At 33.8% G+C, this 53,698-nt stretch overlaps 4 protein-coding genes across 4 annotated transcripts; all 4 read left to right on the forward strand.

Moving 5' to 3' along the window:
* The first annotated feature begins 701 nt into the window (after positions 1-701).
* LOC133330967 (probable metabolite transport protein CsbC) lies at positions 702-9,819 on the forward strand. The gene is made up of 10 exons (XM_061539364.1): positions 702-909; positions 7,080-7,242; positions 7,316-7,494; positions 7,554-7,735; positions 7,800-8,044; positions 8,112-8,265; positions 9,148-9,259; positions 9,341-9,500; positions 9,563-9,690; positions 9,764-9,819. The coding sequence occupies exons 1-10, from the start codon at positions 702-704 to the stop codon at positions 9,817-9,819; spliced, it is 1,587 nt and encodes a 528-aa protein (XP_061395348.1).
* A 2,023-nt stretch (positions 9,820-11,842) lies between these two features.
* On the forward strand, positions 11,843-18,215 carry LOC133330968 (synaptic vesicle glycoprotein 2B-like). The gene is made up of 11 exons (XM_061539366.1): positions 11,843-11,903; positions 11,974-12,219; positions 15,564-15,726; positions 15,803-15,981; positions 16,041-16,222; positions 16,287-16,531; positions 16,603-16,756; positions 17,541-17,652; positions 17,712-17,871; positions 17,937-18,064; positions 18,147-18,215. The coding sequence occupies exons 1-11, from the start codon at positions 11,843-11,845 to the stop codon at positions 18,200-18,202; spliced, it is 1,686 nt and encodes a 561-aa protein (XP_061395350.1). The 3' UTR covers positions 18,203-18,215.
* Positions 18,216-22,751: 4,536 nt separating this feature from the next.
* On the forward strand, positions 22,752-36,209 carry LOC133330969 (uncharacterized). The gene is made up of 15 exons (XM_061539367.1): positions 22,752-22,797; positions 22,863-23,105; positions 23,177-23,339; positions 24,886-25,052; positions 25,114-25,295; positions 25,357-25,562; positions 25,624-25,777; positions 26,379-26,490; positions 26,558-26,717; positions 26,813-26,940; positions 31,888-31,961; positions 35,534-35,645; positions 35,713-35,872; positions 35,968-36,095; positions 36,154-36,209. Exons 1-15 carry the CDS (start codon positions 22,752-22,754, stop codon positions 36,207-36,209), a joined length of 2,091 nt encoding a protein of 696 aa, XP_061395351.1.
* A 4,278-nt stretch (positions 36,210-40,487) lies between these two features.
* Positions 40,488-49,367, forward strand: LOC133330970 (synaptic vesicle glycoprotein 2C-like). Its single transcript, XM_061539368.1, has 11 exons — positions 40,488-40,506; positions 40,569-40,850; positions 40,911-41,073; positions 43,642-43,820; positions 45,344-45,525; positions 45,585-45,784; positions 45,852-46,005; positions 46,075-46,186; positions 48,888-49,047; positions 49,120-49,247; positions 49,312-49,367. Exons 1-11 carry the CDS (start codon positions 40,488-40,490, stop codon positions 49,365-49,367), a joined length of 1,635 nt encoding a protein of 544 aa, XP_061395352.1.
* The last annotated feature ends 4,331 nt before the right edge of the window (positions 49,368-53,698 follow it).

The following is a 53,698-nucleotide window of genomic DNA, read 5'->3' on the forward strand; positions in this document are numbered from 1 at the left end:
AAAAAAATCGCTGTGTGTTTAACCATCAACGTCAACCATAAATGCTTTACACAGTATTTTATAATATCTTCTGCAGTTGTGAGATCTCTTGATTATCTCAAAAATTATCTTTATATTAAAATAAGGTGGCAACTCCACATTTAACTGATTTTATCTGTTGCCAAGTAAAATTACATTGAAACTGTTACAATATTTTTTACAAAACAATGTTGCGATCATTAAGCTGATTTCCCAGAGAAAATCACTCAAACTTATAATCAGAAGACTGATAATATCTAAATTAAGGCGTTGTTATGATAAGAATATGAAAACATACATACATAACATAAACGGAAATAATAGTATCAGGTTAACGGCAGCTACTGCAATCTAAACAAAGGAACTTTTTCGGGATATATAAAAATAAATTTGATGATGATTTGATGAATGATAAACCTGAAAATTAATTGCAAACATTTTGCAAACAACAAATTTTATGAATGAAGATAATAGTGCAAATGTTCTTCTATAAAAAATATAACATCCCACATTGTTAAGCAGTTTGTCTCCGCAGCTTTGATGAAAAAGTTAAACTTCTGGGAAAAAAGTGACATTTTAATAAAAACAAATACAATAGCAAAATGATTTGATTATCCGTGGGAAAAAATAAATTAATTAAATTTAAACATAAAAAATAATTTATATATGTGTGGTACTCCAAAATGGCAGATCGTCCCGCTGATTTCGAGACAGCCATTAAGGCCTGTGGTTTTGGCCGCTTTAATATTTTCCTACTGATGGCTGGCTTGCCGGTTGTCCTGGCTGCATGTTTTGCCAGTGCTGTAATTTCATACATCCTACCCAGTGCAGAATGTGATCTAAATTTGGATTTATTAGACAAAGGCATCCTTAATGCCATTACATATTGCGGTAAGATATTTACTAAAAACCAAAATATTTTTTTATGCCTCCAAAGAGGCATGTATTTTTAATGAATATTTTCTCAAGAATCCTGAAGCAAAGAGAGATTTTCTCAAGAATCCTGAAGCAAAGAGACGTGGATTTTTAAAGAATATTTTCTCAAGAATCTTGAAGCAAAGAGGCGTGGATTTTTAAAGAATATTTTCTCAAGAATCCTGAAGCAAAGAGGCGTGTATTTTTAAAGAATATTTTCTCAAGAATCCTGAAGCAAAGAGGCGTGGATTTTTAAAGAATATTTTCTCAAGAATCCTGAAGCAAAGAGGCGTGGATTTTTAAAGAATATTTTCTCAAGAATCCTGAAGCAAAGAGGCGTGGATTTTTAAAGAATATTTTCTCAAGAATCCTGAAGCAAAGAGGCGTGGATTTTTAAAGAATATTTTCCCAAGAATCCTGAAGCAAAGAGGCGTGGATTTTTAAAGAATATTTTTTCAAAGGACCACCACCATAGAGACGTGGATTTTTAAAGAATATTTTTTCAAAGGCTCACCAATGAGGCGTGGATGTTTAAAGAATATTTTTTCAAAGGACCACCACCAAAGAGGCGTGGATTTTTAAAGAATATTTTCTCAAGAATCCTGAAGCAAAGAGGCGTGGATTTTTAAAGAATATTTTCTCAAGAATCCTGAAGCAAAGAGGCGTGGATTTTTAAAGAATATTTTCTCAAGAATCCTGAAGCAAAGAGGCGTGGATTTTTAAAGAATATTTTCTCAAGAATCCTGAAGCAAAGAGGCGTGGATTTTTAAAGAATATTTTCTCAAGAATCCTGAAGCAAAGAGGCGTGGATTTTTAAAGAATATTTTCTCAAGAATCCTGAAGCAAAGAGGCGTGGATTTTTAAAGAATATTTTCTCAAGAATCCTGAAGCAAAGAGGCGTGGATTTTTAAAGAATATTTTCTCAAGAATCCTGAAGCAAAGAGGCGTGGATTTTTAAAGAATATTTTCTCAAGAATCCTGAAGCAAAGAGGCGTGGATTTTTAAAGAATATTTTCTCAAGAATCCTGAAGCAAAGAGGCGTGGATTTTTAAAGAATATTTTCTCAAGAATCCTGAAGCAAAGAGGCGTGGATTTTTAAAGAATATTTTCTCAAGAATCCTGAAGCAAAGAGGCGTGGATTTTTAAAGAATATTTTCTCAAGAATCCTGAAGCAAAGAGGCGTGGATTTTTAAAGAATATTTTCTCAAGAATCCTGAAGCAAAGAGGCGTGGATTTTTAAAGAATATTTTCTCAAGAATCCTGAAGCAAAGAGGCGTGGATTTTTAAAGAATATTTTCTCAAGAATCCTGAAGCAAAGAGGCGTGGATTTTTAAAGAATATTTTCTCAAGAATCCTGAAGCAAAGAGGCGTGGATTTTTAAAGAATATTTTCTCAAGAATCCTGAAGCAAAGAGGCGTGGATTTTTAAAGAATATTTTCTCAAGAATCCTGAAGCAAAGAGGCGTGGATTTTTAAAGAATATTTTCTCAAGAATCCTGAAGCAAAGAGGCGTGGATTTTTAAAGAATATTTTCTCAAGAATCCTGAAGCAAAGAGGCGTGGATTTTTAAAGAATATTTTCTCAAGAATCCTGAAGCAAAGAGGCGTGGATTTTTAAAGAATATTTTCTCAAGAATCCTGAAGCAAAGAGGCGTGGATTTTTAAAGAATATTTTCTCAAGAATCCTGAAGCAAAGAGGCGTGGATTTTTAAAGAATATTTTCTCAAGAATCCTGAAGCAAAGAGGCGTGGATTTTTAAAGAATATTTTCTCAAGAATCCTGAAGCAAAGAGGCGTGGATTTTTAAAGAATATTTTCTCAAGAATCCTGAAGCAAAGAGGCGTGGATTTTTAAAGAATATTTTCTCAAGAATCCTGAAGCAAAGAGGCGTGGATTTTTAAAGAATATTTTCTCAAGAATCCTGAAGCAAAGAGGCGTGGATTTTTAAAGAATATTTTCTCAAGAATCCTGAAGCAAAGAGGCGTGGATTTTTAAAGAATATTTTCTCAAGAATCCTGAAGCAAAGAGGCGTGGATTTTTAAAGAATATTTTCTCAAGAATCCTGAAGCAAAGAGGCGTGGATTTTTAAAGAATATTTTCTCAAGAATCCTGAAGCAAAGAGGCGTGGATTTTTAAAGAATATTTTCTCAAGAATCCTGAAGCAAAGAGGCGTGGATTTTTAAAGAATATTTTCTCAAGAATCCTGAAGCAAAGAGGCGTGGATTTTTAAAGAATATTTTCTCAAGAATCCTGAAGCAAAGAGGCGTGGATTTTTAAAGAATATTTTCTCAAGAATCCTGAAGCAAAGAGGCGTGGATTTTTAAAGAATATTTTCTCAAGAATCCTGAAGCAAAGAGGCGTGGATTTTTAAAGAATATTTTCTCAAGAATCCTGAAGCAAAGAGGCGTGGATTTTTAAAGAATATTTTCTCAAGAATCCTGAAGCAAAGAGGCGTGGATTTTTAAAGAATATTTTCTCAAGAATCCTGAAGCAAAGAGGCGTGGATTTTTAAAGAATATTTTCTCAAGAATCCTGAAGCAAAGAGGCGTGGATTTTTAAAGAATATTTTCTCAAGAATCCTGAAGCAAAGAGGCGTGGATTTTTAAAGAATATTTTCTCAAGAATCCTGAAGCAAAGAGGCGTGGATTTTTAAAGAATATTTTCTCAAGAATCCTGAAGCAAAGAGGCGTGGATTTTTAAAGAATATTTTCTCAAGAATCCTGAAGCAAAGAGGCGTGGATTTTTAAAGAATATTTTCTCAAGAATCCTGAAGCAAAGAGGCGTGGATTTTTAAAGAATATTTTCTCAAGAATCCTGAAGCAAAGAGGCGTGGATTTTTAAAGAATATTTTCTCAAGAATCCTGAAGCAAAGAGGCGTGGATTTTTAAAGAATATTTTCTCAAGAATCCTGAAGCAAAGAGGCGTGGATTTTTAAAGAATATTTTCTCAAGAATCCTGAAGCAAAGAGGCGTGGATTTTTAAAGAATATTTTCTCAAGAATCCTGAAGCAAAGAGGCGTGGATTTTTAAAGAATATTTTCTCAAGAATCCTGAAGCAAAGAGGCGTGGATTTTTAAAGAATATTTTCTCAAGAATCCTGAAGCAAAGAGGCGTGGATTTTTAAAGAATATTTTCTCAAGAATCCTGAAGCAAAGAGGCGTGGATTTTTAAAGAATATTTTCTCAAGAATCCTGAAGCAAAGAGGCGTGGATTTTTAAAGAATATTTTCTCAAGAATCCTGAAGCAAAGAGGCGTGGATTTTTAAAGAATATTTTCTCAAGAATCCTGAAGCAAAGAGGCGTGGATTTTTAAAGAATATTTTCTCAAGAATCCTGAAGCAAAGAGGCGTGGATTTTTAAAGAATATTTTCTCAAGAATCCTGAAGCAAAGAGGCGTGGATTTTTAAAGAATATTTTCTCAAGAATCCTGAAGCAAAGAGGCGTGGATTTTTAAAGAATATTTTCTCAAGAATCCTGAAGCAAAGAGGCGTGGATTTTTAAAGAATATTTTCTCAAGAATCCTGAAGCAAAGAGGCGTGGATTTTTAAAGAATATTTTCTCAAGAATCCTGAAGCAAAGAGGCGTGGATTTTTAAAGAATATTTTCTCAAGAATCCTGAAGCAAAGAGGCGTGGATTTTTAAAGAATATTTTCTCAAGAATCCTGAAGCAAAGAGGCGTGGATTTTTAAAGAATATTTTCTCAAGAATCCTGAAGCAAAGAGGCGTGGATTTTTAAAGAATATTTTCTCAAGAATCCTGAAGCAAAGAGGCGTGGATTTTTAAAGAATATTTTCTCAAGAATCCTGAAGCAAAGAGGCGTGGATTTTTAAAGAATATTTTCTCAAGAATCCTGAAGCAAAGAGGCGTGGATTTTTAAAGAATATTTTCTCAAGAATCCTGAAGCAAAGAGGCGTGGATTTTTAAAGAATATTTTCTCAAGAATCCTGAAGCAAAGAGGCGTGGATTTTTAAAGAATATTTTCTCAAGAATCCTGAAGCAAAGAGGCGTGGATTTTTAAAGAATATTTTCTCAAGAATCCTGAAGCAAAGAGGCGTGGATTTTTAAAGAATATTTTCTCAAGAATCCTGAAGCAAAGAGGCGTGGATTTTTAAAGAATATTTTCTCAAGAATCCTGAAGCAAAGAGGCGTGGATTTTTAAAGAATATTTTCTCAAGAATCCTGAAGCAAAGAGGCGTGGATTTTTAAAGAATATTTTCTCAAGAATCCTGAAGCAAAGAGGCGTGGATTTTTAAAGAATATTTTCTCAAGAATCCTGAAGCAAAGAGGCGTGGATTTTTAAAGAATATTTTCTCAAGAATCCTGAAGCAAAGAGGCGTGGATTTTTAAAGAATATTTTCTCAAGAATCCTGAAGCAAAGAGGCGTGGATTTTTAAAGAATATTTTCTCAAGAATCCTGAAGCAAAGAGGCGTGGATTTTTAAAGAATATTTTCTCAAGAATCCTGAAGCAAAGAGGCGTGGATTTTTAAAGAATATTTTCTCAAGAATCCTGAAGCAAAGAGGCGTGGATTTTTAAAGAATATTTTCTCAAGAATCCTGAAGCAAAGAGGCGTGGATTTTTAAAGAATATTTTCTCAAGAATCCTGAAGCAAAGAGGCGTGGATTTTTAAAGAATATTTTCTCAAGAATCCTGAAGCAAAGAGGCGTGGATTTTTAAAGAATATTTTCTCAAGAATCCTGAAGCAAAGAGGCGTGGATTTTTAAAGAATATTTTCTCAAGAATCCTGAAGCAAAGAGGCGTGGATTTTTAAAGAATATTTTCTCAAGAATCCTGAAGCAAAGAGGCGTGGATTTTTAAAGAATATTTTCTCAAGAATCCTGAAGCAAAGAGGCGTGGATTTTTAAAGAATATTTTCTCAAGAATCCTGAAGCAAAGAGGCGTGGATTTTTAAAGAATATTTTCTCAAGAATCCTGAAGCAAAGAGGCGTGGATTTTTAAAGAATATTTTCTCAAGAATCCTGAAGCAAAGAGGCGTGGATTTTTAAAGAATATTTTCTCAAGAATCCTGAAGCAAAGAGGCGTGGATTTTTAAAGAATATTTTCTCAAGAATCCTGAAGCAAAGAGGCGTGGATTTTTAAAGAATATTTTCTCAAGAATCCTGAAGCAAAGAGGCGTGGATTTTTAAAGAATATTTTCTCAAGAATCCTGAAGCAAAGAGGCGTGGATTTTTAAAGAATATTTTCTCAAGAATCCTGAAGCAAAGAGGCGTGGATTTTTAAAGAATATTTTCTCAAGAATCCTGAAGCAAAGAGGCGTGGATTTTTAAAGAATATTTTCTCAAGAATCCTGAAGCAAAGAGGCGTGGATTTTTAAAGAATATTTTCTCAAGAATCCTGAAGCAAAGAGGCGTGGATTTTTAAAGAATATTTTCTCAAGAATCCTGAAGCAAAGAGGCGTGGATTTTTAAAGAATATTTTCTCAAGAATCCTGAAGCAAAGAGGCGTGGATTTTTAAAGAATATTTTCTCAAGAATCCTGAAGCAAAGAGGCGTGGATTTTTAAAGAATATTTTCTCAAGAATCCTGAAGCAAAGAGGCGTGGATTTTTAAAGAATATTTTCTCAAGAATCCTGAAGCAAAGAGGCGTGGATTTTTAAAGAATATTTTCTCAAGAATCCTGAAGCAAAGAGGCGTGGATTTTTAAAGAATATTTTCTCAAGAATCCTCAGAGCAAAGAGGCGTGGATTTTTAAAGAATATTTTCTCAAGAATCCTGAAGCAAAGAGGCGTGGATTTTTAAAGAATATTTTCTCAAGAATCCTGAAGCAAAGAGGCGTGGATTTTTAAAGAATATTTTCTCAAGAAACCTGAAGCAAAGAGGCGTGGATTTTTAAAGAATATTTTCTCAAGAATCTTCAGAGCAAAGAGGCGTGGATTTTTAAAGAATATTTTCTCAAGAATCCTCAGAGCAAAGAGGAGTGGATTTTAAAAAAATATTTTCTCAAGAATCCTCAGAGCAAAGAGGAGTGGATTTTTAAAGAATATTTTCTCAAGAATCCTCAGAGCAAAGAGGAGTGGATTTTAAAAAAATATTTTCTCAAGAATCCTCAGAGCAAAGAGGAGTGGATTTTTAAAGAATATTTTATCAAGATGTTTTTACTTGTTGACAATTTTTTTTTAATTCATATTTCAGGTATGATAATATCCGCCATGGGCTGGGGCTATTTGGCTGACAAAAAAGGCCGACGGAACCTATTAATCTGTGGACATTTACTCGATGTTATTTGTGTTGTATGCGCTGCAATGAGTCAAAGTAGGACTCAGCTGATGATTGCCAAATTTTTTAGTGGAATTGTGTAAGTAAAGTGAAAAAATTATAAAAACAAATTCTTGGAGGATATTAAATTATACTCTATCCTTATTATGCAGAATGTGTGGCCCCTTCGCAATTTTGGTATCATATTTATCCGAATTCCATGGTAGTCATTTTCGTATGCGTATTATGATGATTGTTGGTATTATGATCTCCATTGCCACTTTGACAATGCCGCTGCTGGCCATCGTGATATTACCGGCAGATTGGAATTTTCAAATATTCAACATGAATTGTAAGAAAATATTTTTTAATTTTTGGATAATTCATGAAAATGTTTGTTGATGTTCCTAGTTGTTGCGTGGAAAGTGTATTTGGCCGTATGCGGAATACCCAGTCTGCTAAGTAGCGTCATATTTGGTTTTTTCCCCGAAAGTCCACGTTTTCTTATTTCACAAGGAAGAAATACCGAAGCTCTGGAGGTCTTTAGGAAAATGTATGCAGCAAATACAGGGAAATCAAATGATACATATCCGGTATGTGGGTCAAAATATTAACATTTTAAAAATTATTTAATTTTTGTATTTACAATATTTACAGATTCAAGAATTAATCAAAGAAATTAAACAAAAGGATGAGGGAAGTTTAAATAAAATACAAGTGGCAACCATAGAGGCCAATACCAAGGATATTTGCAATGAAGGTAATCCCGAAATGGGTACCAATAATATTAAAGATGCCACTCTGATGGACAAACAACCGAATATATTTAAGACATTGTGTTCCAGACAATATTTGGGGTTGAGTATTCAGGTTTGTCTGATTGAGTTCTTTATTATGATAGGGTAGGTGTGATTAGAAATAAATTAGGATATGCTTTTAAAATTTAGCATAATTTGTTATATTTTTCAGACAAAACACCTTGCGTCTTTGGCTACCGCAATTGTTTGCTTCCCTCAATGAATATGAACAAATTTCGAATGAATCGACCAGCATGTGCACGATTTTTGAGTACAGTGTCAATAAAACGAATCTAATGAAAAATTCCACAGATGAATGTGTTGTGGTAAGTTAACTAATCTACTTCATGGATTCTTGAGCAAACATATTCTTTAAAAATCCACGCCTGTTTGCCTGAGGCTTCTTGAGAAAATATTCTTTAAAAATCCACGCCTGTTTGCCTGAGGCTTCTTGAGAAAATATTCTTTAAAAATCCATGCCTGTTTGCCTGAGGCTTCTTGAGAAAATATTCTTTAAAAATCCATGCCTGTTTGCCTGAGGCTTCTTGAGAAAATATTCTTTAAAAATCCATGCCTGTTTGCCTGAGGCTTCTTGAGAAAATATTCTTTAAAAATCCATGCCTGTTTGTCTGAGGCTTCTTGAGAAAATATTCTTTAAAAATCCATGCCTGAGGCTTCTTGAGAAAATATTCTTTAAAAATCCATGCCTGAGGCTTCTTGAGAAAATATTCTTTAAAAATCCATGCCTGTTTGCCTGAGGCTTCTTGAGAAAATATTCTTTAAAAATCCATGCCTGTTTGCCTGAGGCTTCTTGAGAAAATATTCTTTAAAAATCCACGCCTGTTTGCCTGAGGCTTCTTGAGAAAATATTCTTTAAAATCCACGCCTGTTTGCCTGAGGCTTCTTGAGAAAATATTCTTTAAAAATCCACGCTTGTTTGCCTGAGGCTTCTTGAGAAAATATTCTTTAAAAATCCATGCCTGTTTGCCTGAGGCTTCTTGAGAAAGTATTCTTTAAAAATCCACGCCTGTTTGCCTGAGGCTTCTTGAGAAAATATTCTTTAAAAATCCACGCCTGTTTGCCTGAGGCTTCTTGAGAAAATATTCTTTAAAAATTGACGTTGGTCCCTCTAAAAATATATATTTTTTTAATTTCAGGCTTATAGCTCTGATACCCTGCTCTGATACTATATTCCTTCTTTATTTCAGATTATTACCCCTTCATCCTACACGAATAACATCATTGTGGGTTGTGTTGGTTTTATCATATATTTAGCAGCGGGAACACTCATCACTGCCTTAGGAAATAAGAGAATACAGGGTAAGCATGAATGAACAAGAATATTTTATATATTTTCATACTTAAAATGTATTTTTTAAAATTTATTTTCTTAAATTCTAGTCATTGGCCTAACCGTTGCTGGTAGCTGTGGCATCGCCCTCTATTGGTCGTCAACGTCACTGACAACATTGATACTAACATCAATATATTCCGCATTGGGCAGTATGTCGGCATCATCAGCTATTGGATCTTCCGTCAATTTATTTCCCACTTCGTTGAGGTAAAAAACACATTTTTTATGTTATTATTTTTTATATATTTATTTTTAATTGCTCGTCTCAGAACAATGATTGTGTCATTGACCTTGATGATTGGTCGCATTGGATCGATAGCTGGTAATGTCGTATTTCCCATTTTTATGTCATTCGGCTGCATTCCACCGATTGCAATGATCGGCATTGTCTTGTATTGTGAGTATTTTGTAGATCATTATTTTTTATATTTGCGGAGAATTAACTGATGTTTTTCTTCTATGATTTTTAGTGGGCTGTTTATTGTGTGCATTTTTACCAAATTCAAATAAAGTGGAGCTTAAGTGAGAACACACCAGACATTATGTATAAGTAATTAGCAAGAATTTGTAAATACGTGTAATAATAAAAATTGTAATTAAATGAAAATACAAATTTTTAATTTTATTAAAAATTGTATAATTATATAAAAATATGTTTTCGATTTTTTATTAAATAAGAAATAATATAAAATACTATTTTATGATTATACACCATTTATTATAATAATAAAATATAAGAGAAAATCAAATTGAAAACTTCTAAAAATTTTGGGAGCTTACCCTGAAATTTCCCAGGTGCATAGTTCTCTAAAATGAAAACAAAAAATATTTAAAATTGTGAATATTTAAAGAATATTTTTGTAGGACTATCAGACATATAAGCGTGGATTTTTTAAGAATATTTTCCGAAGGACTAGGATAGCATCAAGCGTGGATTTTTAAAGAATATTTTCTAAGGACTGTGAGAGCTAGAAGCGTGGATTTTTAAAGAATATTTTTTGAGGGACTAGAAGAGCTTTAAGCGTGGACTTTTACAGAATATTATCTGAGGGCCTAGGAGGGCTATAAGCGTGGATTTTAGGATTTTCAAAAAATATTTTGTGAGGGCCTAGGAGGCTATAAGCGTGGATTTTAGGATTTTAAAAAATAGTTTTGAGGGACTAGCAGAAACACTTTTATACGGCAAAAATGTGTTTCATCGAAATATTTGGTTTCTTTGGACTAAATCCTATTCAGACAATTTGGAGTCGATTTACAAATGTCCGTTCGTCTGTCTGGGCTGGTGCGCAGCATTATCAGCATTAAATCCGAAACTTCTTTGATGAAAAAACATATGCCTTATATGAAGGGGATAATAAAATCTATGTGTAATTCCGAAGACCTCCGCAAACCATAGCCTAAGGGTATAAATCTGTCGGCAACGATCCTGATATTTTTTTAATTGTGTCATTACTACCCCAAAAACATTTATAGCATCCCTCGTACTAGTGTATAAAAAAAATCTAGAGACATAATCCCACGCACTAACTTATCTCTGAAGCTCTCAATAAAATCTGACTTCTGTTTCATTATCACCGCCACCACTACTATCTATTCTGCTAGTTGCCATCTGATGCAATCGGTGATTAATTTTACAAAATAATATCTGTGCTATTTACCTAAACATAAGTGTATCTTTATGACATTTTTGCAATGTTGTCATGCTCGGCATAATGAACTGCTCGTGTTGATCGTGTCTCCACAGAAGGAGGCGATCATAAACATCAAACGTCATTATGTTGATGACACTGAGACGAAAGAAAAACAATAACAAAATCAAAAAAGATGAAAACAACAACAACTTTGACAATACAAACAGTTAGTCGCCTTCTTGTGTCATATAAAGGTGTTATTATGATAAAAGTAAGTAGTCATACCTACATACATATGGACATTCAAAGATAAGATCAAAACAAAAAATACCACTTGGAATCATCATCATCTTTCAGCAGGCTAATGGATACTCATCACGAAGTTTAACAAAGAAAACATTTTTTGGTAGGAGATCAAAAATTGGTAAATAGTGCTGCTAATTTAATTTCGAGAAAGTGGTCTAGGGATATTCCATGCCATTCATTCTTCCTGTTGCTGATACTAAGGCCAGACACAAAACGAAAAAATCGCAAACATTTACCAGATTTTCTTTTTATTATCGGAATATATTTGCAAAAGCCCCTATATCATATTTTTTATGAATGAAGATAATATGGGAGATAATGTCGTACGTCGGTCTTCGTTGTCGTAACCCAAATAATGAGTATACAAAAATTTAGTTTTTTTATAAGAAGATTTAACATCTCGGGTTATTAATCAGTTAGTCTCGGGATGTTTAATGGAACGGTTCAAAATTTAGTGAAAATTGAAATTTCGAGTGAAAAAATTGGCAGTTCAAAAAACATGTGTTGATAATCAAGGAAAAACAAACCAAAAATAATAATAAAATATATAAATTTAAAAAATAATTCTGTGATTGTGCCGAAAAAGTTCAAAATTCTGTCCTGCCATTCAATATGGGATCCATGACAACAGCACCAACAGCTACCATCTCCAATACCACCAACACTGAAAAAGGTGTGTGTGTATGATTTTTAATATTATTATTATTTTTTGAATTGTAAAGAATAATAATATTTGCTTTCAGATAATCGCAATAATAACAAGGACAACAACAGCCCCTCCATGTCTGACGGTCCAGCTGATTTTGAAACAGCCATTAAGGCCTGCGGATTTGGCCGTTTTAATATTTTATTATTATTTGCGGCCTTGCCAGCCGTCATGGCAACAGTCCTCGAAACGGCTGTGGTTTCATATATCCTGCCCAGTGCTGAATGTGATCTTAGCTTGGATCTACTAGATAAGGGCATTCTAAATGCCATTACTTATTGTGGTAAGATATATATTTTTTCAATATGTTACATAATTCGGAAGAAAAGCTCAGATCCCAAAATTGTCAACCATGAGTTCTACAGTCTTCACTCAGAAAAAATTGATTGAATTATAATTGGGATATTGAACACTAAAATTTGAATGAGGCTCACATATGTTGGGTGAATTAGAAGTATTTGGAAAACAATATTAAACGTTTACGAAAATGTACTATGTTGGTTAACGACCTCCAGGTTGATATTGAAAATGGAATATATGGGTCCACGTTTAGGGTAGATCTCATATTACTGTACTTACATTTTCCGGGATTCTAAGGATTTTTCACAGGTTTTTTTATTCGAAATGGCTGTAATTTGATATTATGGTTTCAAAACATATTATTTTACCAGGCATAGGTAAAGTCCGAAGATGGAACCCAATGGTGAACTCTTTCTGGTACATCTCCTAAAATTGGTCAAATGTTGAAAACTTTTTTAATCCGAAACGAATGGTGTAGAATCTCCGATTTGATGCCAAATATGCAAATCGTAATATTTTTTTCTAACAACATTAAAATTGGAAAGTGGGACCCACCGGTTCACTCCTTCCATACAAAATTTTACTGGAAATTCATTTTAATATCATGTGATCGGACTAAAGTTGGTAGTCGAAAATGATAGGCGTCGTCATTCACCATAACTTGTACTTGTACCTCCAGTGTGGTAAGGTTAATACTAAACAATATAAGAATTCATAGACCCCGATAAAGTTTAAGTATAGCGCATTCTTCAATATAATGGGTACCAATTTATAGGCCAAGCACTCCTCTTGGATATACGATCAACTTATCGGGTCTATAATCTTCAGGCCTAAATATATACATCATAATAAGCTATTTTTGTATTTTTTCACACAAAAGTCTGTGTCTATTTGACCCGTTAAATATTCAACGATCTTCACTAAAACAGTCAGACCCCTTTCTCTGTGTAAGTTCCGTGATGTTCGGGCCATAACTCTAGATGCGCAACCAGAAAAACAGATTATAATATAGTTTTTGGTTTATCGCCATCTTAAACTTCTCCAAATATTGTCAACTCTTTGAAAAAAACATATACCTTATACAAAGCGAATAATAAAACCGGTGTATAATTCCGTAGACCTTTGCGAACAATAGACTGAGGGTATATATCTGTCGGCAACACCGACTGATACTTTTTTACTTGTTATATTATAATAGTTTAATTTCCTTACCAATCAGGCCAACTTCCGATGGGCAGGACAATTTCGAAGAAGGTCCACGTTTAGGCATATTCCCAATACAACCGATGGTAGGCACATCCACCCTCCTATCAATATCTGTCTACGTTTTTGGTTGCTGAGATGTTAGTACAAATTACCATTAAAATTTGCTGAGATTTAGTATTCTAAGTCACAAAATTCTCCTAAAAAATTGTTGTTATACCACTTTTAGGTATTTTCGATGCAAAGAAAAACAGACAAGATTTTTATAAAGTACACAAAAAATGAGAGGACCAATGCCGAAAAAGTTGTACGAGGACATCTTATAAGTTACTAACTTTTCGAACCCACTGTGACCACTGTTGTCAAAACTTCATTGAAAAAATTGTAGAATGTGCTAAGAGATTAATAACTGGTAAGGAAAGTAGTGAAGTTGGGCTGGACCGACTATATGATACCCTTCAGCATTTTGGATATATTCTACATATGTATCCTAACAATTGAACAAATTTGAATATGTGACCTTTATCTATAAGTGAACCAACTAACATTAATACATACACATGCAAACTATAATTTAGTGTCGTTTGCGTAAAATTTATAGAGTTGTTTGCGTACAATAGGACAAATTTATGTAAATCGATTTATAGCACATTATTGAAATATATATGGAAGCTATGTCTGCATCCGCACCAATTTTATAACAAAAAAAACGCAATAACGTCATTCTTGTCTCAATTTGATACGTTGTGCAAAATTTCGTACAAATCAAAAGATACATAAGGACTTTATTACACCATTTACATCATATATATATATATATATATATATATATGGGAGCTATACCTAAACCTGATACCATATTCACGAAACTTATAAAATTAATTCAGTACGTTGTGCTAAATTTCGTGCAAATCGAAAAATATATAGAGACTTTGGTGCACCATTTACATTAAATCGGACGAAAATATATATACGGGAGCTATATGTAAATGTGATTTTTTCCAATTTCAATTGAGTTCGTCCTTGTACCAAATAAATGAGCTGTGCCATATTTCATTCAATTCGAATCGAAAATGCGACATTTACTTTCTTTACAATTTAACATGGACAAACAGACGGACGGACAGACATAAATTGACTCAGAAAGTGATTCTATGCATATTCTCAAAAGGAACAATGGATCTATCTCGTTTCCTTTTGCCAGTTACAAACATATGCACAAAGACATAATACCCTGTACCACAGTGTGGTGAAGGGTATAAAAAACATTTCATAAACCCTCAAAAATTGGATTTGGATTTGGGATTTGCTACTGGGTTTGAAGGATTCATCAATGTTTTTGGATCCTGTTTTTTCATGTTACATCTCTTGTGTTATTGGGATGAAGTGTTGCTAACAGAATGGCAAATTCATTATACACTCCGTTTTATTCTATACAAGTTTATAAATTAATAGCCTTTGAACCTATAATGAAAAGTTTCTGCCTGAAGCCTTTTTAACATCTGAGAAACCCCAATTCCAATTCTACCCATTTCGGTTGTACTATTTTGTCCGCTAAGGATATTTTGCTATTCCAAAAACTGGACTTTTCAATGCCAAACATCCTTTTTTATACCAAAATTTCAAATCCCTATTATAACACTGTGCGACACAAAAATTATTCAGGGGTTCTAATGTACCAATTCTGTTTAGTTGGAGTCCCTGGACCACGAAAATACCTTTGGTTTTTCTGACAAAATCATTTCGGATTTATGTCAAACACTTTATTAGTCTAAGAAAAACATTTAAAGAATCTTTAAGGGCTCTAAGGAAAATATATTTTTTTAAAAAAACCATGAAAAATATATTTTAAAAATCGACGCCTTGATGGGCTCTCAAAAATATATTATTTAAAAAAACCTCTGTGGACTTTCAGCAAAATATATTTTATGAAATTCACGCCTTAATAGGTTCTAAAAGCATATTTTATGATAATACTAATTAATGGATATCAGAAAAATATTTTAAAAATCCAAGACTCCAAAAAATCTACACATTAATGGGCTCTTCAATCCAACACTTATATAATTTGCTATATAAAGTAAACCACATTTATTTATGTAATTTTCTATATTCTTTTTCCAGGTATGATTACATCCGCCATTGGTTGGGGTTATTTGGCTGATAATAAGGGTCGTCGAAATTTACTTATTGTTGGATTCTTCCTCGATGTGGTTTGTGTTCTCTGTGGAGCTATGAGTCAGAGTCGGACACAGCTGATGATTGCAAAATATTTTGGTGGATTTGTGTAAGTATTCGACGCACCTCCATGGTTCTTAAACTGGAGAACTTTACTATAAACCATAATTCTTTCGTGTTTCTAGCATGTGCGGTCCCTTTGCTGTTCTGATGACATATCTATCCGAATTTCATGGCACCAATTTCCGTTCCCGCATTATGATGATAATTGGTGTTATGTTCTCGATGGCGGCAATTTTATTGCCTGTATTGGCTTTGCTGATATTACCGCTGGACTGGAATTTCGATATATTTAATATGAATTGTAAGTGAAGAAGAAGAAAAAAATTCAAGAAGTAATAATGATTTCTCATCATCTTATAGTTGTTTCATGGAAAATGTATTTGGCCATTTGTGGCATACCAAGTCTGCTAAGTTGTATTCTGTTCTGTTTCTTTCCCGAGAGTCCGCGATTTCTTATTACCCAAGGTAGAAATGCCGAGGCATTGGAGGCATTTAAGACTATATATGCCGTTAATACCGGAAAATCAAAGGATACATATCCCGTAAGTAGAAATATAAAATTTTTCCACATTTTAAATAAAAAATTGGAACCATAATTTCTTTTAGGTCAAAGAGTTAATAAAGGAGATCAAACAAAAAGAAGATAATTCGGATAAAATTAGTGTTGCCACCATCGAGGCTAATATGAATGATATTGGTAATGCTGAGAAGCAGTCTGCCGAAAATAATAATGTTGATACGGAAGCCGCACTGATGGACAAACAACCGAATACCTTTAAAGTTTTGTGCTCCAAACAATATGTGGGCTTGTGCTTCCGGGTGTGTCTGATGCAATTCTTTATTTTATTGGGGTGGGTTTCAAAGTGTCTTAATTTGTGTAAGTTTTTATAAAATAAAATGTTTTTCTTTTATAAATTTTCAGTCAAAACACAATGCGCCTTTGGCTACCCCAAATGTTTGCTTCCCTCAACGAATATGAACAAATCTCCAATGAGAGTACCAGTATGTGCACTATTCTGGAATATAGTGTCAATAAAACGGAGCTAGTGAAAAATCCCGTGGATGAGTGTACTGTGGTATGTTTTAAAGTACAATTTCTCAAAAATGTTATTTAAAAAAATCCAAGCCTTTATGGGCTCGCAGAAAAGTATTATTTAAAAAAATCCACGTCTTAATGAGCTCGCAGAAAAGTATTATTTAAAAAAATCCAAGCCTTAATGGGCTCGAAGAAAAGTATTATTTAAAAAATCTCCGCCTTAATGGGCTCTCAGAAATATTATTTAAAAATCTACGCCTTAAAAAATCAACGCCCAAATGGGCTCTCAGAAATATTATTTAAAAATCTACGCCTTAAAAAATCAACGCCTTAATGGGCTCTCAGAAATATTATCTAAAAATCTACGCCTTAAAAAATCCACGCCTTAATGGTCTCTCAGAAATATTATTTAAAAATCTACACCTTAAAAAATCCACGCCTTAATGGTCTCTCAGAAAAGTATAATTAAAAAAACGCGCCTTAATGGGCTCGCAGAAAAGTATTATTTAAAAAAATCCACATCTTAACAGGATTTCAGAAAAATACTATTAAAAAAAATGACACCTTACCGTAATAGGCTCTCAGTAAAATATATTTTTTTAAAAAATTGTTTATGGGGGTTCAGAAAAAATATATTTTATTAGATACACTTCTTTTTGGATTCTCCAAAGAATTCTATAGAGTTCATAATGGGCGCTCAGAGAAATATTTTAACAAAATTCACACCTAATTGGGCTATCAGGAATATATTTTTTACAACAATTGGCTCCCAGAAAATTTTTGATTGGATTCTTAGTTTATGATATATTCCTTTTTAATTTCAGATTATTACTCCCGCTTCCTATACCAACAACATTATTGTGGCCTGTATTGGTTTTGCGACATATTTAGTGGCTGGTTCACTAATCAATGCCCTGGGAAATAAGAGAATTCAAGGTAAGTTCTTGTTCAGAATTAATAAGTCCTTGAAATCAACCTTTTACATTTTATTTCAGTTATTGGTCTATTGGCTGCCGGTACCTGTGGCTTCGCACTCTATTGGTCCTCATCATCGCTGACGACATTAATTATTACCTCAATATATTCGGCATTGGGTAGTATGTCTGCTACATCGTCTATTGGAACTTCTGTCAATCTATTTCCAACTTCACTAAGGTAAAAATTCAAAATCTATGAAAAAAAATATTTTTTTCTAATTCGAATAATTTCTATCCACGTAGAACAATGATTGTATCGCTGACCATGATGATTGGTCGAATGGGTTCCATATTGGGTAATGTCATGTTTCCCATTTTCATGTCATTCGGTTGTATTCCACCGTTTGTTATGGTCGGTGTGGTCATGTATCGTAAGTATTAATCAAGGAAATCGATTGATGTTTCTGAGAGACATTTTGGTATTAATTTGTATTTTTTTGTTATTTTTTTCAGTTGGTTGTTTATTGGCTGCATTTTTACCAAGTACAAATAAACTAGAACTTAAGTAAAATAAATGTGTGTTTTGTTTGTAAATGTGTAATTTATTAATTAATAGTATTTAGTGAAGAAATGCAATTTCGTAAATTAATGATAATATTTTTTAAAATAATTTGTATGTAGAAGATAAATAAAAAAATAATAAAAGGAAAAAAATAAAATCGAAGTTTTAAATTTATGTTATAGGAGGCCTAAATCAAAAAAATCTATCTGAGATCCCATTAAATAAAATTAATAATAATATTTTTATGTCACGAGTTCATATAAACAGCGGCCAAAAATAGAAGGAGTTATCGTAAGTTAATGAAATTTGGTACATGTGCTTATTATTGGCCTAAAGACCAACTGACAAAAAATTGGATAGATCGGACCAAGATTTCGTATACCTCCCATACAATGGGTCTTGAGAATGTCACCCTTTTTGGCCTATAAAATCTTTAATATTCAAACAAACTCAATGAAAATTGGCAATTTACATTTAGTTAGGCCTCTAAAGCAACTGACCAAAAACTGGGTAGATCGGACCAAGATTTGATATACTTCCCATACAAAGGGAATCCGCTTTTTGGACCTATAAATTTTTTATATTCATCCAAATTGCAGGAACATTTTCATGTCTTCGTCCAAATTACATCAAATTCGGGCGGAGAAAGTAATAGATGCTGTAATTTAGTTGTTGGCCCATATTTCAGGTACCTACCATACCAAAAGTCCCTAAAAATGTAATTTTCTGTACTATAAAATCGTTATATGCAGCTAAGTTAAGTATAGTAGTTTTATTTTTGTTATTTTTATTAAAATATAATAAATATTTGATATGCTTTAGTAACTAATAAATTACTTGTTCATCATTCACAAAATTTTCAAAACACACATCAGAGATATATATAAAATATTGTCTTCCCAAATGTACGATTTAGTATTATCCACGTTATAATCTCGGGGCTTTACTTTATGGCTGTTTAAGGATATTACAAGGTCGGATTGTAATATAAAATTCTAAATAAAATCCTTATTTAACTCGGCTTTAACAAAAGTTCGGGCTGCTACTAATTATTTGTTGGCATGACTTGTTAGCATCTTGTGAAAGTCGCTCAAAAGGTATTGTACTGCACTTTGCATATCCAATGCCATGAACTAATATTTTTCTGTATGAACTTTCCACAAACGTAATTCATGTGTGACATCTAAATTTAGATTATAAGATTATGTCTCAAATGATCTGATAAATAAGTATAATCCTCAAACTGACTGAACATTTATTTAAAAGCTATATTTTAAAACCAATTCTCCCATATCATCGCTTCGAATAACGTTTTTACCACTTAATTGCATATTTTATGTAAAATATTATATTATTTCTATGTTCTGAATACATATTCTCCTTCCTATTTGACCCTCAATAACTTATTTAATTGTATACATAACATATTTGACCATTCGCTTCTAACCATTTCATGAATATGCCATATTTTTTAATAAGGTGGTCACCAAAAAAGTTAAATAACTCTTAGTACCGCAGGTCTCCGCAGCTTATTTTTGTTATTCCTTAAATGACACACTTTTCACCACTCAAATAAAAAAAAATTAGAGCTAATCTTTTTTAAACTTTTTTTCTGCTCCACTAATTTCAAAATTTGTTTTAAAAATTTGATGAACTAAGTACTACAAGTGTGGACGACTGTATACACCATATGATATCTATATACATACAAACTAAAGCGAATCCTAGTTTTTACATCCACAGCAACCAAAATAAACACTTTTATAATAACCGTTAATTTGAATATTCAAATATTTTAGCATCAGAAAAACACACCCATTTTTCGAAAATATGGTAAAAAATAATTATCAGATTTGAACCTTTGTAGAGACAAAACTACTTGACATATCGATATAAAATTTCATATTTATTCTTATTGGAGTGTTTTCTATCAATCCTCATCAAAAAATTTGTCCTCCGTGGTACTTGGTTTTGACCATTTTTGGCCGCGGTCGTGACACTGTGTGGCGTGGATTGTTGGAATAATAGTTTTCTGAGAGCCCATCAAGGCGTGGATTGTTGGAATAATAAATTTCTTAGAACCCATCAAGGCGTGGATTGTTGGAATAATAATTTTCTGAGAGCCCATCATGGCGTGGATTGTTGGAATAATAATTTTCTGAGAACCCATCAAGGCGTGGGTTGTTGGAACAATAATTTTCCGAGAGCCCATCAAGGCGTGGATTGTTGGAATAATAATTTTCTGAGAGCCCATCAAGGCCTGGATTGTTGGAATAATAGTTTTCTGAGAACCCATCAAGGCGTGGATTGTTGGAATAATAATTTTCTGAGAGCCCATCATGGCGTGGATTGTTTGAATAATAATTTTCTGAGAACCCATCAAGGCGTGGGTTGTTGGAATAATAGTTTTCTGAGAGCCCATCAAGGCGTGGATTGTTGGAATAATAGTTTTCTGAGAGCCAATCAAGGCGTGGATTGTTGGAATAATAATTTTCTAAGAGCTCATCAAGGCGTGAATTTTTTTAATAATATTTTTCTGAGAGCCCATCAAGGCGTGGATTTTTTTAATAATACTTTTCTGAGAGCCCATCAAGGCGTGGATTTTTTAATAATATTTTTCTGAGAGCCCATCAAGGCGTGGATTGTTGGAATAATAATTTGCTGAGAGCCCATCAAGGCGTGGATTGTTGGAATAATAATTTTCTGAGAGTCTATCAAGGCGTGGATTGTTTGAACAATAACTTTCGGAGAGCCCATCAAGGCGTGGGTTGATGGAATAATAATTTTCTGAGAGCCCATCAAGTCGTGTGTTGTTGGAATAATAATTTTCTGAGAGCCCATCAAGGCGTGGATTGTGGGAATAATAATTTTGTGAGAGCCCATCATGGCGTGGATTGTGTGGAACATGTGGGTCCGCCATGTTTTAACAAGTATTTTTACACCAAAATGAACGTAATTGGGCATTCCGGGCTCTGACAGATACTTTTTTGAATAACATTTTTAATAACTTTTTCTGAACTAAAGAACTTCTTCCCAACAATTATTCAAAGATCTTGTGATTGTAATTAGTCATTTCGGGTTCTCCTTAGGGGCGAAGATTTTAGCATCATTAATTGCGAATTTCATCAGCAGTAGAAAATCCAACATTACTATATCTGTGTGAATAGGAAATAAAACAAAACCTACATAAAATAAAACCATGAGCGGAGCAGTATAGTCGGACGGGGCCGACCATACGATACCCTACACAATTACCACGAACTCTAACATTCTGAGGATGTTTATTTCGAGTCTGAGTAATATTTCGTGATATTTGCCCCCTCTTGCCCGATTAGAGGTCAACAACACCTCTTCCTTACTTTTTCGAATATTCAGTACAGTCCTTCTAATTACTTGTCCAGATTAACTTCACGGTGGGTTGTGTTGTGATTTTCGGATTATACTCGACTCGAAAACACACAAAAAATTAAGTTTTCGGTCCATTTCATCCCAAAATTTTAATCTGATCATCACCGAAAATTTTAGGCGTTGTTCTCGACCATAACTGGAACTTCATGAACAATTTTAAAGCCATCAGCGCGATATTTCCCCCTCTAATGTGGTAGTGGGTTACTAAATAATATCTGAATACGTAAGCACCTGTAAATATTTGACTGTAACTCCCACTTCTGAGTAGATACATGACTATATTTGGTATCAATTTAAAGGCCAACCACTCCTCTTGGATATGCTATCAACTCCTCGGGTGTACATCCTCCAGGAGTAAATATATATGCCATAGAATACAAATTTTGTAATTTTCCACACAAAAGTCAGGGTCCATTTGACCCGCTAAATATTGACAGATCTTTATCAAAACATGCAGGCTTATTCTCTTGCCCGATCCACTTCTCCATGCAAAAATTCGCGGTGTTTGGGCCATATTTGCGGCCTCTGGAGCGACCAGAAAAACCGAAAAAAATAATGTTTTTGGTCCATTTTATCCCCTAAATAATAACCGATCTTTTCCAAAAACAATAGGGGTCTTCATTGGCCAGAACCCATCCTACATGCAAAATTTCGTGAAGATTGGTCCATAACTGTGGCCTGTATCGTGTTTACAAATTATAATGGACAGACGGACGGACACACATGTCTAGATCGACTCAGCTAGTCGAGATATGACCATCGGTATACTTAAAGGTGGGTCTAGGACCAATATTTCGCTGCGTTACAAACATTTGGGGCTGCAAAAAGCTATAATACCCTGACAACATAGTTGTGTAGGGTATAAAAACCTACATACACACTGTCAACATTGTGAAGTCATTGCCATGATTTTTTTACAATCCAATAAAATTTATGAAAGTAGATAAAACGCTGGATAAGAATATATTTTTCAAGATACCAGACAAACTGGAAAATGTATGCCATTTAAATCAGTTAGATTGAAAACAGTAGCGAAAACGGTTCCGAACCCAAAAATCTAGCGGCAATCAAAATAAACTATTATTAACTTAACAATGAGATTTTATTAACAATAACAAATTAAAAAAAATAATAATAAAAATAAAAAAATGGATTCCATACCAAACACTCCTGTAACGGAAGATGCTCCAAAAAGTAATTGTTATTGTTTTGGAAAAAATTAATTATTAAAAAAATAATAAATTCAATTTTTCCCAAAGTTTATCCCATCAAAAAAAGTAATGATTATGGCCATGATTTCGAAACACCAGCGGATTATGAGACCGCCATACAGGTATGTGGGTTTGGGCGATTCAACATTATCCTACTACTGTCCGCCATACCAGCTATTATGGGATCAGTATTTGAAACTGCTGTTGTCTCATTTATTCTACCCAGTGCCGAATGTGATTTGAATTTAGATTTAGTTGATAAGGGCATATTGAATGGCATCACATATGGAGGTAAAGTCCGAATAAAGATAATGTGGATTTTTTTCAAAATAAAATTATTTGTTTGGATTTTCATTGTCTAGGTATGATTGTATCTGCTGTTGGATGGGGTTACCTTGCCGACTCCAAGGGTCGTAAAAATTTACTTATCTGGGGATTTCTGATCGACGTGATATGTGTTATCTGTTCAGCGATATCACAAAATGTTGTACAACTGATGCTGGCGAAATTTTTTGGCGGATTTGTGTAAGTAAATAATCATAACAAAATTAACGGAAAGCTAAATATGTTTAATATCTAACTTATAAAAAGTAAAAAAATCGTTAATTACATCGCCTTTCACGAGGCCCAAAAAAAGGATCTTATATGGTACAAACAATAAACCACCACAATTAAAAATGACGATATATAAGTGTCTTCAAAATGTCAAAGCATGGACGTTCTTCGAACATTTTCGAAAGATAAGTTTCCCTCTCTCCAGTAATCCTAAATTCTAAACTACTGGCAATTCGATGGGAACATGTGGGGGCTCTGCCAAAACGTGGACCTATTTCGAAAATGTTCTGCAAATATGTTTTCCACTCCGCCAAGAACGCGGAATTCCAAGCCACATTTAATTCGGTGTAAAAATGCGGTCTCTAATATAACGAAAATGCAAGCTGTGCTGGAAAATAGGAATTCGGCTAGAAAAGGCGCCACGCAGATGAAAATGACAGCATTAAATAAGCAAGGACCCCAACACAATATTACAAGGGGCGTACTTTCTAGGCAATGATAGATGGTAGCCCCATCACCTAAGACAGATTACAGCAGACCAATCATGACTTACCTGTAGTAGGAAACATTGATTGTCGAAATTAGTCCTTCTGTTATATCAGTAATCAATGACGATACTTTGTTGAAGCCATATGGTCACAAGATGAGTAACAGGAAAAAAAATCCAAAATGTGGGAAGCACTAGGTTGCTCGTTTTTTCAGATGGTGAATTCATACGAAAATCAGAACAAAACTGTGTGAAGTTGCCCACAAATTCGAAAAGTTTTATCGGATCTAGAGAGAAATTTTTGAAGAACATTCCTTTCATTCCATGTGCAGTTTACTGGGGAAGTAATCTAAATACCATTACAGAATCTCGGAAAACCCCTGATATTAGAACCCTGTGGTGGAGTCCATTACTACGTAATGGGCAAGTATTCAAAGTTACCAGAACGCCAAAACACGTTAGGGACTGTATCATACGCAATATTCTGGTTTGATTGAGACCTCGTGAAAAATAGATAGCTATACATTATGCTAGAAATTAGTGTCTTGAGTTTCGTTCTTAATTTTATATTTTGATGATTTATCCACTGGAGCTTGTTCTACGTTATGAAACTGCCATCTATGGTAACCTAGATTCAACGATTTCTTAGATTTTGTACAGTGGTCGGGGTCCTTGCCTATTTTAGTGTTGCCATTATTTTCTGGGTGGCGCTATCTCCGGACATATCTCTTTGCTCTTGATGCCAACGTTGGTTATTAGATTGTCAGAGGACTTCGGGTTTATTTCATATGGAGAGGATTTTTTTTCAAACATTTTAATGCATTTTTCCTCTTCTGTTGGGATGCACTACGCCACTAAGTTTTTTTTTGATGATGAATCTGCAGATTTTATATAATCGGTAATTTTTCAAATCAATTGATTTTGTATGACATCTGACCATCTTTATTTTGTTATTATTCAGCTAGTTCAATATTCTTGTTACCCAGTCATCAATTTATTTTTTTTCATCCCCTTTTCTACAATTTTTAGCATTTGTGGCCCCTTTGCTGTTCTAATTTCATATTTATCCGAATTCCATGGCAGCAATCGTCGTCCACAGGTTATGATGATTGTTGGCATTATGTTTATGATATTACCGATATTGGCAATGTCGATACTACCCAAAGATTGGAGTTTTCAAATATTCAATATGAAATGTGAGTTAAAGTCCTCTAATAATAAAAAAATATATAATTTTTAATTATAATCTCTTAACAGTTGTCTCTTGGAAAATATTTATTGCCATTTGTGGTATACCCAGTTTGTTGGGTAGTCTACTTTTGTGCCTTCTACCCGAAAGTCCACGTTTTCTAATGTCTAAAGGTAGAAATTCTGAGGCAATGGAAACATTTAAAATGATGTATGCCTATAATAAGGGGAAATCGAGGGAGACATTTCCGGTGAGAGTAACTCAAATTATTTTCTCCTGTAAAGTCTAATAAAATAATTTCTTTAATTTAGATCAAAGCCCTCGTAGAAGAGGTAAAACAGAAAAGTCAATCGAAAGCCCCGTATAATATATCCACAATAGACGTTACTCAGAGTTTGGAAAGTAATGTGGACTTAAAATCATCCAAAGAACCGAATAAATTTCGATTACTCTGTTCAAAGAGAAATTTGTGGTTATGCATTGTCGTTTGTTTTATGCAATTTTTTGTTTTACTTGGGTAAGTTAACAATTTTTCTACTATTCGAATATTTTTAAAAATAACATATTTTCATTTCAAGGCTCAATACCATGCGTCTTTGGTTGCCACAACTATTTGCATCCCTAAATGAATATGAACATATATCTTCGGAAGCTACCAGTATGTGTACTATTCTGGAATATAGTGTCAATAAAACGGAAATTGTGAAAAATGTTGTGAAAGAGTGCAGAGTGGTAAGTATTCTATTCTAATAAATCCACGCCTTAGATGGTCCTTGAAAAAATATTCTTTAATAAATCCACGCCTTAGATGGTCCTTGAAAAAATATTCTTTAATAAATCCACCCCTTAGATGGTCCTTGAAAAAATATTCTTTAATAAATCCACGCCTTAGATGGTCCTTGAAAAAATATTCTTTAATAAATCCACCCCTTAGATGGTCCTTGAAAAAATATTCTTTAATAAATCCACGCCTTAGTTGGTCCTTGAAAAAATATTCTTTAATAAATTCACGCCTTAGATGGTCCTTGAAAAAAATATTCTTTAATAAATCCACACCTTAGATGGTCCTTGAAAAAAATATTCTTTAATAAATCCACGCCTTAGATGGTCCTTGAAAAAAATATTCTTTAATAAATCCACGCCTTAGATGGTCTTTGAAAAGAATATTCTTTAATAAATCCGCGCCTTAGATGGTCCTTGAAAAAATATTCTTTAGTAAATGTCATTAATGGTTCCACGCCTTGGTCCTAAAAAATCCACACCGATGTTTCTAATGGTCCGTGAAAAAATATTAAAAAATCAAAGACTAATTTTAATCACAAATTTATTTCAGGTCATAACTCCTGCCACATATACAAACAATATTATCGTAGCCTCTGTGGGTTTGGTAACCTACCTGATAGCTGGAAGTCTGGTGAATGCCATTGGCAATAAACAAATGCAAAGTAAATACATCAAAACCCCTATCTTCCTCTATTTCAAACAAAATTGAAATATAATTGTTCCTCTCAGTTATAGGTTTATCTTGTGCCGGTGTATGTGGCATTGGCCTCTATTGGTCCTCGTCTTCGGTGGCCACCTTAATAATATCATCATTGTATGTTGCACTGTGTAGTATGGCAAATACATCAGCTGTTGGTGCTTCGGCAAATTTATTTCCAACTTCATTAAGGTAAAATATAAAAAATATTTCCTATATAAAAATTTAAAATCATATTTTTATTATTTTTTTTTTTTTTAATTTAAATTTCGGATTTTTTATTGCAGAACAATAATTGTTTCAATGGCAATGATGCTCGGACGTATTGGTTCAATATTGGGTAATGTGCTGTTTCCAATATTTATGTCATTGGGTTGTATACCACCGTTTGTTATGGTCGGAGCTGTTTTATTTAGTAAGTTTCTACTGAAGGATATGTTATGTATTTATATATTAAAATTAAAAAAAAAAAAATATTTTTCAGTTGGTTGCATATTGGCGGCAATATTACCGAATACTAGTAAATTGGAACTTAAATGATTTGTTGTAATGGAATTAAGTTTGTTATGAACAAAAAATTTAAATAAAATAAAGAAAAGCAAAATGAAACATTTTATGCCTAGGAAAATGCACAGTTATTTGAAGTTCAGTGTGTTTGAGATCAGGGGCCAAATCACAGAATTCGTCATTGAGTTGGTAAATTTTTGGTGGTAAATTTTTGGATCACCGCATTCGATCGTAATTTATTTTCTCTACTACTTTTTTTACAATGCCGTAAACATATGGTAGTAAGAAATTGGAAGCGAAAGAGAATGTCAAAATAAGTTTTTGTGATCAAAATATGTTATTTTGTAGAAATTTATATCGTTTTTGTCTGTTAAAATATATGTGTACAAATATATTACACATTATATTATGAAGTGAGTGATTGTAACTAATAGTCAAGAGAATCTTTTAAATATGTTGTTGAATATATAAATTTTCGTAAATTTAGTCGTTTGTGAGGAATTTATTTGGAGGAGGGTGATATGACATAATTAGGTTTGGTCAAAATATGCATATATGTATATATGAATAGAATCGTTCCATATATCTTCTATAGAGACATTCTATAAGTCTTCGATAATCCAAAAAAAAAACTCACGCTTTACTGAGCTCTCAGAAAAAATATTGTATGAACTGAAAGAATATTGTATAAACTTCACGCCTTAAAGTTCTCTCAGAAAAACTAATTTATAAACTCCAAGTCTTAATGGGCTCTCAGAAAAGATATAACTCCACGCCTTAATGGGCTCTCAGAAAAAATATTTTAAAAAGCCCACGCTTTAATAGGCTCTCAGAAAAATATGATCTAAAAAATCAACGTCTTAATGGGCTCACAGAAAAATATTATTTAAGAAATCTACGCTTTAATTGGCCTCGAATAATATTATTAAAAAAACATGCTTTAATAGGCTCTCGGAAAATATTATTGAAAAAATCCACAGCTTTATGAGCTATCCGAAAAATGCTGTTTAAAAATCCACGCTTTAATGGGCTTTGGAAAAATATTGTTTTAAAATCCTCGAGTTTTTAGTTATTCTTTCTGCGATCCCATTAAGGCGTGGCTTTATACCCTCCACCATAGTATGGAGAGTATAATTATTTTGTCATTCCGTTTGTAACTCATCGAAATACTCATTTCCGACCCTATAAAGTATACATATTTTTGATCAGGGCAAAATTCTAAGACGATCTAGCCATGTCCGTCCGTCTGTCAGTCCGCCCGTTTGTCCATCCGTCTGTTGTAATCACGCTACCTTCTGAGGGAATTGAGATAAGGTACTGAAATTTTGCATAGGTTTGTCTGCAGGCAGGTCAAGTTCGAAGATGGGATATATCGGTCCACGTTTAGGCGGCATAGCTCCCATATAACAGTACCCCCCCCCCCCTAATTTTCAGTATTTTGGGGGTTTTGATCGTATTTTTCCACCGAATTTGTATTTTGAGTATTGGTATATTTAGTATTTTGAGTTCTTAATAGGTACCAAATCTCTCCACAAAGAAATATAAGTATAGGCGCATTTTTTTCGGATAGCCACCATATAAGGGTACCCCTAATTTTCGGTATTTTGGTGTTCTTGTGCGCGTTTTTCAATCGAATTCGCTACAATTTGGTATTTTATAGTCGTATATGCTAACAAATCTCCCTACCAAAACTTTTTAATATTCGCCCTTTTTGGGCTCGTCCCCATATAACACCTTTTTATACCCTTAACCACACTGTGGTACAGGGTATTATGTCTTTGTGCATATGTTTGTAACAGGCAAAAGGAAACGAGATATACCCATGGTTCCATTTGAGAATATGCATAGAATCACTTTTTAAGTCGATTTATGCATGTCCGTCCGTCTATCTGTCTGTCGACGTATTTTTGTGAGCAAAGTACAGGTCGCATTTATGATCCGAATTGGATGAAATTTGGCACAACTCATTTGTTTGGCCCAAGGACGAACCCTATTGAAATTGGGAAAATCGGTTCAGATTTAGATATAGCTCCCATATATATTTTCGTCCGATTTAATATAAATGATGTACCAAAGTCCCTAAATATCTTTCGATTTGCACGAAGGCCTAGAGTGATTTCTGCCAAATTTCGTGAAAATCGGTCCAGATTTAGATATAGCTCCCATATATAGATTCGTCCGATTTCATGTAAATGGTGCACCAAAATCTCTATATATCTTTCGATTTGCACGAAATTTGGCATACCGTATTGAATTGAGCCTAGAATGATGTATGCCAAGTTTCGAGAAAATCGGTCAAGATTTAGATATAGCTCCCATATATAGTTTCGCCCGATTTCATGTAAATTGTGCACCAACGTCCCTATATATCTTTCGATTTGCACGAAATTTGGCATAACGTACTGAATTGAGCCTAGAGCGATGTCTGCCAAGTTTCGTGAAAATCGGTCCAGATTAAGATATAGCTCCCATATATAGTTTCGCCCGATTTCATGTAAATTGTGCACCAACGTCCCTGTATATCTTTAGATTTGCATGAAATTTGACATAACGTACTGAATTGAGCCTAGAATGATGTCTGCTTCGAGAAAATCGGTATATATTTAGATATAACTCCCTTATATTATAGATTGATTGAAGTAATTGACGCACCAAGGAACCAATATATGGCTGATAGGAACAAAACGTACTGAAATTAGCATAACCTAACCTGTGACAAGTTTCGTTGAAATCGGTTCATATTTGATATAGCATCCTTATATAAGTAAATTGTGCATCAAACTCCTCATATTTGTTAGATTGACATCAAATTTTACACAACGTGCAAAATTGAGCATAAAATAACATAGTTGGGTTTTCTAGAAGTACAGACCTAGCCCCAAGTACAGACCTAGCCAACGGATATTTGTTTGAAGTCGATTTACATACTTTTGTTCCATTGTAACAAACGAATGGCATGTTTATGGATAGATCTAGGTCGTTTCACATTTAGATAAATATCACATATTTTATTTCATACAATTTCATGATAATAGTCCTGTTTAATATACCCATAGTGGTGAAGGGTATCATATAGTCGGCCCCGTCCGACTTTACAACTTTCCTTAAAATAGTTATATGATTTGTTTCGTGTTTGGGTTTGGTTCTAAGACTCTGTTGTAATAATTTCATCTGCGGAAGATACGAAAAAAATTAAATATAAGGTTCGATAATTTACCTTATATATATATATATATATATGAACTCTAACCCGCATTTAGGTATAGCCCCTGTGTGGGAGGAACCAGAAGTAATGGACCGATATTCCCCATGTTCGAACTAATTTTGGAAGAAATAATAGGATGGGATGAAATCAAATTTTTTTGAAACAACATTGGTCCAAAGAAACATGGGGTCAAGGACCAATATTTTGGACCACAATCGGTTTGTAGAAATTTCGGTATAGGTACTCTTTTTGGTATGTTCCCTATGTTTTTAGGATGCCTTTAAGATTTTTTTTTTAAATTGTGGAGTGGATTTTTTAAATTATTTGTTCTGTAATGCGATTATGGCGTGGATTTTTGAACTATTTATTTCTACGATCCCATTAAGGCGTGGATTTTCTAAATTATTTGTCTCCTGAGAGCCCATTAAGGCGTGGATTTTTTTAGAACGATGTGTGTTAAGTTTCGTGAAAATCGCTTCAGATTTAGATATAGCTCCCATATATACTTTCGTCCTATTATAAGTATATGGTACCCCTAACTCATACTTTTTGTTAAATTGACGCGAAATTGCACAATTGTGTATAGAATGACGTAATTGCTTTTTGTAGAAATTCAGACATAGCCCATATATATTTTCGATCGGATTCACGTCTATTCGGGTTCAAAAAGTCAAGGGGTGTCCGATTGATATTTGCTTTAAATCGATCTACAAATGAAGAGTTTAGTATAAGGCATCGATTTTTTAAAGATATATTTCTGAAACCCAAGTAAAACGTCGTTTTTTTAAGTTATATTTCTGAGACCAGATTAAGGTGGGTTGTATATAAATTTTGTATAGCTCGTATAGAACGGTACGGTATAACATAGTTTGTCATCAAATATATTGCTACTCATTTTCGGTATTTTTAAATGTAACCCACCCACGTTTACTCAGAATTTTTAAGGTTTTAATTGAAATTTACCATCGAAGTGGCAGTAATTTGGCACTTCGAGTTATTGGATTTTGGAACAAAGTCTTTGCAGACTTTTTTCGATATAAGTCATTGCGGGTTTATGGAGATGCATACATATTTAGAAAGCAAAGAACATTCCGAGTTCTTTGTAGAGGGGAACAATTTTTCCGGAACTATTTCAATGTAAATCCATATTTGGCCTAATGGGCCCTGCCCCATATATAGGTTTCCCCAAAAATTTACTTTGCCTATTGTTTCAGTAGCAGAAAATCCAATTGTGCTATAAGTGTGTGAAAAGGAACTAAAAATTATTTTGCTAAAAATACAAACACACGTTGTAAAGTCAATGGCATGATTTTTTACAATCCAATAAAAAGTATGAAAGTTAATAAAACGCTGGATAAGAAAATGTGTTCTCAAGATATTAGGCGAACTGGAAAAAATATGCCATTTACATCAGTTAGATAGAAAACGGTAGCTAAAACAGTTCAAAATCCAGAAATCTGCGGCAATCAAAAGAAACTATTATTAACTTAACAATGTAATTTACTTCACAACAACAGAATTAAAAAAAAAACAGAAAATGGCGTCCATACCAAATACTCCCGTAACGATGGAAAATGCTTCAAAAAGTAATAGTTTTTGTTATTAAAAAAATGAATTATTAATAAATAAATAAATTCAATTTTCCCAAAGTATATCCCACCAAAAAACTTAATGGTTATGACCTTGATTTTGAAACACCAGCCGATTATGAGACCGCCATAAAGGTATGTGGTTTTGGGCGATTCAACATTATCCTACTTCTGGCCGCCATACCAGCCACTATGGGAACAGTATTTGAAACTGCTGTTGTCTCATTTATTCTACCCAGTGCCGAATGTGATTTGAATTTAGATTTAGTTGATAGGGGGCATATTGAATGACAGCACCTATGGAGGTAAAGTCTGAATAAAGATAATGATAATTTCTTTTTTAAATAAAATTATTTTTTGCATTTTCATTGTCTAGGTATGATTGTATCTGCCGTTGCATGGGGTTATCTATCCGACACCAAGGGTCGTATAAATTTACTTATCTGGGGATTTCTGATCGATGCGATATGTGCTATCTGTGCAGCGATATCACAAAATATTCTACAACTGATGCTGGCGAAATTTTTTGGCGGATTTATGTAAGTAAATTATTGACGGAAATTGTCGAGGGGGGAAAATGCATTTCAATATTTCCCATTATCCCAGAAAATATGTTCAATAACACATAGAAAAAATCATATATTCAATTTGTCATTTGCAACATCTGAAAAGATTCATCGGAGACCACACAAAAAATAATTATTCTAAATTTGAATTAACATCTATGACGAATTCAAATCTACAGGGGCAGAGCTGAATAACAACGGACGCGTTCACAGGTTGCAAATAGCCACGGACAATAAGCGGGTCCTGGGGGAGAGTCTCGGAGGAAATGAACGAGTGCATATGGTCCCAGGACAGATGAGGTGGGAATGGCCCTCCAAATATCCAACTGTCAGGTCACGTTTTTCTATGTGACCTCCCAAAGGCCGGGGGTGCTAGGTGACCTTATGCCCATCGGTGTTCACGGTTTGCAGGTCAGGGTCCCGACTGTATTCGAACGGAGTCTTGTTGATACCTGGGCGACTCAACAAGTTTTTAGGGCTTAGTTGCCGAGTTCTCACTTAACAAAACTTCTATGAAAAAATATAAATGTTACAGATTGCAAGTTTTTGACTGATGTTGTTGTAGCTGTCTTGGCACTCTCTGTCTCGAACTCCACAAGGTTAGAGAAAAAGCTTATCAAACGATGACGACCAATGCTAACCTACTGGATCATTATTTTGTCTCATCGAAGCCGATTGCTCTCGATGACGGCAATGCAATTCTGCAAAAGGACCTTCTTCTCGACCTTATTCAGAAGGGTTTGCGAAGAAGCAAAAGAGGATGGAGATCCAAACTCCATCTCCACGATATGTAGAAAAGTCTCGGATTTTTGAGGCAGTTGGCCTTAGAGATTGCTGATGACTCTCCCATCGAAACGATGGACGAATCACACACATAAGAAACTGCCAAACACAGCAACGCCAATGAGATCTCTCACAAGAAGATTTAGCGAATTTACCTGTTTATTGAACGGGATAGAGATTCGATCACTGACAAGGAATTCCTTCTAATTAAGAGGAATATACAAATTAAATTTGAAGTTTTCGCGGAACTATCAGAATGATATTGCGGGTGACTTCTTAATAGATAAAATTCTTACGTCAGCTGCGCAGTCGTAACTAACGTAAGTAAAAGCTCTGGTATGTCCAATAACTACTGAATTTAGCAGATTATAGACAGGAGCATAATCACATAACTTGTTCGTAGCAACCTGTATCGTCCCCGAAAGCTGTAAAAGGCGTGACAAGGACTTCATCAGAGGTGAATAGCCCGGTATCATCCCGAGCCTAGGGAAAATTTGGGAGACGATACCCTCAACATTAAAAAAGGAATTCGATGCACGCCATCTTCACACATTTTACCACAGGGACTACAAAAATCACATCACTGATGACTCTCCCATCGAAACGATGTACGAATCACACACATAAGAAACTGCCAAACACAGCAACGCCAATGAGATCTCTCACAAGAAGATTTAGCGAATTTACCTGTTTATTGAACGGGATAGAGATTCGATCACTGACAAGGAATTCCTTCTAATTAAGAGGAATATACAAATTAAATTTGAAGTTTTCGCGGAACTATCAGAATGATATTGCGGGTGACTTCTTAATAGATAAAATTCTTACGTCAGCTGCGCAGTCGTAACTAACGTAAGTAAAAGCTCTGGTATGTCCAATAACTACTGAATTTAGCAGATTATAGACAGGAGCATAATCACATAACTTGTTCGTAGCAACCTGTATCGTCCCCGAAAGCTGTAAAAGGCGTGACAAGGACTTCATCAGAGGTGAATAGCCCGGTATCATCCCGAGCCTAGGGAAAATTTGGGAGACGATACCCTCAACATTAAAAAAGGAATTCGATGCACGCCATCTTCACACATTTTACCACAGGGACTACAAAAATCACATCACTTAATGTGCACATCAATCGATTAGACAATTCAAACTACTTAAAAACCAACAATTCTGCGGATGACAAAAGTCCCGTCCCAACAAAGGCTTATATCGAAGCAATTTATGCAAATGCGTATTTAAACCTCCAAGTCCCGGGATTTTGAAGTACGGTGGGAAAATGAATTTAAAAAATCTGTAACCTTGAATCTCCAATCATTCAAGGTTACAGAATTTTTAATTTTCACCCAGCAATCGCAAAACCATGAGATAATCTCGAGAACCCCTTGATATTAGAGTCCTGGGGTGGTGTCCATGAATATAAGTACCACTCAATGGACAAGTATTCGGAGTTACCAAAACGCCAAATCACGTTAAGTACAGTAATATATTCAATGACCTGATTGAGACCTCGAGAAATATTGATAGATATATCTTATGCTGCGAATGGACCTTCCTAAGTTTTGTTCTTTAATTTTGATGATTTGTCCGCTTACATATTTTGTGTTGACGCCAATGTTGGTTATTAGATTTCATTTTCAAATATTTGAAAATCACTTTGAAATACGAAATACGATTCTAGAATATAGTGTCAATAAAACTGAAATTGTAAAAAATGTTGTGGAGGAGTGTGTGGTGGTAAGTAGAAATTTTTAATGATTTAAATAAAAATGTTCGTTAGGATCGAATTTTATATCCTGCAGCATAAAATGGGCATTCAAAATACGACACTTTTTTTAAAAATTCTTTAAAAACCCCACGCCTATTGCTCTCAGGATCCTTAAAAAATATTCGTTAAAGAATCCAAGCGTATTGTTCTCAGGATCCTTAAAAATTATTATTAAAAAAATCGACGCCTATTATTCTAAAGATGCTTGAAAAATATTCTCTAAAAAACCTTGGACCTAGAATAAACAGTTTTCAACAATAAAGAACCATTAACGTTGTAAAAATATTCTTCAAAAAATCCCCCCCAATTAATGGTCCTTGAAAAAATATTCTTCAAAAAACCAACCCCAATTAATGGTCCTTGAAAAAAAATTCTTCAAAACAACCAACCCCAATTAATGGTCCTTGAAAAAATATTCTATAAAAAGTCCACGCTTTGGTGGATGGTCTTTAAAAAAATATTCTTTAAAAAATTCACGCATTGGATGGAGAAAATATTCATTAAAACCCCATGCCTCTGTTGGAAGGTCCTTGAAAAAATATTCCTTAAAAAATCCATGCCTCTTACTCTAAAGGTCTTTCCCAAATTTTCAGGTCATAACTCCAGCCACATATACCAATAATATTGTTGTGGCTTCTGTAGGTTTGGTTACCTATCTGATAGCTGGAAGTCTGGTGAATGTCATTGGCAATAAACAAATACAAAGTAAATACCAAAATTCAATACATCCTATTACAAGAAAATAAATAAAACTCTATTTTTTTATTTCCAGTTATTGGTTTATCCTGTGCCGGTGTCTGCGGTATTGGCCTCTATTGGTCCTCATCTTCAGTTGCAACTTTAATAATATCCTCACTGTATGTTGCACTGTGTGGTATGGCAAATACATCAGCTGTTGGTGCTTCGGCAAATTTATTCCCAACTTGTTTAAGGTAAATTACTTAATTATTTATAATATTATACTAAAATTAATTATTAAAAATATTTGAATAATAAATTCGGACTTTTTTTGAAATTTTTTATACAGAACACTAATCGTTTCAATGGCGATGATGGTTGGCCGCATTGGTTCGTTATTGGGTAATGTCATGTTTCCAATATTTATTTCATTTGGTTGTATACCACCGTTTATTATGGTTGGAGCCGTTTTGTTTAGTAAGTTTGTTCTGCAGGATCTGGTATATATTTTTTATATAAAATGTTATTTTTTCAGTTGGTTGCATATGTGCTGCAATATTACCAAATACTAGTAAATTGGAACTTAAATGAATTGTTGTAATTGAAATAAATTTGTTATGAATTAAAAAAATAAACAAGAAAATACAATGTGTTTGAGATCAGAAACCACTCGAACGTAGCTCGATCATACATGAACTGATAATGTAAATTCGCCAGGCGAGATATAGGCATCCTTGAACACTTTTTGTATTCGCACGAACTCCTGGTCATAAAAAAATTTGGTTTTAATGGATAAAATGCGTCGTGTCGATTGGTCCGATGCAAATTTGAAAACATATCATCGGGCTTCGAAAGAGGTTTATAAAAAAATGAAATTGTTGTGCACCATGACATATTTTTGACCGGACAAAGTGTAGAATTTCTGGGTCACCCATCAATCCAATGACTTTTATTTCCGCACATGAAGAAAAAAATGTGGGGTGAACGATTTTCTGTAGTGTTCATACCTCATGTTTTGGAGCGGAGTGAAAAAAGTGCTTTACGTTACGGGGTCAAAATTTTTGTTGATATAATTCGAATCTACACTGATTAAAGAATGTCTCTACAAAATTTCAAATGAAAATCTCAAGAACTCTTGAAGATGTAGCCGATTTATTGTGTCAGCATCAAGTGACGGCTGAAGGGGTTCTCAAAATTTAAACGCGTTTTTCTCTAAACATTTTTTTGCGAATGGCGGGCACGATAACTCAAAAACTAATAATCCAATTGGTTCCAAATTTTGCAACGTTTCTCTGGGAGTGTATAGCTCTCGTATGAACTAGGATAAAGCCAATCGGTGAAGATCTTCCTTATTTTTGAACTTGGTTTTTGGTCAAAAATCGGTTATTTTTCAAAAATATTTTTTCAATGGTCCACCATTTTGTTAATTTTAGAGCGAAGTCAATAATCCTAGTTCATACGAGAGCCATACATTTACTCTTTCTAACACCGTTGGAATTTTCGGATTCCGATGTTCCAGTGAGGAGTTATCATGCCTGCCATCAAAAATAAGGAATTTTCTTTAATTACAAAAAACAATAACAAAACAATAACAAATTTTTTTTGTAAATTATTTTTCTTCTCTTTTAAATCTTCAACTATATATGTGCAAGGTTACAAACCTTAACAAGCATTTGTATTCATTTACCAGCCCATTGAAAATCTTGAAAAATTAAAATCGAGAATGGGGGGGGGTTCCCCTTAAGTATAGCTCTCATATATTTCATCGTACTATTGCATCTAAATCCCCAGCATTTGTCTAGAATGTAGTGTATTCAGTTTTTAAAATCGGTTTATATTTAGAAAATGCGATTGAGGGAATATTTATATGACATCAAAATCCATAAAAATAATAAAACCAATTTAGTTAATAAACGTACCCAAACTCCAAAAATTACAGATGTTTGGCGGCTAACCTAAAAAAAGTCCAGTATTTATAATTTTGGTAGTTAGATTTAATAGCTAATGAGAAATACCAAGATAACAGGAAAATTGATTGAAGAACTTGTTTTGTACATCTATGGTCACTGATTACAAATTTAAAATCAGATTCTTTAAATCAAATAAAATTGGCAATTCAAACATAAGATAAAATTAATTATTTAAATTCTTAGAAGTAGGGTATACAACTATGACATATATTAATTAATTTCGAAATAGTTGGTTGAAAAACTTGGTCAAAATGCCGAATAATTCGGGGACCGTTTATATGTGGCCTACACCGAAACTTGAGTCTATACTGGTAGTTTTTGGTACCAATATCCTTTATATGGGAGCTACTCTAAATAGTGGACCAAAGTTGATAATTGACCTCAAAATATCAGATTACAGCCAATTTAGTTGAAGGTGAGACTAAAATCTTAAATTTTTATCATCAACATGAAATTTTAGTAAAAATACCACACTGTGGTGCAGGGTATTATGTCTTTGTGCATATGTTTGTAACAGGCAAAACGAATTAAGATAGACCCATGGTTCCTTTTGAGAATATATGCATGTCCGTCTGTAGATGTTAAATTGTAAACAAAGTACAGGTCGCATTTATGATCCGATTTGGATGATATTTGGCACAGTTCACTTATTTGGCCCAAGGACGAACCTTATTGAGATTGAATGAAATCGGTTCAGATTTAGATATAGCTCCCATATATAGTTTTGTCCAATTTTATGTAAATGGTGCACCAAAGTTCCTACATGTCTTTCGATTTGCACGAAATTTGGCATTGAGTACTTAATTAGGTCCAGAATCATATATGTGCTAAGTTTCGAGAAAATCAGTTCAGATTTGGATATATCTCCCATATATAGTTTTGTCCGATTTTATGTAAATGGTGCACCAAAGTCCCTATATATCATTCGAATTAGGTCCAGAATGATGTGTGCTAAATTTCGTGATAATCGCTTCCGATTTAGATTTCGCTACTATATATATATATATAAAGATCCAAATTGTGATAATATGAAATTTTGACTTTTTTTTTGAAAAAATTTTACAAAGAGAAAACCATTTTGTTTTGTTTTTTCTTAAATTTGATTGAAATTTTTAGTAGTTTTTTGGGTTCAGGAACGGGTTTCCAGTAAAAAGCTGCATAGTTCCCATATTAGAAATACACCTAAAACGTTTTTCGGCTCTAACTGAAATTTGCTAACCCTAAATAGTGGATCAATATATTCCAGGTACTAGCTATGTCTATGCAAAATGAGCTCAATCGTGATTTCAATAGACAATCAGGCGGACATGGTTAACTAGACATATAATTTTATTCTGATCAAGATTATATTAGGTTGTAGAAAACCTAAACCTTATTTTTTTCGACAGATGGCTGTACTGATAGATTTCTCGTAAAATATCGATCAAACAATTTCAGATTTATGCTCGTTGGAAGGGTGACATTTCGCAGTAAAAATTATGTTGCTGTTTTTTGTTTGGTGCATTCAGTTGTGAGTTACAGGGTGTTAAAAATGAAAGTGAACATTCGGTATATTTTACAGTCCTTCTTTGTCAAAAACGAAAATGCAAACCAAGCGGCTGAAATTGTGAATGGTGTTTATGGTTCCGATACTGTAACAGTCAATTATGTGCAATTTTGATTTCGTAGATTCCGTTTAGGAATTTTTGATTTTGAAGATGTACCTCACACAGGTAGCCCGGTCGTCGAAAATGTCGACATTAAAATCGGAAAAATTATCGAAGTTGACCGGCATGTTAGAACTCGTAACATCGCTCAGGAGCTAAAATCGAGCACAAAACTCTATTAAACTATTTACAATTGAGAATTGGCCAACAGGATAGGCCAGAATTGACCAACAGGAGCGGTGTCGTGTTCCATTAGGACATCGCTAGGCCACACACATCTACAGTGACTCGCCAGAAACTTCGGGAGCTCGGTTGGGAAGTTTTATTAACCCACCATACAGTCCGGACTTGGAACCAAGCGATTATCATAGTTTTCTTGCATTGCAATTTCTGCAATGATAAACATTTGGTATTCAGGGAGGATTGTGAAAAGCGACTACTGGAGTTTTTTTTTGCAAATAGAGAGCAGGACTTCTATTCGAAAGACATTATGAAGTTACCTTTAAAATGGCAACAAAATTGTGCATATTTGGCCCAAATCGGACATTCCGAAGCATGTTAAACAAAGTCCTATAGTTCATATAAAATAATGGATTTCTTTTTCTCCAAACTAATGTATATATATATATACATATATATGTGGACGTTAAGCAATCTCAGTAAATATTTCGAGATGTTGCAAACGGAACTAACAATAACCAGCTATTGATATTTAAAACGACTTTTCTATTTTATGGGTTTATATGGTTCAAAATTCAAATCCTGTATTGTGTGGATCTTCTAAAAACTGTATGTTGATAAACACTTCATCATAAGGTGAGGGGAGTTAAAAATATTGTCGCTGCCAACACAACATGCCGTTGACGGAAAGCTCCCAATGTTCCAAAAAAATATTATGTTGCAAGTGCCATTATCATATACGAGTATATTTGTATGTTTGTTTTATAATGAGTTCTAGGTTCCCAGAAATCAATGCTACCACGTCTTCGTCTTCGATTACATTTCAAACATAATGAGTTGTTTACATTATCAGCAGCTCTTCAGCGGTGTGTTCGAATTGAATGGAGAACATCTTTGCTGTATTTGCCAAAGATAAAATTGATGACAAGAAAACAAAACAAATACGAAATTTAGAATACCAGAATTGGAAATCATTAACGAAACAGTCGTCAATGATATCACCAGGAAAGTGTTATTCGGAAATGAGCTGAGGTGCTACAATTTAATAACTGAATTGAAAATATACCTTCAAAATGGATTGTGAAGGAAAATGTAAGCAGGCTAAAGGCTGATCGAAAATCTTAATAAACAATAATAATTTCGATTTTTTGCAGTTACCTATATTACAGATTTTTTTGAGAAACCCCAAACCGTTAAGGATGAAAAGAGTCCTCCACCATCACCGCCTGCATCCAAACATCCAGCGGATTATGAAACAGCCATAAAAGCAACCGGATTCGGCCGTTTTAATATTCTGCTGCTGCTGGCAACATTTCCAGCCATGATGGCGGGGGTTATTGAGACTGCAGTAATCTCATTTATATTGCCCAGTGCGGAATGTGACCTGGACTTGAGTCTAATGGATAAGGGCATTTTGAATGCCATCACATCATGTGGTAGGCACTTAAAGGATATAATTTTTTGACTTGAATTTAAATCTCGATTTGTTTTTCTAGGAATGATTGTATCTTCCCTGGGTTGGGGTTATCTAGCAGATACCAAGGGACGCAAAGGCATTATGGTATGGGGGTGTTTGTCGAATGTCATATTTATACTATGGGCGGCAATGAGTCAAAGTCGAATACAGCTGATGATTGCTAAATTCTTTTCGGGTTTTATGTGAGTAAAAAAATGGTTTACACTAAGCAATAAAATTCCTTATGGGGACGAAAACTCTTGGGGAATATTAAAAACCCAGAAGGACAAATTAACTATAGGTGGGTTGAGGCGTTGAAAAAGCAACGAAAAAGAAATCCAAATGATTACGCCTTGTATTGTAGCTGCCATGAAACGAGACATCGTTAATAGGAGAATAAAAGACCTCGTCTCCAGATTCACTGCAGTAGATGAGCGAATTGCTATAATCCGTATAAAAGCGAAGTTCTTCTACATCAGTCTTATTAGCGTCCATGCTCCGACGAAAGACACAACACACTAGAAACAGCATATGAGTGCTGCCCTGCCGTCGGAAAATTCAGCCTCCATAAAAAACATCCAACAACGGCATGAGGTTGATTGACTTCGCGGCAGCAAAAAAAAAAATGGTAGTTGGCAGTACCAGATTCAAGCATCTCGATATACACAAGACCACCTTGATTTCTCCTCATCAAGCAACGAGAATTGATCATGTTGCGATAGACGGAAAGCATCCAGTGTTTTAGACGTTCGATCGATACGAGGAGCGAATATCGATTCGGACCATTACTTTGTGGCAGCCAAGGTTCGCACCCGCCTTAATGTAGCAGCAAAGGTGCGATCTAATGTAACACGGAAACTCGACGTCGAAAAGCTGCAAACACAAAAGATAGCAGAAGCCTACTCCGCACAAGTTACCCACTTGCTTGACGAATACACTTTATGTCCCGATAATAATATAGAAGCACAATGGCAAAGATTTTGCTCACTCCCTACAAACTGCAGCAAAAGCAACACTTGGGTACCAAAAACCACCATCAAGAAATCCGTGGTACGATCAGGAGTAATACAACTGAGGCGAAAAACGCAGCGTATGGTATGCCGTAATGGTACTGATGTAAAAAACACAGTGTGTAGGGCAACCCTGCAGTAGCAACACGTAATTGCGATGGAGTATTATCGGGAGAAAAAGAAGAGAGGAGAAACGTATTTTCAGAAAAAAGAAGAAAGAACAAGAAAAACGTAAGCGTAAGGAAATCGAGATATACAGGAATCAGAAGGAAGCCCGGAAATTTTTACAACGTGTGAAACACCAAACCGAAGGCTTTGGTGCAGGCACTTCCTTCTGTAGAGATGAAGATAGAAACATGGCGACAGATACAGATAGCGTGTTGAGGATCTGGAAGGCGCATTTTAAATAGCTTCTCGTATCAAAAAGTGGCGGTGAAGAAGATGCTCCAGAACAAATAAGAGATGACGGTATCGAGTGTATACCACCTAGCCAATATGAGGTCAGAGTATCAATTAATCGACTGAAGAACAATACAGCAGCAGGTACCGATGGATTACCAGCCGAACTATTCAAGACTGACGGTCAAGAGCATGCACCAGCTGATTAGTACAATTTGGTTAGAGGAGTGCATGCCCAATGATTGGAACTTCAGAATCCTGTGTCCCGTCCACAAAAAAGGAGACGATATAAATATGTCAACTATGGAGGAATTCGTCTCATTCCCATAGCATATAAAGTGCTATCGAGCGTGCTGCGTGAACGTCTGAAGCCAATGGCCAATGACATTATTGGACCATACCAATGCGTCTTCAGGCCTGGCAAATCCACCATTGACCAGATATTCACTCTGCTCCAGATCCTGGAAAAAACCCACGAAAAACGCCTCGACACATTCCAAATATTCGTCGACTATAAAGCATTCGACGGCCCTATCCGTTCAGAGGTGGTCAGGTCTGCGTTTGGCATTCCTTCAAAATTAATACGGCTATGCAGGATAACTTTAACTGGCACAAGGTCAGCAGTTAAAGTAGGAAATGACCTCCCGGAGCCCTTCAATACCGAACGAGGATTCAGACATGGTGACAGTTCGTGTCGTGTGACCTGTTCAACATCCTGCTGAAAAAAGTCGTACGAGATGCAAATGTGAACAGAAATGACACTCTGTACACCAAACAGCATATGGTACTCGCCGACGACACCGACATAATGTGTCGAACATTGCGAGAACAATTGAGAAGGAGTCTGCCAAAGTGGGACTAGTAGTAAATGGCGATAAGACCAAGCTGATGGTATCAACGCGCAAGACTTAAAGTTGACTCGGACCAACTGTGGAACTTGAAATCTACAGCTTCGAGATAGTGAACGATTTTATATACTCTGTACCGCCGCAAACAAATAGATAAAGATTTTCTCTTTCGTAAAATCAAAACAACAAAAATTTTATGTGCCATAAAAAACAACCACCACTCAATCATACTTGGAGTTGTTTTTTCATCCTCTCTGACAAGAAACCAGTATATATAGTTTTATGAATTACATTCATAAAATTGAGAAATATGGACATTGACAATACTTTCTGAACAATATTCCTATAATATATGAAATATTTTGTTTTTCTGTGTAATCGATGGCGCATTTGTTCATCTGGATTCACAATATACTCGCCAACAGCTTTCATCCCCATAGGAAATTTTCTACTCACCAATCTTATTTCGCAGTGTTATTAAAAAAAAAACATTTGTAATTGTTCTCTTTTCCAGAATTTGTGGCCCCTTTTCGGTGCTTGTACCCTATATAACCGAATTCCATGGTTGTGATTATCGTTCTCGCATTATGATGATTTTTGGAACATTGATTTCAGCTGCTGCCATTATGTTACCCGTCATGGCCCTATTGATATTGCCAAATGATTGGAATTTTGCATTTAGGAATATGGAATGTAAGTATATAGTTCGACCCAACATGTATGTCATTGTAAAATGATATTATAAGAAAACGAAATACCAAACTGCTAGGTATTTATATTGAAAATGTTCTGTAAATAAATTGTTTCCACAGCAAGATCCCGAAATGCCAAATTATAGCCTCTTCATAATACCAAAATGTAGTGAATTCTGTTGGTAAATGAGCCTAGGACCGCAAAAATACTTATAAAGGAGCTGTGTCTTTGTATGACGAAAGAGAGAAAGATATTTATAATTTTTGATAAGAAGAAAATGGCAACATAAAATATGAAATTACCGTCAATTAGGTTCTTAAAATAACGAAAACAAGTGAAGGTCTGCCAGTCTTAACCCCTTACGCCCTCCACCTTGAGGTGGACATCCAATATACCCAAAATCTTCATATTGGTAAATTGGAAATACCGTATATTGGGACTACACCAATAGGTGGTCGATATTTATTAATTTTACTAGGGATATTTTAAAAAGCAAATTGTATCTAATTAGATTTAACAAATTTCCAATATTCCTGTTATATGATGACTACACTAAAACGAGAACATCCTAGGATTAGTAGCAAACTATGTGGAACATTTCAAAGCTCTACCGTGATTTTAATAGACGCATATTGCTCAATCGTAATAGAATATTATACTAATCAAGAATATATCGTCCATTTAGTGCAAAATCAAAAAAGTGAGTTAATGATGCAGAATTATTCGCTATTATCAAACTTCATTTTGTGAAAAAAAATCAGATGAATATTTCATACACATGCAGATTTTGAAGCTATAAAAGTTCCTTGTAAGGTGTGAGTAAATTAAAAATTGAAAATGATCTGACGAGTTTGGTTCTAATAATAGTTTCAAATATGTAAGTAGGATAAACATCCTCATGACAGCCATGTTTGATATATTGTATTTGGCATTTATATCAAAATAATTTGGAAAACGCATATGTGAATTTTATAACACCAATGAATATGTAGATAGTAGTACATGAAATAAGGAAACATTGGAATGTCAAACTAACCACAAATGAGTGAGTGAGAAACAATTGCAAAACCAACATTAACGAAACACAACCGAACAACGAATATTGGTGTTGGTTTTATTCTTCGGAAGAATACATTTGTTTTTGTCAAAAAGAGAGAGGGGGGAAATGAGCGCATATAGCGGTAATGTAAAACGAAGTAGTACAATAATATTGAGATTAATGAAATATTTACATTACAAAAAAATTTCCAAATCCAATTTCATGCGATGCGATGAAATTTTGTGCAGCAAACCATAGAATGACATGTATTAAGTTTTTAATCAGTTTAGGGAGCTATATCTCTTCTCAAATATATTTTATTTATGCCCAAAGTGGTGTAGTTTATCATACCGAGGACCCGTCCAACTTTTGTTCTTTCCTTGTTTGTTTGTTTCCGGTTTCTAGGCGATATTTTAATGTTCGGTACTGTCGAACGTAAAACCTTTTTTAATTGTTTTATTTTCTTTATTTTTTTTTCAAACAGTTACCTCATGGAGAATATATTTGGCCGTGTGTGGTATACCATGCCTTTTGGGCGGTCTAATATTATTAGCATTTCCTGAAACTCCACGCTTTCTAATGACCAAGGGCAGGAATGAGGAAGCTTTGGAAGTTTTCAAAACCATGTACTCAATGAACACAAAAAGTCCCAAAGAAACATATCCGGTATGAGCCATCAATATTAATTTATAAATATTTAATTTTCTATAACAATTTCTTTATAGATTTCAAAACTTCAAAATGATTTCAATACCCATCCTACAAAAAATGATAACATGGCAGTGACTGGTATCAAAGAAATAAATATAACTGAAAAAGTTCCACTAGAAGAAAATCAAAAAGGACCATTTAAACTCCTATTCTCACAGCCTTTTATAAGCTTGACAATTCGTGTATTTCTATTGAAATTTTTTATGTTGTTGGGGTAAGGAAAAACGTTTTTTACTTCAAAGAAATTCCTAACGAAAATCTTAATTTTTAAAATGTTACAGAAAAAATACCTTGCGCTTATGGTTGCCCCAGTTGTTTGCCTCACTAAATGAATACAAACAAATTTCATCTGATGTCACCAGTCTCTGTACAATATTGGAATATAGTGTCAATAAAACAGAGATTACAACAAATCCCCAAGAAGTCTGCACAGTGGTAGGAGTATTACACGTTCTTTTTTAATTGAGAGGATAATTATTTTCAAATGTTTCCTAAATTTTATAGATCATAACTCCTTCAACATATACCAATAATATTGTGGTGAGCTGTGTTGTTTGTGTGGCGTTTATAGCTGCAGGAACTCTTATTAATAAGGTGGGAGACAAGATAATGCAAGGTGAGTATTTCAAATATAACCATAACTGATTTAATTTGTATCAATAATTCATATTATTATTAGTAAAACTATTAAGGGGACCCCCCCCCCATTCTCGGGGCCAATTTTTTTTTTTTTTTTTTGATTTAATTCGATTCTACACTAATTCAAGAATGTCTCTACAAAATTTCAAGTGAAAAGCTCAAGAAATCTTGAAGATATAGCCGATTTATTGTGTCAGCATCAAGTGACGGCTAAAGGGCTTCTCAAACTTTAAACGCGATTTTCTCTTTTGCGAATGGCGGGCACGATAACTCAAAAACTAATAACCCAATCGATTTCAAATTTTTACACGTTTCTCTGTGAGTGTATAGCTATCGTATGAACTAGGATAAAGCCAGTCGGTGAAGATCTTCCTTATTTTTTTACTTGGTTTTTTGTCAAAATTCGGCAATTTTTCAAAAATATTTTTTCAAAGGTCCGCCATTTTGTTAATTTTAGAGCGAAGTCAATAATCCTAGTTCATACGAGAGCCAGACATGTACTCTTTCTAACACCGTTGGAATTTTCGGATTCCGATGTTCCAGTGAGGAGTTATTATGCCCGCCATCAAAAATAAGGATTTTTCTTTAATTACAAAAAACAACAACAAAACAATAACAAAATTTTTTTGTAAATTATTTTTCTTCTTTTTTGAATCTTCAAATATATATGTGCAAAGTTACAAACCTTAACAAGCATTGGTATTGATTTACCAGCCCATTGAAAATCTTGAAAAATTAAAATCGAGAATGGGTGGGGTTCCCTTAAAAGAGAAAAAAATATAATATAGTCTCAGAGTATAAGTGTATATAAAAACATGTAAACTCTGAGACTATATTCTATTTTTTCTCTTTTAATAGTTTTACTAATAATAATATAGAATATAGTCTCAGAGTATAAATGTATATAAAAACATGTAAAAATGCAATATATAGTTCGACGGGACGAACTTAATTCGTATATTATATGAATAGTGTTCAGAAAGTGTCGCCAATGTCGGTATTTCTGCATTTCCTTAATTCACAAAAACTTTCAATTCATAAAACTTTCAATACTGTTTTATTTGTCAAAGAGAATGAAAAAACAATTTTGGAGTATGTGTGTTTTTGGTGGTGGTGGGTTTCTTTGGCATAGCAATTCTTTGCCGTTTTAATTTTTATATTTTGATTTTATGTTTTCTTCTTCGGTATGTCTTGTCTCGTTTCTTCCTATTTACTTAAAAGTTCATATTCTGCGTCATTAGAACAACCATATACAATGTTAAACATTCGGTTGGGCTTGTCGTTCATATCAACCCTTGTTTGATATAATATATTTAGCATTTATATCGAAATAACATGGAAAATACATATGCGAATTTTGTAACACCAATGCAGAGGTCGGTAAGAGTGTCAGAAGTAAACAATGGAATGCATTGTTGTCCCAATCGAGTGAGTGGAAAGTCAGCGGTTATTAGCAACAGAAATATTAGTCAAGTAAACGATTAGGAACAATACTATTCCTTTTGTCAAAGAGAGGAAAATAAGCGGAAACAGTGGTAAAGTAGGAAAATAGTTGTGATATTAATGCAATTTTTATATTTTTTGGTAACGACTTTCTCGAAGCAAAGTAAATTTACAATATGGAAAAAATTAACTATGAATGAAATTATGTAAATATTCATTAAATTTTTTTCTGTCTTCCCTCCGCCATAAGCTAGATATTCAAAAGTATTAAAATCAAGCGGGGCGAAAATGAAATTTCAAACTACAAACCCTAAGGTTCGAAATTTGGGCTAGAGCCTTGAACATATTCAAGATGTCGCATGACCTTTGAAAGGGGCTATGTAGAAACATGTATTTATATTGGAAATGTTTTGTTAGGTAGTTGTTTACCCACCAAAGCCCCAAAATGGTGAATAACATCCACTTATTAATGCATATGTCCATCCAAATGTATATAAAGACGTTTGATTGATATTTCTAATTGTTCATAGGAACATTTGCTAACCAATAAAAAGAAAAAATCAAATTAGAACAATTCTCGTGGAAAATGTTTAAAATCATGAAAAACGTGAAACTTACCACTGATTATATGGGGAATGTATCGATCATGAATCGATGAAAATGATGTGTCACCCAATGATAATCTAAACTATATAATTACAGTTAAAAATACCAACATCTTGAAATATTCAACGGTGACCTCATTAGTGTGGGAAAAAGAAATCTATTATGAACATGTCGATAAAATCGGAGAAATGATCGAAGTTGACCAGCATGTTAGCAGTCGTAACATCGCTCAGGAGCTAAAAATCGACCATAAAACTGTTTTAAACCATTTACACAAAACTGGATTTAAAGAGAAGCTCGATGTTTGGGTGCCACACCAATTAACAGAAAAAGTAGGATGGATCCAATTTCCATCTGAGAAGCCTTGCATTGCAAAATTTCTTTAATGATAAAAAATTTGTATCTAGGGAGGATTGTGAAAATCAACTACTATATAGAACAGGACTGCAGGACTTGAAGTTACTTAAAATGACAACAAAACGGTGCATATTTGGCCCAAATCGGACATTTCCGAAATCTAATATTTGAGCCATAAGGGTGGACTTTAAAGATATATAGTATATAGTAGATTCTTGCAGTACGAGACCAATAACTTTTTTTATAAATACATTTCTTTAACATATTTTCAGTTTTTACCTTATCGATTTGTGGAATCTGTGGACTTACACTATACTGGTCATCGTCTTCGACAACAACGCTAATTATTACTTCAACTTATATTAGTATGGGCACCATTGCAATGACAGCATTAATTGGAACTTGTGTGAATTTATTTCCAACATCATCCAGGTAGTACAATTTTTTACAAAATTATTTTAATATTTAGATATATTAAAAAATACTGTTTATTTTCGAATTTAGAACAATAATTGTATCCGCATCAATGTCGTGTGGTCTCATTGGCACCATATTGGGAAATGTTTTATTTCCGATATTCATGTCGGTGGGTTGTATTCCGCCAATTGCTATGCTTGGCGGTGTTATGTTTTGTAAGTTGACTAAAATAATTTGTATTGTTTATAAAATCAAAATTATTAATATTTATTTTTACAGTCTCCGCAATATTGGCCTACTCTTTGCCTAGTACAAAGAAAACAGAACTTAAATAGTTAAAAATAAATATTTAAAACAATATACAGTAGAGCAAGTACAATATAGTTGCTGTAAGTTATGCATTATCCTATGTTAGAAAAGATTCAATTATAAAAAATCAAAAGTTTTTGAATTATTGCTTAATTAAATGGAAATACTATGATGGATTCTGACATTGATTGATGCAATTATTAATACTTTCTTTTTTGAAAAATTATCATTGTGCAAACCGTATAAAAATATATGTTATAGTGCCCCATTATCCGATACAACAAACACTCATCAAAACGTAATGACTTGTTTACATTATCTGCCGCTCAATTGTTTTTAAGATAAAAAAATAATGAACAATATCATTGGAGAAGATAATATTACCGGCATTGAGAATTTTTGAAAATTGAAATCAGTACAGTTTAAAACATCATAGCAATAAAAACGCTGTAAACAATCAATAAAGTGATAATAAAGAAGTTTAATACCATCAGCACGGAATTTGTTTAACCTACCCCACGGACAAAATATTCCACATTTATGAATTTTTCTTATTACATGGGGCTGCACAAAGCTATAATATCCTGCATTATAGTATCCAAAATTATATTCATATCGATAAAAAAAATTCGTTTAAAACCAAAATAATACATACTGACATCGAAAATTGTCCAAAAATATAGGTATCTCCTAAAACACGGATTACTAAATTACATAAAATTCAGTGAAATATTCAGCTAAAAAAATTTTAGATATGTTCTTGTGGACTACGGGAGACGTAAGTGTAGATTTTTGAAGGCATGTTTACTAAAGGACTTCTCCAACTATAAACACGTATTTTTACAGACTAGTTTTTTAAGGACTATCAAAGCCGTAAACGTAGGTTTTTAAGGAATAACTTCAAAGAGCCATATGACACAATTTTTATAAAATATTTTTTAATAGATTATCAAAACCCCTTCAGTGGATTTTGTATGTATATTATCTAAAGAAATATTCAAACGTGGATTTTTTAAGACTATCTTATAAAATACGATTAGAGCCTTAACGAAGGTTTTATATTGGGTGCCCAGCATTTTCCAATCGAAGGTTCTGTAAATTGATATTTCGGAATATTGAAGGTTGAACAACATCTATAAAGAAATCTTCGAGATACGACCATGTTTTGATATAGCCCCCATGTTCCGTCATATTTCCGTGTTTTTCAGGTCTTAGCTGTGTTCTTTAATTACTATAACTGCAGTGAAAAATTCGGCTAAATCCTTCAAAATATCGTAACCTTTATACGGTGGCTATATCATATATATATATATATATATATATATATATATATACATATATATATATATATATATATAGCGAATTTTGAAAATGAATGGAAAAAATTTTGCCAAACCCAAAAAATTCATCAAAAATATGTTTTAAGCTTTAATATCCCGGAAGGTCAAATGATAGTCTTTAAATTGGGGTTAACCCTTCAATAACTTCTAAATAGGTATGTCAACCTTCGAGAACCCTTTAATAAAAATTACAAAAATGGGTCGGTATCATTATACACCCCATTAGAATCTGAACAATCCAATTAGAGTCAATTCGGTTGAAAACGTACCCAAAATCCTGAAAATACTAAATAACGCTCTATGGACACTATCCCGAAACATTGGCCAATATTGATAATTTTTGTTAGGGACATTTTCTATTCAATGATAATTCAAAATATTAAATTACAGTCAATTGGAGAATATATTTTTAGCAATAAAAATTCATACCCCAAGTTCATTGGTATCGAAAACTTAATCCTCTAAAAATCCTCAGATCCCCTACCAAACTGGAAACACTCGTAGAAAGACATGCTGCTCAATGAGAACTCAAAATTACAGCCAATTTGGTTGAAAAACCTTCCCGAAATACCGAATAATGGGAGGTACCGTTATAAAAGAGTATCGACATCGAAAGGCAGATTTGATACCCAATGAGAATTCCAAGTACTAATTTTCTGCAAATTTATTTAGAAACGTGTCCAAGTTTCCCAAAGCAACGAATACCAAATTATAGCCGATTTCGTTAAACCCGTTGCCAAAAATCGCCAATATACCGAATATGGAGGTTATGCCATATATAAATTGTTAATATGTAGGGGAGAGGGGGGCAGCTTTGAACATTTTTTTCTTTCAAGCCTCATACAATTTTTTATGTTATAATTTTTGGTTTCTTATAAGTTTTAACTAATAGGGACATATGTAACCTTTAAAATGAATATACATATGACCAGAGATGGCCTATCAGAAACAGTGACGTAAATAACATACATTTCCGACGTATAATACATACATCAGAAACGTCGGAAACCTACCCAAATTCATCAGGTTTCTGACAAAATAGCTATTTCCATTAATCAATTTGGAAATTACGCATGCTTTATTCAAAATTAATATAAAATTTCAAAATTTTCTTCTCAAAAAATTTAAAATTTTTTATCAGTTCTAGTAAGGAATAGTCAGATATATGTAAAAATAATATATATTCTTGGAAATAACTGTATTTGCTGATAATATTGAAATAAATGACGTTTACTACATTTATTACATTTATACAGGTATATGACGTTTTCGAAGTTTACACCTTTTTGACAGTCGAAAACCTAAAATTTCGTCACACGGACCATCCCTGCATATGACATACTTTAAGCTCGATATACATATTTTATTACTGTTTTAATGGACGAAGTCAAAGTGTTCAAAACTGTCCCCCCCCCAGGGGGGCACCTTTGAACAAAGATTGGTATTTTTAAACGTCATGGTTTTTTACAGTGTTTATGTTCAAATATATATGTATTGTATTCATATATATCAGAAATACATTTATTTATTAAAAAATATATACAAAAATATTCGAAAATTAAAAAATTCTGATCAAATTTTATTAAAACATAAAATGACATAAAAACAAAAATTTATATGGTGAAAAATACAGCAAATTTCGTAATCTTATTAGCCCATTTGAAAATTTTGGGAAGCCAAAAGTTAAAAACTCCGCTTTTTACTGGAGTTTACTGGGTATGTTCAAAGGTGCCCCACCTGTGGCATTTTAGGGAAATTTATAATAACTTTTTTTGTAGTAAATATATATGAAAGAAAATGCATTAGATATGTTTGAAATGATTGTTGGAATGCAAAAAAATTGTTTATCGAAAGAAAATTATCACTGAATTCTTCCTGCGCCCTTACAACCAAAAAATTAAAAGTTTACAATTGCAGTCCGAAAACATAGTCACTCATGTAAATTTTGTCGACAACTGAAAAAGCTAGCCAAAATGGTTTACGCAGATAAAGAACAAGATTGGCACATAAAAAAATTTGGATGCGGGCCGGAAAAATTTTAAACCAAGATTTTATGAGCTCTGTTCAAAGGTGCCCCCTCTCCCCTACCTAACATCCTAGGAGAAGTAACAATATATCTGCAAAATTTTCAAAACTCTATCTTAAATATTTCGAGCTCTATTTCAAAAGACGGACATGCCTAAATTGGCATAGAATTTTATTCTGACCAAGAATATTTTTCTTGGTCATCTTGTCCTAAACTGAAGCGGTAAAAATTTGCAAAGACCATTTGAACTATTTTGTTGCTTCAAATAAAGAGATTACTACATATTTCCACATATTCAATTTCAGTTGCAAATGTTTTGACCACCACTGTGTGTGTGCAAAATTTCAAAACTCTATATTGAATATTGTGAGTTCCATTTTAACAGATAGGCATGCATAAATCGACATAGAATTTTATTTTGATCAAGAATATTTTTACTTTATGGTGTATCCGCTGAATATTTCGAGGTGTTGCAAAGGGAATGACAAATTTAATATACACACCACCTTATGTTGGAGGATACAAAATTTTAAAATATGAATTCTAGAATTACCTTCTCTGGCATATACCCAAAGTGACATGGGAAATTAATTAATTCACCTCTGTTCATTCGATCGCAACCAATACAGCTAAGTCACGAACCCTATATTATAATTGTTAATAATAATCGCAAACAATAGAGGGGAGGTCTAATAGAATTGCAGTTCGAAAACATAAAACCACTTACCTTTTTAAAGTTCTATTGTGATCCTATTAATCAATTTATCGCTAAATATTCACACTTCTATTTTTACATCGAATTTCGAATACTAATTGACTAATTTATTTTTGCTTTATCTAGGATTGCGGTAATGAAACGGCTTTTTATGGTTGAGACCCGCACTAACTGATGAACACTTTTAAAAAGGCAATACACAAATTTATCTCAAGAAGCTTTTGTAGTAAACCGAATGCGAACCACAAAACATAGACAGAAATTTACGAACACAGA

This window comes from Musca vetustissima, unplaced genomic scaffold (assembly GCF_032173495.1).
Source record: "Musca vetustissima isolate MV318-11 ecotype Yass unplaced genomic scaffold, APGP_CSIRO_Mvet_v1 utg40404, whole genome shotgun sequence".
In the NCBI taxonomy this organism is placed as follows: domain Eukaryota; kingdom Metazoa; phylum Arthropoda; class Insecta; order Diptera; family Muscidae; genus Musca; species Musca vetustissima.

What these genes read in the sequence shown, in the direction of transcription:
- LOC133330967 (XM_061539364.1), top strand. Translation starts at nt 702, where the DNA reads ATGGCAGATCGTCCCGCTGATTTCGAGACAGCCATTAAGGCCTGTGGT. An exon ending in TCAAATATTCAACATGAATT is followed by an intron (nt 7,495 to 7,553) that starts GTAAGAAAATAT and finishes TGATGTTCCTAG; the next exon opens with TTGTTGCGTGGAAAGTGTAT. An exon ending in TTATTTCCCACTTCGTTGAG is followed by an intron (nt 9,501 to 9,562) that starts GTAAAAAACACA and finishes TGCTCGTCTCAG; the next exon opens with AACAATGATTGTGTCATTGA.
- LOC133330968 (XM_061539366.1), top strand. Translation starts at nt 11,843, where the DNA reads ATGGGATCCATGACAACAGCACCAACAGCTACCATCTCCAATACCACC. An exon ending in GGGAAATAAGAGAATTCAAG is followed by an intron (nt 17,653 to 17,711) that starts GTAAGTTCTTGT and finishes ATTTTATTTCAG; the next exon opens with TTATTGGTCTATTGGCTGCC. An exon ending in CTATTTCCAACTTCACTAAG is followed by an intron (nt 17,872 to 17,936) that starts GTAAAAATTCAA and finishes CTATCCACGTAG; the next exon opens with AACAATGATTGTATCGCTGA.
- LOC133330969 (XM_061539367.1), top strand. Translation starts at nt 22,752, where the DNA reads ATGGATTCCATACCAAACACTCCTGTAACGGAAGATGCTCCAAAAA. An exon ending in GAATGGCATCACATATGGAG is followed by an intron (nt 23,106 to 23,176) that starts GTAAAGTCCGAA and finishes TTCATTGTCTAG; the next exon opens with GTATGATTGTATCTGCTGTT. An exon ending in AAATTTTTTGGCGGATTTGT is followed by an intron (nt 23,340 to 24,885) that starts GTAAGTAAATAA and finishes TACAATTTTTAG; the next exon opens with CATTTGTGGCCCCTTTGCTG.
- LOC133330970 (XM_061539368.1), top strand. An exon ending in CCCAAGAAGTCTGCACAGTG is followed by an intron (nt 46,006 to 46,074) that starts GTAGGAGTATTA and finishes TAAATTTTATAG; the next exon opens with ATCATAACTCCTTCAACATA. An exon ending in GGGAGACAAGATAATGCAAG is followed by an intron (nt 46,187 to 48,887) that starts GTGAGTATTTCA and finishes ACATATTTTCAG; the next exon opens with TTTTTACCTTATCGATTTGT.